We start from the raw sequence: 72089 nt of genomic DNA on the forward strand, positions 1-72089 counted from the left end.
TTTGTCTGACTTTTTATATTGTTAGGACTTATATGTTTTTCAATTTTTTTGTATTTTTTAAACTAATTTTTTTTCATTTTGTCATTCCATTTCATTTTTGAAATTTTTATTCAATTTCTTTCCTTTTTTTGTATTTCATATTTTTGCCTCTTCATTTTTTATTTTTTTCTTCTTTTTCTCATTTTTTTCTCAAATATTTTTTTATATATTTTGTATTTTCATTTGTTATTTTTTTCTTAAATCTTTTTGTTCACACCTTTTTTTATTTCTTCTTTGTAATTTTAAAACCTCAAACTTCTTTTTTTGTGCACTTTCTTTTTATATTTGAAATTTTTATTCATTTTGTCTTTTTATATTTTTTGATTCCCTAATTTTTTATTTTCTTACTTTGTTTATTTTTATTTTTTTCCTTTTATATTTTTTGATTCCCTAATTTTTTTTTACTTTGTAAATTTTTAATAACTTTTTCCCTTTGCAATTTTCCTTCTTTTTGCTTTTTTTTTTCATATGTTTTCATTTTTACTTTTTTTAATTTTTTCGTTGTTTTAAAAATTTTTATTTTTCTCTTTTTTATTCCAAATCTTTTGTCTTTTCTTTTTTTTCCACAAATTTCCTTTCATTTCTTATTTGCGTTTTTAAATTCTCATACTTTTCTTTTTGTTTTGCATTAACTTTTCTCTTTTTTAATTTTTTGTCAGACTTTTTAGATTGTTTGGTCTTATATGTTTTTTAATTTTTTGAATTTTTTAAACTAATTTTTTTTTTTCATTTTGTCATTCCATTTCATTTTTGAAATTTTTATTCAATTTTTGTCCTTTTTCATTTTCTTACTTTTTATAATTTTTTGTTGTATTTTTGTTTTTTTTTCTTTTTTCGTGCTTTATCTATCTTTTTTCTTTTGCTTTAATTTTTTTCTTATTTTATTTTCTTTCTTTATTCATAATTTCATAAATTTTTATAAAGTTTTGGAATTTTTTATTTTTCTATCTTTTTTTCTTTTATCATTCTTGGTTATTTTCTGTTGCATTTTTATAATTTTTCTTCTTTTTTTTACTTTTTTTTATGTGCTTTCATTCTTTTTCGTTCAGTTTTTTCTTTGTTTTAAAATTTTCTATAAATTTTTTTCTTTTTGTTTTATTTCATATTTTTGCCTCTTCATTCTTTATTTTTTTCTTCTTTTTCTCAAATTTTATTTTATATATTTTGTATTTTTTTCTTAAATCTTTGTGTTCACACCTTTTCTTTTTATTTCTTCTTTATAATTTTAAAACCTCAAACTTCTTTTTTTGTGCACTTTCTTTTATTTTATTTTTCATCTTTCATATTTTATATCTTTTTCCTCTATTTGCTATTATTTTTTTTTCTTTTTCTTTGTACATTCTAAACTAAAAGTTTTTTCCATTTTATATTTGAAATTTTTATTCATTTTGTCTTTTTATATTTTTTTGATTCGCTAATTTTTTATTTTCTTTCTTTGTTTATTTTTATTTTTCCCTTTTTTCGTATTTTATTTAATTTTTTCCCTTAATTTATTTTTTTCTTTTTTTTTTTCCATTTTGTAATTTTTTTAATAACTTTTTCCCTTCACAATTTTCCTTCTCTTTGCCTTTTTTTCGTATGCTTTCATTTTTACTTGTTTTAATTTTTTTGTTGTTTTAAAAATTTTTATTTTTCCGTTTTTTATTCCAAATCTTTTGTCTTTTCATTTTTATTCTTTTCTTGCTTCTCTTTTTTTTTTCCACAAATTTCCATTCATTTCTTATTTGCGTTTTTAAATTCTCATACTTTTTTTTATTTTGCATTAACTTTGCTCTTTTTTAATTTTTTCCCTGACTTTTTATATTATTAGGTCTTATATGTTTTTCAATTTTTTTGTATTTTTTAAACTAATTTTTTTTTCATTTTGTCATTCCATTTCATTTTTGAAATTTTTATTCAATTTTTGTCCTTTTTTTATTTTCTTACTTTTTATATTTTTTGTTGTATTTTTGTGCTTTATTTATCTTTTTTCTTTTGCTTTACTTTTTTTATTTTCTTTCTTTATTTATAATTTCATAAATTTTTATAAAGTTTTAGAATTTTTTATTTTTCTATCTTTTATCATTCTTGGTTATTTTCTATTGCATTTTTATATTTTTTTCATTAACTTTTTCCCCTTCCAAATTTTTCTTCTTTTTTTTTATATGCCATCATTCTTTTTTGTTCACTTTTTTCTTTGTTTAAAAATTTTCTATAAATTTTTTCTTTTTCTTTCATTTCATATTTTTGCCTCTTCATTTTTTATTTTTTTCTTCTTTTTCTCAAATTTTATTTTATATATTTTGGATTTCCATTTTTTTTTCTTAAATCTTTTTGTTCACACCTTTTTTTATTTCTTCTTTATAGTTTTAAAACCTCAAACTTCTTTTTTTGTGCACTTTCTTTTATTTTATTTTTCATCTTTCATATTTTATATCTTTTTCCTCTGTTTGTTATATTTTTTTTATTTTTCTTTGTACATTCTGAACCAATAGTTTTTTTCATTTTATATTTGAAATTTTTATTCATTTTATCTTTTTATATTTTTTGATTCGCTAATTTTTTATTTTCTTACTTTGTTTGTTTTTATTTTTTCCTTTTTTGGTATTTTATTTAATTTTTTCTCTTAATTTATTTTTTTATTTTCTTTTTTTTCTACTTTGTAATTTTTTAATAACTTTTTCCCTTCATAATTTGCCTTCTTTTTGCTTTTTTTTCATATGCTTTCATTTTTACTTGTTTTAATTTTTTTTGTTGTTTTAAAAATTTCTATTTTTCTATTTTTTATTCCAAATCTTTTGTCTCTTTTTTTCCTCAAATTTCCTTTCATTTCTTATTTGCGCTTTTAAATTCTCATACTTTTTTTTTATTTTGCATTAACTTTTCTCTTTTTTAATTTTTTGTCTGACTTTTTATATTGTTAGGTCTTATATGTTTTTCAATTTTTTTTTATTTTTTAAACTAATTTTATTTTCATTTTGTCATTCCATTTCATTTTTGAAATTTTTATTCATTTTTTGTCCTCTTTCATTTTCTTACCTTTTATAATTTTTTGTTGTATTTTTGTTTTTTTTTTTCTTTTTTCATGCTTTATTTATCTTTTTTCTTTTGCTTTAAATTTTTTTCTTATTTTAATTTTTCGTCGTTTTAAAAATTTTATTTTTCTATTTTTTATTCCAATTCTTTTTTTTTTCCATAAATTTCCTTTCATTTCTTATTTGTGTTTTTAAATTCTCAAACTTTTTATATTGTTAGAACTTATATGTTTTTCAATTTTTTGTATTTTTTAAACTAATTTTTTTCATTTTGTCATTCCATTTCATTTTTGAAATTTTTATTCAATTTTTGTCCTTTTTCATTTTCTTACTTTTTATATTTTTTGTAGTATTTTTGTTTTTTTGTGCTTTATTTATCTTTTTTCTTTTGCTTTAATTTTTTTTCGTATTTTATTTTCTTTCTTTATTTATAATTTCATAAATTTTTATAAAGTTTTGGAATTTTTTATTTTTCTATCTTTTTTTCTTTTATCATTCTTGGTTATTTTCTATTGCATTTTTATAATTTTTCATTAACTTTTTCTCCTTTCAAATTTTTCTTCTTTTTTTTTATGTGTTTTCATTTTTTTTTGTTCACTTTTTTCTTTGTTTTAAAATTTTCTATAAATTTTTTTCTTTTTATTTTTTTTTATTTTTTTCTTCTTTTTCTCAAATTTTATTTTATATATTTTGCATTTTTTATTTTTTTTCTTAAATCTTTTTGTTCACACCTTTTTTTATTTCTTCTTTATAATTTTAAAACCTCAAACTTCTTTTTTTGTGCACTTTCTTTTATTTTATTTTTCATCTTTCATATTTTATATCTTTTTCCTCTATTTGTTTTTTTTTTTTTTTGTTTTTCTTTCTACATTCTAAACTAAAAGTTTTTTCCATTTTATATTTGAAATTTTTATTCATTTGTCTTTTTATATTTTTTTGCTTCGCTAATTTTTTATTTTCTTACTTTGTTTATTTTTATTTTTCCTTTCTGGGTATTTTATTTAATTTTTTCTCTTAATTTATTTTTTTTCAACTTTGTAATTTTTTAATAACTTTTTCCCTTCACAATTTTCCTTCTTTTTACTTTTTTTTCATATGCTTTCATTTTTTCGTTGTTTTAAAAATTTTTATTTTTCTATTTTTTATTCCAAATCTTTTGTCTTTTCTTGCTTCTCTTTTTTTTTTCCACAAATTTCCTTTCATTTCTTATTTGCATTTTTAAATTCTCATACTTTTTTTTATTTTGCATTAAATTTTTTCTTTTTTAATTTTTTGTCTGACTTTTTATATTGTTAGGACTTATATGTTTTTCAATTTTTTTGTATTTTTTAAACTAATTTTTTTTCATTTTGTCATTCCATTTCATTTTTGAAATTTTTATTCAATTTCTTTCCTTTTTTTGTATTTCATATTTTTGCCTCTTCATTTTTTATTTTTTTCTTCTTTTTCTCATTTTTTTCTCAAATATTTTTTTATATATTTTGTATTTTCATTTGTTATTTTTTTCTTAAATCTTTTTGTTCACACCTTTTTTTATTTCTTCTTTGTAATTTTAAAACCTCAAACTTCTTTTTTTGTGCACTTTCTTTTTATATTTGAAATTTTTATTCATTTTGTCTTTTTATATTTTTTGATTCCCTAATTTTTTATTTTCTTACTTTGTTTATTTTTATTTTTTTCCTTTTATATTTTTTGATTCCCTAATTTTTTTTTACTTTGTAAATTTTTAATAACTTTTTCCCTTTGCAATTTTCCTTCTTTTTGCTTTTTTTTTTCATATGTTTTCATTTTTACTTTTTTTAATTTTTTCGTTGTTTTAAAAATTTTTATTTTTCTCTTTTTTATTCCAAATCTTTTGTCTTTTCTTTTTTTTCCACAAATTTCCTTTCATTTCTTATTTGCGTTTTTAAATTCTCATACTTTTCTTTTTGTTTTGCATTAACTTTTCTCTTTTTTAATTTTTTGTCAGACTTTTTAGATTGTTTGGTCTTATATGTTTTTTAATTTTTTGAATTTTTTAAACTAATTTTTTTTTTTTCATTTTGTCATTCCATTTCATTTTTGAAATTTTTATTCAATTTTTGTCCTTTTTCATTTTCTTACTTTTTATAATTTTTTGTTGTATTTTTGTTTTTTTTTCTTTTTTCGTGCTTTATCTATCTTTTTTCTTTTGCTTTAATTTTTTTCTTATTTTATTTTCTTTCTTTATTCATAATTTCATAAATTTTTATAAAGTTTTGGAATTTTTTATTTTTCTATCTTTTTTTCTTTTATCATTCTTGGTTATTTTCTGTTGCATTTTTATAATTTTTCTTCTTTTTTTTACTTTTTTTTATGTGCTTTCATTCTTTTTCGTTCAGTTTTTTCTTTGTTTTAAAATTTTCTATAAATTTTTTTCTTTTTGTTTTATTTCATATTTTTGCCTCTTCATTCTTTATTTTTTTCTTCTTTTTCTCAAATTTTATTTTATATATTTTGTATTTTTTTCTTAAATCTTTGTGTTCACACCTTTTCTTTTTATTTCTTCTTTATAATTTTAAAACCTCAAACTTCTTTTTTTGTGCACTTTCTTTTATTTTATTTTTCATCTTTCATATTTTATATCTTTTTCCTCTATTTGCTATTATTTTTTTTTCTTTTTCTTTGTACATTCTAAACTAAAAGTTTTTTCCATTTTATATTTGAAATTTTTATTCATTTTGTCTTTTTATATTTTTTTGATTCGCTAATTTTTTATTTTCTTTCTTTGTTTATTTTTATTTTTCCCTTTTTTCGTATTTTATTTAATTTTTTCCCTTAATTTATTTTTTTCTTTTTTTTTTTCCATTTTGTAATTTTTTTAATAACTTTTTCCCTTCACAATTTTCCTTCTCTTTGCCTTTTTTTCGTATGCTTTCATTTTTACTTGTTTTAATTTTTTTGTTGTTTTAAAAATTTTTATTTTTCCGTTTTTTATTCCAAATCTTTTGTCTTTTCATTTTTATTCTTTTCTTGCTTCTCTTTTTTTTTTCCACAAATTTCCATTCATTTCTTATTTGCGTTTTTAAATTCTCATACTTTTTTTTATTTTGCATTAACTTTGCTCTTTTTTAATTTTTTCCCTGACTTTTTATATTATTAGGTCTTATATGTTTTTCAATTTTTTTGTATTTTTTAAACTAATTTTTTTTTCATTTTGTCATTCCATTTCATTTTTGAAATTTTTATTCAATTTTTGTCCTTTTTTTATTTTCTTACTTTTTATATTTTTTGTTGTATTTTTGTGCTTTATTTATCTTTTTTCTTTTGCTTTACTTTTTTTATTTTCTTTCTTTATTTATAATTTCATAAATTTTTATAAAGTTTTAGAATTTTTTATTTTTCTATCTTTTATCATTCTTGGTTATTTTCTATTGCATTTTTATATTTTTTTCATTAACTTTTTCCCCTTCCAAATTTTTCTTCTTTTTTTTTATATGCCATCATTCTTTTTTGTTCACTTTTTTCTTTGTTTAAAAATTTTCTATAAATTTTTTCTTTTTCTTTCATTTCATATTTTTGCCTCTTCATTTTTTATTTTTTTCTTCTTTTTCTCAAATTTTATTTTATATATTTTGGATTTCCATTTTTTTTTCTTAAATCTTTTTGTTCACACCTTTTTTTATTTCTTCTTTATAGTTTTAAAACCTCAAACTTCTTTTTTTGTGCACTTTCTTTTATTTTATTTTTCATCTTTCATATTTTATATCTTTTTCCTCTGTTTGTTATATTTTTTTTATTTTTCTTTGTACATTCTGAACCAATAGTTTTTTTCATTTTATATTTGAAATTTTTATTCATTTTATCTTTTTATATTTTTTGATTCGCTAATTTTTTATTTTCTTACTTTGTTTGTTTTTATTTTTTCCTTTTTTGGTATTTTATTTAATTTTTTCTCTTAATTTATTTTTTTATTTTCTTTTTTTTCTACTTTGTAATTTTTTAATAACTTTTTCCCTTCATAATTTGCCTTCTTTTTGCTTTTTTTTCATATGCTTTCATTTTTACTTGTTTTAATTTTTTTTGTTGTTTTAAAAATTTCTATTTTTCTATTTTTTATTCCAAATCTTTTGTCTCTTTTTTTCCTCAAATTTCCTTTCATTTCTTATTTGCGCTTTTAAATTCTCATACTTTTTTTTTATTTTGCATTAACTTTTCTCTTTTTTAATTTTTTGTCTGACTTTTTATATTGTTAGGTCTTATATGTTTTTCAATTTTTTTTTATTTTTTAAACTAATTTTATTTTCATTTTGTCATTCCATTTCATTTTTGAAATTTTTATTCATTTTTTGTCCTCTTTCATTTTCTTACCTTTTATAATTTTTTGTTGTATTTTTGTTTTTTTTTTTTTCTTTTTTCATGCTTTATTTATCTTTTTTCTTTTGCTTTAAATTTTTTTCTTATTTTAATTTTTCGTCGTTTTAAAAATTTTATTTTTCTATTTTTTATTCCAATTCTTTTTTTTTTCCATAAATTTCCTTTCATTTCTTATTTGTGTTTTTAAATTCTCAAACTTTTTATATTGTTAGAACTTATATGTTTTTCAATTTTTTGTATTTTTTAAACTAATTTTTTTCATTTTGTCATTCCATTTCATTTTTGAAATTTTTATTCAATTTTTGTCCTTTTTCATTTTCTTACTTTTTATATTTTTTGTAGTATTTTTGTTTTTTTGTGCTTTATTTATCTTTTTTCTTTTGCTTTAATTTTTTTTCGTATTTTATTTTCTTTCTTTATTTATAATTTCATAAATTTTTATAAAGTTTTGGAATTTTTTATTTTTCTATCTTTTTTTCTTTTATCATTCTTGGTTATTTTCTATTGCATTTTTATAATTTTTCATTAACTTTTTCTCCTTTCAAATTTTTCTTCTTTTTTTTTATGTGTTTTCATTTTTTTTTGTTCACTTTTTTCTTTGTTTTAAAATTTTCTATAAATTTTTTTCTTTTTATTTTTTTTTATTTTTTTCTTCTTTTTCTCAAATTTTATTTTATATATTTTGCATTTTTTATTTTTTTTCTTAAATCTTTTTGTTCACACCTTTTTTTATTTCTTCTTTATAATTTTAAAACCTCAAACTTCTTTTTTTGTGCACTTTCTTTTATTTTATTTTTCATCTTTCATATTTTATATCTTTTTCCTCTATTTGTTTTTTTTTTTTTTTGTTTTTCTTTCTACATTCTAAACTAAAAGTTTTTTCCATTTTATATTTGAAATTTTTATTCATTTGTCTTTTTATATTTTTTTGCTTCGCTAATTTTTTATTTTCTTACTTTGTTTATTTTTATTTTTCCTTTCTGGGTATTTTATTTAATTTTTTCTCTTAATTTATTTTTTTTCAACTTTGTAATTTTTTAATAACTTTTTCCCTTCACAATTTTCCTTCTTTTTACTTTTTTTTCATATGCTTTCATTTTTTCGTTGTTTTAAAAATTTTTATTTTTCTATTTTTTATTCCAAATCTTTTGTCTTTTCTTGCTTCTCTTTTTTTTTTCCACAAATTTCCTTTCATTTCTTATTTGCATTTTTAAATTCTCATACTTTTTTTTATTTTGCATTAAATTTTTTCTTTTTTAATTTTTTGTCTGACTTTTTATATTGTTAGGACTTATATGTTTTTCAATTTTTTTGTATTTTTTAAACTAATTTTTTTTCATTTTGTCATTCCATTTCATTTTTGAAATTTTTATTCAATTTCTTTCCTTTTTTTGTATTTCATATTTTTGCCTCTTCATTTTTTATTTTTTTCTTCTTTTTCTCATTTTTTTCTCAAATATTTTTTTATATATTTTGTATTTTCATTTGTTATTTTTTTCTTAAATCTTTTTGTTCACACCTTTTTTTATTTCTTCTTTGTAATTTTAAAACCTCAAACTTCTTTTTTTGTGCACTTTCTTTTTATATTTGAAATTTTTATTCATTTTGTCTTTTTATATTTTTTGATTCCCTAATTTTTTATTTTCTTACTTTGTTTATTTTTATTTTTTTCCTTTTATATTTTTTGATTCCCTAATTTTTTTTTACTTTGTAAATTTTTAATAACTTTTTCCCTTTGCAATTTTCCTTCTTTTTGCTTTTTTTTTTCATATGTTTTCATTTTTACTTTTTTTAATTTTTTCGTTGTTTTAAAAATTTTTATTTTTCTCTTTTTTATTCCAAATCTTTTGTCTTTTCTTTTTTTTCCACAAATTTCCTTTCATTTCTTATTTGCGTTTTTAAATTCTCATACTTTTCTTTTTGTTTTGCATTAACTTTTCTCTTTTTTAATTTTTTGTCAGACTTTTTAGATTGTTTGGTCTTATATGTTTTTTAATTTTTTGAATTTTTTAAACTAATTTTTTTTTTTTCATTTTGTCATTCCATTTCATTTTTGAAATTTTTATTCAATTTTTGTCCTTTTTCATTTTCTTACTTTTTATAATTTTTTGTTGTATTTTTGTTTTTTTTTCTTTTTTCGTGCTTTATCTATCTTTTTTCTTTTGCTTTAATTTTTTTCTTATTTTATTTTCTTTCTTTATTCATAATTTCATAAATTTTTATAAAGTTTTGGAATTTTTTATTTTTCTATCTTTTTTTCTTTTATCATTCTTGGTTATTTTCTGTTGCATTTTTATAATTTTTCTTCTTTTTTTTACTTTTTTTTATGTGCTTTCATTCTTTTTCGTTCAGTTTTTTCTTTGTTTTAAAATTTTCTATAAATTTTTTTCTTTTTGTTTTATTTCATATTTTTGCCTCTTCATTCTTTATTTTTTTCTTCTTTTTCTCAAATTTTATTTTATATATTTTGTATTTTTTTCTTAAATCTTTGTGTTCACACCTTTTCTTTTTATTTCTTCTTTATAATTTTAAAACCTCAAACTTCTTTTTTTGTGCACTTTCTTTTATTTTATTTTTCATCTTTCATATTTTATATCTTTTTCCTCTATTTGCTATTATTTTTTTTTCTTTTTCTTTGTACATTCTAAACTAAAAGTTTTTTCCATTTTATATTTGAAATTTTTATTCATTTTGTCTTTTTATATTTTTTTGATTCGCTAATTTTTTATTTTCTTTCTTTGTTTATTTTTATTTTTCCCTTTTTTCGTATTTTATTTAATTTTTTCCCTTAATTTATTTTTTTCTTTTTTTTTTTCCATTTTGTAATTTTTTTAATAACTTTTTCCCTTCACAATTTTCCTTCTCTTTGCCTTTTTTTCGTATGCTTTCATTTTTACTTGTTTTAATTTTTTTGTTGTTTTAAAAATTTTTATTTTTCCGTTTTTTATTCCAAATCTTTTGTCTTTTCATTTTTATTCTTTTCTTGCTTCTCTTTTTTTTTTCCACAAATTTCCATTCATTTCTTATTTGCGTTTTTAAATTCTCATACTTTTTTTTATTTTGCATTAACTTTGCTCTTTTTTAATTTTTTCCCTGACTTTTTATATTATTAGGTCTTATATGTTTTTCAATTTTTTTGTATTTTTTAAACTAATTTTTTTTTCATTTTGTCATTCCATTTCATTTTTGAAATTTTTATTCAATTTTTGTCCTTTTTTTATTTTCTTACTTTTTATATTTTTTGTTGTATTTTTGTGCTTTATTTATCTTTTTTCTTTTGCTTTACTTTTTTTATTTTCTTTCTTTATTTATAATTTCATAAATTTTTATAAAGTTTTAGAATTTTTTATTTTTCTATCTTTTATCATTCTTGGTTATTTTCTATTGCATTTTTATATTTTTTTCATTAACTTTTTCCCCTTCCAAATTTTTCTTCTTTTTTTTTATATGCCATCATTCTTTTTTGTTCACTTTTTTCTTTGTTTAAAAATTTTCTATAAATTTTTTCTTTTTCTTTCATTTCATATTTTTGCCTCTTCATTTTTTATTTTTTTCTTCTTTTTCTCAAATTTTATTTTATATATTTTGGATTTCCATTTTTTTTTCTTAAATCTTTTTGTTCACACCTTTTTTTATTTCTTCTTTATAGTTTTAAAACCTCAAACTTCTTTTTTTGTGCACTTTCTTTTATTTTATTTTTCATCTTTCATATTTTATATCTTTTTCCTCTGTTTGTTATATTTTTTTTATTTTTCTTTGTACATTCTGAACCAATAGTTTTTTTCATTTTATATTTGAAATTTTTATTCATTTTATCTTTTTATATTTTTTGATTCGCTAATTTTTTATTTTCTTACTTTGTTTGTTTTTATTTTTTCCTTTTTTGGTATTTTATTTAATTTTTTCTCTTAATTTATTTTTTTATTTTCTTTTTTTTCTACTTTGTAATTTTTTAATAACTTTTTCCCTTCATAATTTGCCTTCTTTTTGCTTTTTTTTCATATGCTTTCATTTTTACTTGTTTTAATTTTTTTTGTTGTTTTAAAAATTTCTATTTTTCTATTTTTTATTCCAAATCTTTTGTCTCTTTTTTTCCTCAAATTTCCTTTCATTTCTTATTTGCGCTTTTAAATTCTCATACTTTTTTTTTATTTTGCATTAACTTTTCTCTTTTTTAATTTTTTGTCTGACTTTTTATATTGTTAGGTCTTATATGTTTTTCAATTTTTTTTTATTTTTTAAACTAATTTTATTTTCATTTTGTCATTCCATTTCATTTTTGAAATTTTTATTCATTTTTTGTCCTCTTTCATTTTCTTACCTTTTATAATTTTTTGTTGTATTTTTGTTTTTTTTTTTTCTTTTTTCATGCTTTATTTATCTTTTTTCTTTTGCTTTAAATTTTTTTCTTATTTTAATTTTTCGTCGTTTTAAAAATTTTATTTTTCTATTTTTTATTCCAATTCTTTTTTTTTTCCATAAATTTCCTTTCATTTCTTATTTGTGTTTTTAAATTCTCAAACTTTTTATATTGTTAGAACTTATATGTTTTTCAATTTTTTGTATTTTTTAAACTAATTTTTTTCATTTTGTCATTCCATTTCATTTTTGAAATTTTTATTCAATTTTTGTCCTTTTTCATTTTCTTACTTTTTATATTTTTTGTAGTATTTTTGTTTTTTTGTGCTTTATTTATCTTTTTTCTTTTGCTTTAATTTTTTTTCGTATTTTATTTTCTTTCTTTATTTATAATTTCATAAATTTTTATAAAGTTTTGGAATTTTTTATTTTTCTATCTTTTTTTCTTTTATCATTCTTGGTTATTTTCTATTGCATTTTTATAATTTTTCATTAACTTTTTCTCCTTTCAAATTTTTCTTCTTTTTTTTTATGTGTTTTCATTTTTTTTTGTTCACTTTTTTCTTTGTTTTAAAATTTTCTATAAATTTTTTTCTTTTTATTTTTTTTTATTTTTTTCTTCTTTTTCTCAAATTTTATTTTATATATTTTGCATTTTTTATTTTTTTTCTTAAATCTTTTTGTTCACACCTTTTTTTATTTCTTCTTTATAATTTTAAAACCTCAAACTTCTTTTTTTGTGCACTTTCTTTTATTTTATTTTTCATCTTTCATATTTTATATCTTTTTCCTCTATTTGTTTTTTTTTTTTTTTGTTTTTCTTTCTACATTCTAAACTAAAAGTTTTTTCCATTTTATATTTGAAATTTTTATTCATTTGTCTTTTTATATTTTTTTGCTTCGCTAATTTTTTATTTTCTTACTTTGTTTATTTTTATTTTTCCTTTCTGGGTATTTTATTTAATTTTTTCTCTTAATTTATTTTTTTTCAACTTTGTAATTTTTTAATAACTTTTTCCCTTCACAATTTTCCTTCTTTTTACTTTTTTTTCATATGCTTTCATTTTTTCGTTGTTTTAAAAATTTTTATTTTTCTATTTTTTATTCCAAATCTTTTGTCTTTTCTTGCTTCTCTTTTTTTTTTCCACAAATTTCCTTTCATTTCTTATTTGCATTTTTAAATTCTCATACTTTTTTTTATTTTGCATTAAATTTTTTCTTTTTTAATTTTTTGTCTGACTTTTTATATTGTTAGGACTTATATGTTTTTCAATTTTTTTGTATTTTTTAAACTAATTTTTTTTCATTTTGTCATTCCATTTCATTTTTGAAATTTTTATTCAATTTCTTTCCTTTTTTTGTATTTCATATTTTTGCCTCTTCATTTTTTATTTTTTTCTTCTTTTTCTCATTTTTTTCTCAAATATTTTTTTATATATTTTGTATTTTCATTTGTTATTTTTTTCTTAAATCTTTTTGTTCACACCTTTTTTTATTTCTTCTTTGTAATTTTAAAACCTCAAACTTCTTTTTTTGTGCACTTTCTTTTTATATTTGAAATTTTTATTCATTTTGTCTTTTTATATTTTTTGATTCCCTAATTTTTTATTTTCTTACTTTGTTTATTTTTATTTTTTTCCTTTTATATTTTTTGATTCCCTAATTTTTTTTTACTTTGTAAATTTTTAATAACTTTTTCCCTTTGCAATTTTCCTTCTTTTTGCTTTTTTTTTTCATATGTTTTCATTTTTACTTTTTTTAATTTTTTCGTTGTTTTAAAAATTTTTATTTTTCTCTTTTTTATTCCAAATCTTTTGTCTTTTCTTTTTTTTCCACAAATTTCCTTTCATTTCTTATTTGCGTTTTTAAATTCTCATACTTTTCTTTTTGTTTTGCATTAACTTTTCTCTTTTTTAATTTTTTGTCAGACTTTTTAGATTGTTTGGTCTTATATGTTTTTTAATTTTTTGAATTTTTTAAACTAATTTTTTTTTTTTCATTTTGTCATTCCATTTCATTTTTGAAATTTTTATTCAATTTTTGTCCTTTTTCATTTTCTTACTTTTTATAATTTTTTGTTGTATTTTTGTTTTTTTTTCTTTTTTCGTGCTTTATCTATCTTTTTTCTTTTGCTTTAATTTTTTTCTTATTTTATTTTCTTTCTTTATTCATAATTTCATAAATTTTTATAAAGTTTTGGAATTTTTTATTTTTCTATCTTTTTTTCTTTTATCATTCTTGGTTATTTTCTGTTGCATTTTTATAATTTTTCTTCTTTTTTTTACTTTTTTTTATGTGCTTTCATTCTTTTTCGTTCAGTTTTTTCTTTGTTTTAAAATTTTCTATAAATTTTTTTCTTTTTGTTTTATTTCATATTTTTGCCTCTTCATTCTTTATTTTTTTCTTCTTTTTCTCAAATTTTATTTTATATATTTTGTATTTTTTTCTTAAATCTTTGTGTTCACACCTTTTCTTTTTATTTCTTCTTTATAATTTTAAAACCTCAAACTTCTTTTTTTGTGCACTTTCTTTTATTTTATTTTTCATCTTTCATATTTTATATCTTTTTCCTCTATTTGCTATTATTTTTTTTTCTTTTTCTTTGTACATTCTAAACTAAAAGTTTTTTCCATTTTATATTTGAAATTTTTATTCATTTTGTCTTTTTATATTTTTTTGATTCGCTAATTTTTTATTTTCTTTCTTTGTTTATTTTTATTTTTCCCTTTTTTCGTATTTTATTTAATTTTTTCCCTTAATTTATTTTTTTCTTTTTTTTTTTCCATTTTGTAATTTTTTTAATAACTTTTTCCCTTCACAATTTTCCTTCTCTTTGCCTTTTTTTCGTATGCTTTCATTTTTACTTGTTTTAATTTTTTTGTTGTTTTAAAAATTTTTATTTTTCCGTTTTTTATTCCAAATCTTTTGTCTTTTCATTTTTATTCTTTTCTTGCTTCTCTTTTTTTTTTCCACAAATTTCCATTCATTTCTTATTTGCGTTTTTAAATTCTCATACTTTTTTTTATTTTGCATTAACTTTGCTCTTTTTTAATTTTTTCCCTGACTTTTTATATTATTAGGTCTTATATGTTTTTCAATTTTTTTGTATTTTTTAAACTAATTTTTTTTTCATTTTGTCATTCCATTTCATTTTTGAAATTTTTATTCAATTTTTGTCCTTTTTTTATTTTCTTACTTTTTATATTTTTTGTTGTATTTTTGTGCTTTATTTATCTTTTTTCTTTTGCTTTACTTTTTTTATTTTCTTTCTTTATTTATAATTTCATAAATTTTTATAAAGTTTTAGAATTTTTTATTTTTCTATCTTTTATCATTCTTGGTTATTTTCTATTGCATTTTTATATTTTTTTCATTAACTTTTTCCCCTTCCAAATTTTTCTTCTTTTTTTTTATATGCCATCATTCTTTTTTGTTCACTTTTTTCTTTGTTTAAAAATTTTCTATAAATTTTTTCTTTTTCTTTCATTTCATATTTTTGCCTCTTCATTTTTTATTTTTTTCTTCTTTTTCTCAAATTTTATTTTATATATTTTGGATTTCCATTTTTTTTTCTTAAATCTTTTTGTTCACACCTTTTTTTATTTCTTCTTTATAGTTTTAAAACCTCAAACTTCTTTTTTTGTGCACTTTCTTTTATTTTATTTTTCATCTTTCATATTTTATATCTTTTTCCTCTGTTTGTTATATTTTTTTTATTTTTCTTTGTACATTCTGAACCAATAGTTTTTTTCATTTTATATTTGAAATTTTTATTCATTTTATCTTTTTATATTTTTTGATTCGCTAATTTTTTATTTTCTTACTTTGTTTGTTTTTATTTTTTCCTTTTTTGGTATTTTATTTAATTTTTTCTCTTAATTTATTTTTTTATTTTCTTTTTTTTCTACTTTGTAATTTTTTAATAACTTTTTCCCTTCATAATTTGCCTTCTTTTTGCTTTTTTTTCATATGCTTTCATTTTTACTTGTTTTAATTTTTTTTGTTGTTTTAAAAATTTCTATTTTTCTATTTTTTATTCCAAATCTTTTGTCTCTTTTTTTCCTCAAATTTCCTTTCATTTCTTATTTGCGCTTTTAAATTCTCATACTTTTTTTTTATTTTGCATTAACTTTTCTCTTTTTTAATTTTTTGTCTGACTTTTTATATTGTTAGGTCTTATATGTTTTTCAATTTTTTTTTATTTTTTAAACTAATTTTATTTTCATTTTGTCATTCCATTTCATTTTTGAAATTTTTATTCATTTTTTGTCCTCTTTCATTTTCTTACCTTTTATAATTTTTTGTTGTATTTTTGTTTTTTTTTTTTCTTTTTTCATGCTTTATTTATCTTTTTTCTTTTGCTTTAAATTTTTTTCATATTTTAATTTTTCGTCGTTTTAAAAATTTTATTTTTCTATTTTTTATTCCAATTCTTTTTTTTTTCCATAAATTTCCTTTCATTTCTTATTTGTGTTTTTAAATTCTCAAACTTTTTATATTGTTAGAACTTATATGTTTTTCAATTTTTTGTATTTTTTAAACTAATTTTTTTCATTTTGTCATTCCATTTCATTTTTGAAATTTTTATTCAATTTTTGTCCTTTTTCATTTTCTTACTTTTTATATTTTTTGTAGTATTTTTGTTTTTTTGTGCTTTATTTATCTTTTTTCTTTTGCTTTAATTTTTTTTCGTATTTTATTTTCTTTCTTTATTTATAATTTCATAAATTTTTATAAAGTTTTGGAATTTTTTATTTTTCTATCTTTTTTTCTTTTATCATTCTTGGTTATTTTCTATTGCATTTTTATAATTTTTCATTAACTTTTTCTCCTTTCAAATTTTTCTTCTTTTTTTTTATGTGTTTTCATTTTTTTTTGTTCACTTTTTTCTTTGTTTTAAAATTTTCTATAAATTTTTTTCTTTTTATTTTTTTTTATTTTTTTCTTCTTTTTCTCAAATTTTATTTTATATATTTTGCATTTTTTATTTTTTTTCTTAAATCTTTTTGTTCACACCTTTTTTTATTTCTTCTTTATAATTTTAAAACCTCAAACTTCTTTTTTTGTGCACTTTCTTTTATTTTATTTTTCATCTTTCATATTTTATATCTTTTTCCTCTATTTGTTTTTTTTTTTTTTTGTTTTTCTTTCTACATTCTAAACTAAAAGTTTTTTCCATTTTATATTTGAAATTTTTATTCATTTGTCTTTTTATATTTTTTTGCTTCGCTAATTTTTTATTTTCTTACTTTGTTTATTTTTATTTTTCCTTTCTGGGTATTTTATTTAATTTTTTCTCTTAATTTATTTTTTTTCAACTTTGTAATTTTTTAATAACTTTTTCCCTTCACAATTTTCCTTCTTTTTACTTTTTTTTCATATGCTTTCATTTTTTCGTTGTTTTAAAAATTTTTATTTTTCTATTTTTTATTCCAAATCTTTTGTCTTTTCTTGCTTCTCTTTTTTTTTTCCACAAATTTCCTTTCATTTCTTATTTGCATTTTTAAATTCTCATACTTTTTTTTATTTTGCATTAAATTTTTTCTTTTTTAATTTTTTGTCTGACTTTTTATATTGTTAGGACTTATATGTTTTTCAATTTTTTTGTATTTTTTAAACTAATTTTTTTTCATTTTGTCATTCCATTTCATTTTTGAAATTTTTATTCAATTTCTTTCCTTTTTTTGTATTTCATATTTTTGCCTCTTCATTTTTTATTTTTTTCTTCTTTTTCTCATTTTTTTCTCAAATATTTTTTTATATATTTTGTATTTTCATTTGTTATTTTTTTCTTAAATCTTTTTGTTCACACCTTTTTTTATTTCTTCTTTGTAATTTTAAAACCTCAAACTTCTTTTTTTGTGCACTTTCTTTTTATTTTATTTTTCATCTTTCATATTTTATATCTTTTTCCTCTATTTGTTTTTTTTTTTTTTGTTTTTCTTTCTACATTCTAAACTAAAAGTTTTTTCCATTTTATATTTGAAATTTTTATTCATTTGTCTTTTTATATTTTTTTGCTTCGCTAATTTTTTATTTTCTTACTTTGTTTATTTTTATTTTTCCTTTCTGGGTATTTTATTTAATTTTTTCTCTTAATTTATTTTTTTTCAACTTTGTAATTTTTTAATAACTTTTTCCCTTCACAATTTTCCTTCTTTTTACTTTTTTTTCATATGCTTTCATTTTTTCGTTGTTTTAAAAATTTTTATTTTTCTATTTTTTATTCCAAATCTTTTGTCTTTTCTTGCTTCTCTTTTTTTTTTCCACAAATTTCCTTTCATTTCTTATTTGCATTTTTAAATTCTCATACTTTTTTTTATTTTGCATTAAATTTTTTCTTTTTTAATTTTTTGTCTGACTTTTTATATTGTTAGGACTTATATGTTTTTCAATTTTTTTGTATTTTTTAAACTAATTTTTTTTCATTTTGTCATTCCATTTCATTTTTGAAATTTTTATTCAATTTCTTTCCTTTTTTTGTATTTCATATTTTTGCCTCTTCATTTTTTATTTTTTTCTTCTTTTTCTCATTTTTTTCTCAAATATTTTTTTATATATTTTGTATTTTCATTTGTTATTTTTTTCTTAAATCTTTTTGTTCACACCTTTTTTTATTTCTTCTTTGTAATTTTAAAACCTCAAACTTCTTTTTTTGTGCACTTTCTTTTTATATTTGAAATTTTTATTCATTTTGTCTTTTTATATTTTTTGATTCCCTAATTTTTTATTTTCTTACTTTGTTTATTTTTATTTTTTTCCTTTTATATTTTTTGATTCCCTAATTTTTTTTTACTTTGTAAATTTTTAATAACTTTTTCCCTTTGCAATTTTCCTTCTTTTTGCTTTTTTTTTTCATATGTTTTCATTTTTACTTTTTTTAATTTTTTCGTTGTTTTAAAAATTTTTATTTTTCTCTTTTTTATTCCAAATCTTTTGTCTTTTCTTTTTTTTCCACAAATTTCCTTTCATTTCTTATTTGCGTTTTTAAATTCTCATACTTTTCTTTTTGTTTTGCATTAACTTTTCTCTTTTTTAATTTTTTGTCAGACTTTTTAGATTGTTTGGTCTTATATGTTTTTTAATTTTTTGAATTTTTTAAACTAATTTTTTTTTTTTCATTTTGTCATTCCATTTCATTTTTGAAATTTTTATTCAATTTTTGTCCTTTTTCATTTTCTTACTTTTTATAATTTTTTGTTGTATTTTTGTTTTTTTTTCTTTTTTCGTGCTTTATCTATCTTTTTTCTTTTGCTTTAATTTTTTTCTTATTTTATTTTCTTTCTTTATTCATAATTTCATAAATTTTTATAAAGTTTTGGAATTTTTTATTTTTCTATCTTTTTTTCTTTTATCATTCTTGGTTATTTTCTGTTGCATTTTTATAATTTTTCTTCTTTTTTTTACTTTTTTTTATGTGCTTTCATTCTTTTTCGTTCAGTTTTTTCTTTGTTTTAAAATTTTCTATAAATTTTTTTCTTTTTGTTTTATTTCATATTTTTGCCTCTTCATTCTTTATTTTTTTCTTCTTTTTCTCAAATTTTATTTTATATATTTTGTATTTTTTTCTTAAATCTTTGTGTTCACACCTTTTCTTTTTATTTCTTCTTTATAATTTTAAAACCTCAAACTTCTTTTTTTGTGCACTTTCTTTTATTTTATTTTTCATCTTTCATATTTTATATCTTTTTCCTCTATTTGCTATTATTTTTTTTCTTTTTCTTTGTACATTCTAAACTAAAAGTTTTTTCCATTTTATATTTGAAATTTTTATTCATTTTGTCTTTTTATATTTTTTTGATTCGCTAATTTTTTATTTTCTTTCTTTGTTTATTTTTATTTTTCCCTTTTTTCGTATTTTATTTAATTTTTTCCCTTAATTTATTTTTTTCTTTTTTTTTTCCATTTTGTAATTTTTTTAATAACTTTTTCCCTTCACAATTTTCCTTCTCTTTGCCTTTTTTTCGTATGCTTTCATTTTTACTTGTTTTAATTTTTTTGTTGTTTTAAAAATTTTTATTTTTCCGTTTTTTATTCCAAATCTTTTGTCTTTTCATTTTTATTCTTTTCTTGCTTCTCTTTTTTTTTTCCACAAATTTCCATTCATTTCTTATTTGCGTTTTTAAATTCTCATACTTTTTTTTTATTTTGCATTAACTTTGCTCTTTTTTAATTTTTTCCCTGACTTTTTATATTATTAGGTCTTATATGTTTTTCAATTTTTTTGTATTTTTTAAACTAATTTTTTTTTCATTTTGTCATTCCATTTCATTTTTGAAATTTTTATTCAATTTTTGTCCTTTTTTTATTTTCTTACTTTTTATATTTTTTGTTGTATTTTTGTGCTTTATTTATCTTTTTTCTTTTGCTTTACTTTTTTTATTTTCTTTCTTTATTTATAATTTCATAAATTTTTATAAAGTTTTAGAATTTTTTATTTTTCTATCTTTTATCATTCTTGGTTATTTTCTATTGCATTTTTATATTTTTTTCATTAACTTTTTCCCCTTCCAAATTTTTCTTCTTTTTTTTTATATGCCATCATTCTTTTTTGTTCACTTTTTTCTTTGTTTAAAAATTTTCTATAAATTTTTTCTTTTTCTTTCATTTCATATTTTTGCCTCTTCATTTTTTATTTTTTTCTTCTTTTTCTCAAATTTTATTTTATATATTTTGGATTTCCATTTTTTTTTCTTAAATCTTTTTGTTCACACCTTTTTTTATTTCTTCTTTATAGTTTTAAAACCTCAAACTTCTTTTTTTGTGCACTTTCTTTTATTTTATTTTTCATCTTTCATATTTTATATCTTTTTCCTCTGTTTGTTATATTTTTTTTATTTTTCTTTGTACATTCTGAACCAATAGTTTTTTTCATTTTATATTTGAAATTTTTATTCATTTTATCTTTTTATATTTTTTGATTCGCTAATTTTTTATTTTCTTACTTTGTTTATTTTTATTTTTTCCTTTTTTGGTATTTTATTTAATTTTTTCTCTTAATTTATTTTTTTATTTTCTTTTTTTTCTACTTTGTAATTTTTTAATAACTTTTTCCCTTCATAATTTGCCTTCTTTTTGCTTTTTTTTCATATGCTTTCATTTTTACTTGTTTTAATTTTTTTTGTTGTTTTAAAAATTTCTATTTTTCTATTTTTTATTCCAAATCTTTTGTCTCTTTTTTTCCTCAAATTTCCTTTCATTTCTTATTTGCGCTTTTAAATTCTCATACTTTTTTTTTATTTTGCATTAACTTTTCTCTTTTTTAATTTTTTGTCTGACTTTTTATATTGTTAGGTCTTATATGTTTTTCAATTTTTTTTTATTTTTTAAACTAATTTTATTTTCATTTTGTCATTCCATTTCATTTTTGAAATTTTTATTCATTTTTTGTCCTCTTTCATTTTCTTACCTTTTATAATTTTTTGTTGTATTTTTGTTTTTTTCTTTTCTTTTTTCATGCTTTATTTATCTTTTTTCTTTTGCTTTAAATTTTTTTCTTATTTTAATTTTTCGTCGTTTTAAAAATTTTATTTTTCTATTTTTTATTCCAATTCTTTTTTTTTTTCCATAAATTTCCTTTCATTTCTTATTTGTGTTTTTAAATTCTCAAACTTTTTATATTGTTAGAACTTATATGTTTTTCAATTTTTTGTATTTTTTAAACTAATTTTTTTCATTTTGTCATTCCATTTCATTTTTGAAATTTTTATTCAATTTTTGTCCTTTTTCATTTTCTTACTTTTTATATTTTTTGTAGTATTTTTGTTTTTTTGTGCTTTATTTATCTTTTTTCTTTTGCTTTAATTTTTTTTCGTATTTTATTTTCTTTCTTTATTTATAATTTCATAAATTTTTATAAAGTTTTGGAATTTTTTATTTTTCTATCTTTTTTTCTTTTATCATTCTTGGTTATTTTCTATTGCATTTTTATAATTTTTCATTAACTTTTTCTCCTTTCAAATTTTTCTTCTTCTTTTTTATGTGTTTTCATTTTTTTTTGTTCACTTTTTTCTTTGTTTTAAAATTTTCTATAAATTTTTTTCTTTTTATTTTTTTTTTATTTTTTTCTTCTTTTTCTCAAATTTTATTTTATATATTTTGCATTTTTTATTTTTTTTCTTAAATCTTTTTGTTCACACCTTTTTTTATTTCTTCTTTATAATTTTAAAACCTCAAACTTCTTTTTTTGTGCACTTTCTTTTATTTTATTTTTCATCTTTCATATTTTATATCTTTTTCCTCTATTTGTTTTTTTTTTTTTTGTTTTTCTTTCTACATTCTAAACTAAAAGTTTTTTCCATTTTATATTTGAAATTTTTATTCATTTGTCTTTTTATATTTTTTTGCTTCGCTAATTTTTTATTTTCTTACTTTGTTTATTTTTATTTTTCCTTTCTGGGTATTTTATTTAATTTTTTCTCTTAATTTATTTTTTTTCAACTTTGTAATTTTTTAATAACTTTTTCCCTTCACAATTTTCCTTCTTTTTACTTTTTTTTCATATGCTTTCATTTTTTCGTTGTTTTAAAAATTTTTATTTTTCTATTTTTTATTCCAAATCTTTTGTCTTTTCTTGCTTCTCTTTTTTTTTTCCACAAATTTCCTTTCATTTCTTATTTGCATTTTTAAATTCTCATACTTTTTTTTATTTTGCATTAAATTTTTTCTTTTTTAATTTTTTGTCTGACTTTTTATATTGTTAGGACTTATATGTTTTTCAATTTTTTTGTATTTTTTAAACTAATTTTTTTTCATTTTGTCATTCCATTTCATTTTTGAAATTTTTATTCAATTTCTTTCCTTTTTTTGTATTTCATATTTTTGCCTCTTCATTTTTTATTTTTTTCTTCTTTTTCTCATTTTTTTCTCAAATATTTTTTTATATATTTTGTATTTTCATTTGTTATTTTTTTCTTAAATCTTTTTGTTCACACCTTTTTTTATTTCTTCTTTGTAATTTTAAAACCTCAAACTTCTTTTTTTGTGCACTTTCTTTTTATTTTATTTTTCATCTTTCATATTTTATATATTTTTCCTCTATTTGTTTTTTTTTTTTTTGTTTTTCTTTCTACATTCTAAACTAAAAGTTTTTTCCATTTTATATTTGAAATTTTTATTCATTTGTCTTTTTATATTTTTTTGCTTCGCTAATTTTTTATTTTCTTACTTTGTTTATTTTTATTTTTCCTTTCTGGGTATTTTATTTAATTTTTTCTCTTAATTTATTTTTTTTCAACTTTGTAATTTTTTAATAACTTTTTCCCTTCACAATTTTCCTTCTTTTTACTTTTTTTTCATATGCTTTCATTTTTTCGTTGTTTTAAAAATTTTTATTTTTCTATTTTTTATTCCAAATCTTTTGTCTTTTCTTGCTTCTCTTTTTTTTTTCCACAAATTTCCTTTCATTTCTTATTTGCATTTTTAAATTCTCATACTTTTTTTTATTTTGCATTAAATTTTTTCTTTTTTAATTTTTTGTCTGACTTTTTATATTGTTAGGACTTATATGTTTTTCAATTTTTTTGTATTTTTTAAACTAATTTTTTTTCATTTTGTCATTCCATTTCATTTTTGAAATTTTTATTCAATTTCTTTCCTTTTTTTGTATTTCATATTTTTGCCTCTTCATTTTTTATTTTTTTCTTCTTTTTCTCATTTTTTTCTCAAATATTTTTTTATATATTTTGTATTTTCATTTGTTATTTTTTTCTTAAATCTTTTTGTTCACACCTTTTTTTATTTCTTCTTTGTAATTTTAAAACCTCAAACTTCTTTTTTTGTGCACTTTCTTTTTATATTTGAAATTTTTATTCATTTTGTCTTTTTATATTTTTTGATTCCCTAATTTTTTATTTTCTTACTTTGTTTATTTTTATTTTTTTCCTTTTATATTTTTTGATTCCCTAATTTTTTTTTACTTTGTAAATTTTTAATAACTTTTTCCCTTTGCAATTTTCCTTCTTTTTGCTTTTTTTTTTCATATGTTTTCATTTTTACTTTTTTTAATTTTTTCGTTGTTTTAAAAATTTTTATTTTTCTCTTTTTTATTCCAAATCTTTTGTCTTTTCTTTTTTTTCCACAAATTTCCTTTCATTTCTTATTTGCGTTTTTAAATTCTCATACTTTTCTTTTTGTTTTGCATTAACTTTTCTCTTTTTTAATTTTTTGTCAGACTTTTTAGATTGTTTGGTCTTATATGTTTTTTAATTTTTTGAATTTTTTAAACTAATTTTTTTTTTTTCATTTTGTCATTCCATTTCATTTTTGAAATTTTTATTCAATTTTTGTCCTTTTTCATTTTCTTACTTTTTATAATTTTTTGTTGTATTTTTGTTTTTTTTTTCTTTTTTCGTGCTTTATCTATCTTTTTTCTTTTGCTTTAATTTTTTTCTTATTTTATTTTCTTTCTTTATTCATAATTTCATAAATTTTTATAAAGTTTTGGAATTTTTTATTTTTCTATCTTTTTTTCTTTTATCATTCTTGGTTATTTTCTGTTGCATTTTTATAATTTTTCTTCTTTTTTTTACTTTTTTTTATGTGCTTTCATTCTTTTTCGTTCAGTTTTTTCTTTGTTTTAAAATTTTCTATAAATTTTTTTCTTTTTGTTTTATTTCATATTTTTGCCTCTTCATTCTTTATTTTTTTCTTCTTTTTCTCAAATTTTATTTTATATATTTTGTATTTTTTTCTTAAATCTTTGTGTTCACACCTTTTCTTTTTATTTCTTCTTTATAATTTTAAAACCTCAAACTTCTTTTTTTGTGCACTTTCTTTTATTTTATTTTTCATCTTTCATATTTTATATCTTTTTCCTCTATTTGCTATTATTTTTTTTCTTTTTCTTTGTACATTCTAAACTAAAAGTTTTTTCCATTTTATATTTGAAATTTTTATTCATTTTGTCTTTTTATATTTTTTTGATTCGCTAATTTTTTATTTTCTTTCTTTGTTTATTTTTATTTTTCCCTTTTTTCGTATTTTATTTAATTTTTTCCCTTAATTTATTTTTTTCTTTTTTTTTTCCATTTTGTAATTTTTTTAATAACTTTTTCCCTTCACAATTTTCCTTCTCTTTGCCTTTTTTTCGTATGCTTTCATTTTTACTTGTTTTAATTTTTTTGTTGTTTTAAAAATTTTTATTTTTCCGTTTTTTATTCCAAATCTTTTGTCTTTTCATTTTTATTCTTTTCTTGCTTCTCTTTTTTTTTTCCACAAATTTCCATTCATTTCTTATTTGCGTTTTTAAATTCTCATACTTTTTTTTTATTTTGCATTAACTTTGCTCTTTTTTAATTTTTTCCCTGACTTTTTATATTATTAGGTCTTATATGTTTTTCAATTTTTTTGTATTTTTTAAACTAATTTTTTTTTCATTTTGTCATTCCATTTCATTTTTGAAATTTTTATTCAATTTTTGTCCTTTTTTTATTTTCTTACTTTTTATATTTTTTGTTGTATTTTTGTGCTTTATTTATCTTTTTTCTTTTGCTTTACTTTTTTTATTTTCTTTCTTTATTTATAATTTCATAAATTTTTATAAAGTTTTAGAATTTTTTATTTTTCTATCTTTTATCATTCTTGGTTATTTTCTATTGCATTTTTATATTTTTTTCATTAACTTTTTCCCCTTCCAAATTTTTCTTCTTTTTTTTTATATGCCATCATTCTTTTTTGTTCACTTTTTTCTTTGTTTAAAAATTTTCTATAAATTTTTTCTTTTTCTTTCATTTCATATTTTTGCCTCTTCATTTTTTATTTTTTTCTTCTTTTTCTCAAATTTTATTTTATATATTTTGGATTTCCATTTTTTTTTCTTAAATCTTTTTGTTCACACCTTTTTTTATTTCTTCTTTATAGTTTTAAAACCTCAAACTTCTTTTTTTGTGCACTTTCTTTTATTTTATTTTTCATCTTTCATATTTTATATCTTTTTCCTCTGTTTGTTATATTTTTTTTATTTTTCTTTGTACATTCTGAACCAATAGTTTTTTTCATTTTATATTTGAAATTTTTATTCATTTTATCTTTTTATATTTTTTGATTCGCTAATTTTTTATTTTCTTACTTTGTTTATTTTTATTTTTTCCTTTTTTGGTATTTTATTTAATTTTTTCTCTTAATTTATTTTTTTATTTTCTTTTTTTTCTACTTTGTAATTTTTTAATAACTTTTTCCCTTCATAATTTGCCTTCTTTTTGCTTTTTTTTTCATATGCTTTCATTTTTACTTGTTTTAATTTTTTTTGTTGTTTTAAAAATTTCTATTTTTCTATTTTTTATTCCAAATCTTTTGTCTCTTTTTTTCCTCAAATTTCCTTTCATTTCTTATTTGCGCTTTTAAATTCTCATACTTTTTTTTTATTTTGCATTAACTTTTCTCTTTTTTAATTTTTTGTCTGACTTTTTATATTGTTAGGTCTTATATGTTTTTCAATTTTTTTTTATTTTTTAAACTAATTTTATTTTCATTTTGTCATTCCATTTCATTTTTGAAATTTTTATTCATTTTTTGTCCTCTTTCATTTTCTTACCTTTTATAATTTTTTGTTGTATTTTTGTTTTTTTCTTTTCTTTTTTCATGCTTTATTTATCTTTTTTCTTTTGCTTTAAATTTTTTTCTTATTTTAATTTTTCGTCGTTTTAAAAATTTTATTTTTCTATTTTTTATTCCAATTCTTTTTTTTTTTCCATAAATTTCCTTTCATTTCTTATTTGTGTTTTTAAATTCTCAAACTTTTTATATTGTTAGAACTTATATGTTTTTCAATTTTTTGTATTTTTTAAACTAATTTTTTTCATTTTGTCATTCCATTTCATTTTTGAAATTTTTATTCAATTTTTGTCCTTTTTCATTTTCTTACTTTTTATATTTTTTGTAGTATTTTTGTTTTTTTGTGCTTTATTTATCTTTTTTCTTTTGCTTTAATTTTTTTTCGTATTTTATTTTCTTTCTTTATTTATAATTTCATAAATTTTTATAAAGTTTTGGAATTTTTTATTTTTCTATCTTTTTTTCTTTTATCATTCTTGGTTATTTTCTATTGCATTTTTATAATTTTTCATTAACTTTTTCTCCTTTCAAATTTTTCTTCTTTTTTTTTATGTGTTTTCATTTTTTTTTTGTTCACTTTTTTCTTTGTTTTAAAATTTTCTATAAATTTTTTTCTTTTTATTTTTTTTTTATTTTTTTCTTCTTTTTCTCAAATTTTATTTTATATATTTTGCATTTTTTATTTTTTTTCTTAAATCTTTTTGTTCACACCTTTTTTTATTTCTTCTTTATAATTTTAAAACCTCAAACTTCTTTTTTTGTGCACTTTCTTTTATTTTATTTTTCATCTTTCATATTTTATATCTTTTTCCTCTATTTGTTTTTTTTTTTTTTGTTTTTCTTTCTACATTCTAAACTAAAAGTTTTTTCCATTTTATATTTGAAATTTTTATTCATTTGTCTTTTTATATTTTTTTGCTTCGCTAATTTTTTATTTTCTTACTTTGTTTATTTTTATTTTTCCTTTCTGGGTATTTTATTTAATTTTTTCTCTTAATTTATTTTTTTTCAACTTTGTAATTTTTTAATAACTTTTTCCCTTCACAATTTTCCTTCTTTTTACTTTTTTTTCATATGCTTTCATTTTTTCGTTGTTTTAAAAATTTTTATTTTTCTATTTTTTATTCCAAATCTTTTGTCTTTTCTTGCTTCTCTTTTTTTTTTCCACAAATTTCCTTTCATTTCTTATTTGCATTTTTAAATTCTCATACTTTTTTTTATTTTGCATTAAATTTTTTCTTTTTTAATTTTTTGTCTGACTTTTTATATTGTTAGGACTTATATGTTTTTCAATTTTTTTGTATTTTTTAAACTAATTTTTTTTCATTTTGTCATTCCATTTCATTTTTGAAATTTTTATTCAATTTCTTTCCTTTTTTTGTATTTCATATTTTTGCCTCTTCATTTTTTATTTTTTTCTTCTTTTTCTCATTTTTTTCTCAAATATTTTTTTATATATTTTGTATTTTCATTTGTTATTTTTTTCTTAAATCTTTTTGTTCACACCTTTTTTTATTTCTTCTTTGTAATTTTAAAACCTCAAACTTCTTTTTTTGTGCACTTTCTTTTTATATTTGAAATTTTTATTCATTTTGTCTTTTTATATTTTTTGATTCCCTAATTTTTTATTTTCTTACTTTGTTTATTTTTATTTTTTTCCTTTTATATTTTTTGATTCCCTAATTTTTTTTTACTTTGTAAATTTTTAATAACTTTTTCCCTTTGCAATTTTCCTTCTTTTTGCTTTTTTTTTTCATATGTTTTCATTTTTACTTTTTTTAATTTTTTCGTTGTTTTAAAAATTTTTATTTTTCTCTTTTTTATTCCAAATCTTTTGTCTTTTCTTTTTTTTCCACAAATTTCCTTTCATTTCTTATTTGCGTTTTTAAATTCTCATACTTTTCTTTTTGTTTTGCATTAACTTTTCTCTTTTTTAATTTTTTGTCAGACTTTTTAGATTGTTTGGTCTTATATGTTTTTTAATTTTTTGAATTTTTTAAACTAATTTTTTTTTTTTCATTTTGTCATTCCATTTCATTTTTGAAATTTTTATTCAATTTTTGTCCTTTTTCATTTTCTTACTTTTTATAATTTTTTGTTGTATTTTTGTTTTTTTTTCTTTTTTCGTGCTTTATCTATCTTTTTTCTTTTGCTTTAATTTTTTTCTTATTTTATTTTCTTTCTTTATTCATAATTTCATAAATTTTTATAAAGTTTTGGAATTTTTTATTTTTCTATCTTTTTTTCTTTTATCATTCTTGGTTATTTTCTGTTGCATTTTTATAATTTTTCTTCTTTTTTTTACTTTTTTTTATGTGCTTTCATTCTTTTTCGTTCAGTTTTTTCTTTGTTTTAAAATTTTCTATAAATTTTTTTCTTTTTGTTTTATTTCATATTTTTGCCTCTTCATTCTTTATTTTTTTCTTCTTTTTCTCAAATTTTATTTTATATATTTTGTATTTTTTTCTTAAATCTTTGTGTTCACACCTTTTCTTTTTATTTCTTCTTTATAATTTTAAAACCTCAAACTTCTTTTTTTGTGCACTTTCTTTTATTTTATTTTTCATCTTTCATATTTTATATCTTTTTCCTCTATTTGCTATTATTTTTTTTTCTTTTTCTTTGTACATTCTAAACTAAAAGTTTTTTCCATTTTATATTTGAAATTTTTATTCATTTTGTCTTTTTATATTTTTTTGATTCGCTAATTTTTTATTTTCTTTCTTTGTTTATTTTTATTTTTCCCTTTTTTCGTATTTTATTTAATTTTTTCCCTTAATTTATTTTTTTCTTTTTTTTTTCCATTTTGTAATTTTTTTAATAACTTTTTCCCTTCACAATTTTCCTTCTCTTTGCCTTTTTTTCGTATGCTTTCATTTTTACTTGTTTTAATTTTTTTGTTGTTTTAAAAATTTTTATTTTTCCGTTTTTTATTCCAAATCTTTTGTCTTTTCATTTTTATTCTTTTCTTGCTTCTCTTTTTTTTTTCCACAAATTTCCATTCATTTCTTATTTGCGTTTTTAAATTCTCATACTTTTTTTTTATTTTGCATTAACTTTGCTCTTTTTTAATTTTTTCCCTGACTTTTTATATTATTAGGTCTTATATGTTTTTCAATTTTTTTGTATTTTTTAAACTAATTTTTTTTTCATTTTGTCATTCCATTTCATTTTTGAAATTTTTATTCAATTTTTGTCCTTTTTTTATTTTCTTACTTTTTATATTTTTTGTTGTATTTTTGTGCTTTATTTATCTTTTTTCTTTTGCTTTACTTTTTTTATTTTCTTTCTTTATTTATAATTTCATAAATTTTTATAAAGTTTTAGAATTTTTTATTTTTCTATCTTTTATCATTCTTGGTTATTTTCTATTGCATTTTTATATTTTTTTCATTAACTTTTTCCCCTTCCAAATTTTTCTTCTTTTTTTTTATATGCCATCATTCTTTTTTGTTCACTTTTTTCTTTGTTTAAAAATTTTCTATAAATTTTTTCTTTTTCTTTCATTTCATATTTTTGCCTCTTCATTTTTTATTTTTTTCTTCTTTTTCTCAAATTTTATTTTATATATTTTGGATTTCCATTTTTTTTTCTTAAATCTTTTTGTTCACACCTTTTTTTATTTCTTCTTTATAGTTTTAAAACCTCAAACTTCTTTTTTTGTGCACTTTCTTTTATTTTATTTTTCATCTTTCATATTTTATATCTTTTTCCTCTGTTTGTTATATTTTTTTTATTTTTCTTTGTACATTCTGAACCAATAGTTTTTTTCATTTTATATTTGAAATTTTTATTCATTTTATCTTTTTATATTTTTTGATTCGCTAATTTTTTATTTTCTTACTTTGTTTATTTTTATTTTTTCCTTTTTTGGTATTTTATTTAATTTTTTCTCTTAATTTATTTTTTTATTTTCTTTTTTTTCTACTTTGTAATTTTTTAATAACTTTTTCCCTTCATAATTTGCCTTCTTTTTGCTTTTTTTTTCATATGCTTTCATTTTTACTTGTTTTAATTTTTTTTGTTGTTTTAAAAATTTCTATTTTTCTATTTTTTATTCCAAATCTTTTGTCTCTTTTTTTCCTCAAATTTCCTTTCATTTCTTATTTGCGCTTTTAAATTCTCATACTTTTTTTTTATTTTGCATTAACTTTTCTCTTTTTTAATTTTTTGTCTGACTTTTTATATTGTTAGGTCTTATATGTTTTTCAATTTTTTTTTATTTTTTAAACTAATTTTATTTTCATTTTGTCATTCCATTTCATTTTTGAAATTTTTATTCATTTTTTGTCCTCTTTCATTTTCTTACCTTTTATAATTTTTTGTTGTATTTTTGTTTTTTTCTTTTCTTTTTTCATGCTTTATTTATCTTTTTTCTTTTGCTTTAAATTTTTTTCTTATTTTAATTTTTCGTCGTTTTAAAAATTTTATTTTTCTATTTTTTATTCCAATTCTTTTTTTTTTTCCATAAATTTCCTTTCATTTCTTATTTGTGTTTTTAAATTCTCAAACTTTTTATATTGTTAGAACTTATATGTTTTTCAATTTTTTGTATTTTTTAAACTAATTTTTTTCATTTTGTCATTCCATTTCATTTTTGAAATTTTTATTCAATTTTTGTCCTTTTTCATTTTCTTACTTTTTATATTTTTTGTAGTATTTTTGTTTTTTTGTGCTTTATTTATCTTTTTTCTTTTGCTTTAATTTTTTTTCGTATTTTATTTTCTTTCTTTATTTATAATTTCATAAATTTTTATAAAGTTTTGGAATTTTTTATTTTTCTATCTTTTTTTCTTTTATCATTCTTGGTTATTTTCTATTGCATTTTTATAATTTTTCATTAACTTTTTCTCCTTTCAAATTTTTCTTCTTTTTTTTTATGTGTTTTCATTTTTTTTTTGTTCACTTTTTTCTTTGTTTTAAAATTTTCTATAAATTTTTTTCTTTTTATTTTTTTTTTATTTTTTTCTTCTTTTTCTCAAATTTTATTTTATATATTTTGCATTTTTTATTTTTTTTCTTAAATCTTTTTGTTCACACCTTTTTTTATTTCTTCTTTATAATTTTAAAACCTCAAACTTCTTTTTTTGTGCACTTTCTTTTATTTTATTTTTCATCTTTCATATTTTATATCTTTTTCCTCTATTTGTTTTTTTTTTTTTTGTTTTTCTTTCTACATTCTAAACTAAAAGTTTTTTCCATTTTATATTTGAAATTTTTATTCATTTGTCTTTTTATATTTTTTTGCTTCGCTAATTTTTTATTTTCTTACTTTGTTTATTTTTATTTTTCCTTTCTGGGTATTTTATTTAATTTTTTCTCTTAATTTATTTTTTTTCAACTTTGTAATTTTTTAATAACTTTTTCCCTTCACAATTTTCCTTCTTTTTACTTTTTTTTCATATGCTTTCATTTTTTCGTTGTTTTAAAAATTTTTATTTTTCTATTTTTTATTCCAAATCTTTTGTCTTTTCTTGCTTCTCTTTTTTTTTTCCACAAATTTCCTTTCATTTCTTATTTGCATTTTTAAATTCTCATACTTTTTTTTATTTTGCATTAAATTTTTTCTTTTTTAATTTTTTGTCTGACTTTTTATATTGTTAGGACTTATATGTTTTTCAATTTTTTTGTATTTTTTAAACTAATTTTTTTTCATTTTGTCATTCCATTTCATTTTTGAAATTTTTATTCAATTTCTTTCCTTTTTTTGTATTTCATATTTTTGCCTCTTCATTTTTTATTTTTTTCTTCTTTTTCTCATTTTTTTCTCAAATATTTTTTTATATATTTTGTATTTTCATTTGTTATTTTTTTCTTAAATCTTTTTGTTCACACCTTTTTTTATTTCTTCTTTGTAATTTTAAAACCTCAAACTTCTTTTTTTGTGCACTTTCTTTTTATATTTGAAATTTTTATTCATTTTGTCTTTTTATATTTTTTGATTCCCTAATTTTTTATTTTCTTACTTTGTTTATTTTTATTTTTTTCCTTTTATATTTTTTGATTCCCTAATTTTTTTTTACTTTGTAAATTTTTAATAACTTTTTCCCTTTGCAATTTTCCTTCTTTTTGCTTTTTTTTTTCATATGTTTTCATTTTTACTTTTTTTAATTTTTTCGTTGTTTTAAAAATTTTTATTTTTCTCTTTTTTATTCCAAATCTTTTGTCTTTTCTTTTTTTTCCACAAATTTCCTTTCATTTCTTATTTGCGTTTTTAAATTCTCATACTTTTCTTTTTGTTTTGCATTAACTTTTCTCTTTTTTAATTTTTTGTCAGACTTTTTAGATTGTTTGGTCTTATATGTTTTTTAATTTTTTGAATTTTTTAAACTAATTTTTTTTTTTTCATTTTGTCATTCCATTTCATTTTTGAAATTTTTATTCAATTTTTGTCCTTTTTCATTTTCTTACTTTTTATAATTTTTTGTTGTATTTTTGTTTTTTTTTCTTTTTTCGTGCTTTATCTATCTTTTTTCTTTTGCTTTAATTTTTTTCTTATTTTATTTTCTTTCTTTATTCATAATTTCATAAATTTTTATAAAGTTTTGGAATTTTTTATTTTTCTATCTTTTTTTCTTTTATCATTCTTGGTTATTTTCTGTTGCATTTTTATAATTTTTCTTCTTTTTTTTACTTTTTTTTATGTGCTTTCATTCTTTTTCGTTCAGTTTTTTCTTTGTTTTAAAATTTTCTATAAATTTTTTTCTTTTTGTTTTATTTCATATTTTTGCCTCTTCATTCTTTATTTTTTTCTTCTTTTTCTCAAATTTTATTTTATATATTTTGTATTTTTTTCTTAAATCTTTGTGTTCACACCTTTTCTTTTTATTTCTTCTTTATAATTTTAAAACCTCAAACTTCTTTTTTTGTGCACTTTCTTTTATTTTATTTTTCATCTTTCATATTTTATATCTTTTTCCTCTATTTGCTATTATTTTTTTTTCTTTTTCTTTGTACATTCTAAACTAAAAGTTTTTTCCATTTTATATTTGAAATTTTTATTCATTTTGTCTTTTTATATTTTTTTGATTCGCTAATTTTTTATTTTCTTTCTTTGTTTATTTTTATTTTTCCCTTTTTTCGTATTTTATTTAATTTTTTCCCTTAATTTATTTTTTTCTTTTTTTTTTCCATTTTGTAATTTTTTTAATAACTTTTTCCCTTCACAATTTTCCTTCTCTTTGCCTTTTTTTCGTATGCTTTCATTTTTACTTGTTTTAATTTTTTTGTTGTTTTAAAAATTTTTATTTTTCCGTTTTTTATTCCAAATCTTTTGTCTTTTCATTTTTATTCTTTTCTTGCTTCTCTTTTTTTTTTCCACAAATTTCCATTCATTTCTTATTTGCGTTTTTAAATTCTCATACTTTTTTTTTATTTTGCATTAACTTTGCTCTTTTTTAATTTTTTCCCTGACTTTTTATATTATTAGGTCTTATATGTTTTTCAATTTTTTTGTATTTTTTAAACTAATTTTTTTTTCATTTTGTCATTCCATTTCATTTTTGAAATTTTTATTCAATTTTTGTCCTTTTTTTATTTTCTTACTTTTTATATTTTTTGTTGTATTTTTGTGCTTTATTTATCTTTTTTCTTTTGCTTTACTTTTTTTATTTTCTTTCTTTATTTATAATTTCATAAATTTTTATAAAGTTTTAGAATTTTTTATTTTTCTATCTTTTATCATTCTTGGTTATTTTCTATTGCATTTTTATATTTTTTTCATTAACTTTTTCCCCTTCCAAATTTTTCTTCTTTTTTTTTATATGCCATCATTCTTTTTTGTTCACTTTTTTCTTTGTTTAAAAATTTTCTATAAATTTTTTCTTTTTCTTTCATTTCATATTTTTGCCTCTTCATTTTTTATTTTTTTCTTCTTTTTCTCAAATTTTATTTTATATATTTTGGATTTCCATTTTTTTTTCTTAAATCTTTTTGTTCACACCTTTTTTTATTTCTTCTTTATAGTTTTAAAACCTCAAACTTCTTTTTTTGTGCACTTTCTTTTATTTTATTTTTCATCTTTCATATTTTATATCTTTTTCCTCTGTTTGTTATATTTTTTTTATTTTTCTTTGTACATTCTGAACCAATAGTTTTTTTCATTTTATATTTGAAATTTTTATTCATTTTATCTTTTTATATTTTTTGATTCGCTAATTTTTTATTTTCTTACTTTGTTTATTTTTATTTTTTCCTTTTTTGGTATTTTATTTAATTTTTTCTCTTAATTTATTTTTTTATTTTCTTTTTTTTCTACTTTGTAATTTTTTAATAACTTTTTCCCTTCATAATTTGCCTTCTTTTTGCTTTTTTTTTCATATGCTTTCATTTTTACTTGTTTTAATTTTTTTTGTTGTTTTAAAAATTTCTATTTTTCTATTTTTTATTCCAAATCTTTTGTCTCTTTTTTTCCTCAAATTTCCTTTCATTTCTTATTTGCGCTTTTAAATTCTCATACTTTTTTTTTATTTTGCATTAACTTTTCTCTTTTTTAATTTTTTGTCTGACTTTTTATATTGTTAGGTCTTATATGTTTTTCAATTTTTTTTTATTTTTTAAACTAATTTTATTTTCATTTTGTCATTCCATTTCATTTTTGAAATTTTTATTCATTTTTTGTCCTCTTTCATTTTCTTACCTTTTATAATTTTTTGTTGTATTTTTGTTTTTTTCTTTTCTTTTTTCATGCTTTATTTATCTTTTTTCTTTTGCTTTAAATTTTTTTCTTATTTTAATTTTTCGTCGTTTTAAAAATTTTATTTTTCTATTTTTTATTCCAATTCTTTTTTTTTTTCCATAAATTTCCTTTCATTTCTTATTTGTGTTTTTAAATTCTCAAACTTTTTATATTGTTAGAACTTATATGTTTTTCAATTTTTTGTATTTTTTAAACTAATTTTTTTCATTTTGTCATTCCATTTCATTTTTGAAATTTTTATTCAATTTTTGTCCTTTTTCATTTTCTTACTTTTTATATTTTTTGTAGTATTTTTGTTTTTTTGTGCTTTATTTATCTTTTTTCTTTTGCTTTAATTTTTTTTCGTATTTTATTTTCTTTCTTTATTTATAATTTCATAAATTTTTATAAAGTTTTGGAATTTTTTATTTTTCTATCTTTTTTTCTTTTATCATTCTTGGTTATTTTCTATTGCATTTTTATAATTTTTCATTAACTTTTTCTCCTTTCAAATTTTTCTTCTTTTTTTTTATGTGTTTTCATTTTTTTTTTGTTCACTTTTTTCTTTGTTTTAAAATTTTCTATAAATTTTTTTCTTTTTATTTTTTTTTTATTTTTTTCTTCTTTTTCTCAAATTTTATTTTATATATTTTGCATTTTTTATTTTTTTTCTTAAATCTTTTTGTTCACACCTTTTTTTATTTCTTCTTTATAATTTTAAAACCTCAAACTTCTTTTTTTGTGCACTTTCTTTTATTTTATTTTTCATCTTTCATATTTTATATCTTTTTCCTCTATTTGTTTTTTTTTTTTTTTGTTTTTCTTTCTACATTCTAAACTAAAAGTTTTTTCCATTTTATATTTGAAATTTTTATTCATTTGTCTTTTTATATTTTTTTGCTTCGCTAATTTTTTATTTTCTTACTTTGTTTATTTTTATTTTTCCTTTCTGGGTATTTTATTTAATTTTTTCTCTTAATTTATTTTTTTTCAACTTTGTAATTTTTTAATAACTTTTTCCCTTCACAATTTTCCTTCTTTTTACTTTTTTTTCATATGCTTTCATTTTTTCGTTGTTTTAAAAATTTTTATTTTTCTATTTTTTATTCCAAATCTTTTGTCTTTTCTTGCTTCTCTTTTTTTTTTCCACAAATTTCCTTTCATTTCTTATTTGCATTTTTAAATTCTCATACTTTTTTTTATTTTGCATTAAATTTTTTCTTTTTTAATTTTTTGTCTGACTTTTTATATTGTTAGGACTTATATGTTTTTCAATTTTTTTGTATTTTTTAAACTAATTTTTTTTCATTTTGTCATTCCATTTCATTTTTGAAATTTTTATTCAATTTCTTTCCTTTTTTTGTATTTCATATTTTTGCCTCTTCATTTTTTATTTTTTTCTTCTTTTTCTCATTTTTTTCTCAAATATTTTTTTATATATTTTGTATTTTCATTTGTTATTTTTTTCTTAAATCTTTTTGTTCACACCTTTTTTTATTTCTTCTTTGTAATTTTAAAACCTCAAACTTCTTTTTTTGTGCACTTTCTTTTTATATTTGAAATTTTTATTCATTTTGTCTTTTTATATTTTTTGATTCCCTAATTTTTTATTTTCTTACTTTGTTTATTTTTATTTTTTTCCTTTTATATTTTTTGATTCCCTAATTTTTTTTTACTTTGTAAATTTTTAATAACTTTTTCCCTTTGCAATTTTCCTTCTTTTTGCTTTTTTTTTTCATATGTTTTCATTTTTACTTTTTTTAATTTTTTCGTTGTTTTAAAAATTTTTATTTTTCTCTTTTTTATTCCAAATCTTTTGTCTTTTCTTTTTTTTCCACAAATTTCCTTTCATTTCTTATTTGCGTTTTTAAATTCTCATACTTTTCTTTTTGTTTTGCATTAACTTTTCTCTTTTTTAATTTTTTGTCAGACTTTTTAGATTGTTTGGTCTTATATGTTTTTTAATTTTTTGAATTTTTTAAACTAATTTTTTTTTTTTCATTTTGTCATTCCATTTCATTTTTGAAATTTTTATTCAATTTTTGTCCTTTTTCATTTTCTTACTTTTTATAATTTTTTGTTGTATTTTTGTTTTTTTTTCTTTTTTCGTGCTTTATCTATCTTTTTTCTTTTGCTTTAATTTTTTTCTTATTTTATTTTCTTTCTTTATTCATAATTTCATAAATTTTTATAAAGTTTTGGAATTTTTTATTTTTCTATCTTTTTTTCTTTTATCATTCTTGGTTATTTTCTGTTGCATTTTTATAATTTTTCTTCTTTTTTTTACTTTTTTTTATGTGCTTTCATTCTTTTTCGTTCAGTTTTTTCTTTGTTTTAAAATTTTCTATAAATTTTTTTCTTTTTGTTTTATTTCATATTTTTGCCTCTTCATTCTTTATTTTTTTCTTCTTTTTCTCAAATTTTATTTTATATATTTTGTATTTTTTTCTTAAATCTTTGTGTTCACACCTTTTCTTTTTATTTCTTCTTTATAATTTTAAAACCTCAAACTTCTTTTTTTGTGCACTTTCTTTTATTTTATTTTTCATCTTTCATATTTTATATCTTTTTCCTCTATTTGCTATTATTTTTTTTTCTTTTTCTTTGTACATTCTAAACTAAAAGTTTTTTCCATTTTATATTTGAAATTTTTATTCATTTTGTCTTTTTATATTTTTTTGATTCGCTAATTTTTTATTTTCTTTCTTTGTTTATTTTTATTTTTCCCTTTTTTCGTATTTTATTTAATTTTTTCCCTTAATTTATTTTTTTCTTTTTTTTTTCCATTTTGTAATTTTTTTAATAACTTTTTCCCTTCACAATTTTCCTTCTCTTTGCCTTTTTTTCGTATGCTTTCATTTTTACTTGTTTTAATTTTTTTGTTGTTTTAAAAATTTTTATTTTTCCGTTTTTTATTCCAAATCTTTTGTCTTTTCATTTTTATTCTTTTCTTGCTTCTCTTTTTTTTTTCCACAAATTTCCATTCATTTCTTATTTGCGTTTTTAAATTCTCATACTTTTTTTTTATTTTGCATTAACTTTGCTCTTTTTTAATTTTTTCCCTGACTTTTTATATTATTAGGTCTTATATGTTTTTCAATTTTTTTGTATTTTTTAAACTAATTTTTTTTTCATTTTGTCATTCCATTTCATTTTTGAAATTTTTATTCAATTTTTGTCCTTTTTTTATTTTCTTACTTTTTATATTTTTTGTTGTATTTTTGTGCTTTATTTATCTTTTTTCTTTTGCTTTACTTTTTTTATTTTCTTTCTTTATTTATAATTTCATAAATTTTTATAAAGTTTTAGAATTTTTTATTTTTCTATCTTTTATCATTCTTGGTTATTTTCTATTGCATTTTTATATTTTTTTCATTAACTTTTTCCCCTTCCAAATTTTTCTTCTTTTTTTTTATATGCCATCATTCTTTTTTGTTCACTTTTTTCTTTGTTTAAAAATTTTCTATAAATTTTTTCTTTTTCTTTCATTTCATATTTTTGCCTCTTCATTTTTTATTTTTTTCTTCTTTTTCTCAAATTTTATTTTATATATTTTGGATTTCCATTTTTTTTTCTTAAATCTTTTTGTTCACACCTTTTTTTATTTCTTCTTTATAGTTTTAAAACCTCAAACTTCTTTTTTTGTGCACTTTCTTTTATTTTATTTTTCATCTTTCATATTTTATATCTTTTTCCTCTGTTTGTTATATTTTTTTTATTTTTCTTTGTACATTCTGAACCAATAGTTTTTTTCATTTTATATTTGAAATTTTTATTCATTTTATCTTTTTATATTTTTTGATTCGCTAATTTTTTATTTTCTTACTTTGTTTATTTTTATTTTTTCCTTTTTTGGTATTTTATTTAATTTTTTCTCTTAATTTATTTTTTTATTTTCTTTTTTTTCTACTTTGTAATTTTTTAATAACTTTTTCCCTTCATAATTTGCCTTCTTTTTGCTTTTTTTTTCATATGCTTTCATTTTTACTTGTTTTAATTTTTTTTGTTGTTTTAAAAATTTCTATTTTTCTATTTTTTATTCCAAATCTTTTGTCTCTTTTTTTCCTCAAATTTCCTTTCATTTCTTATTTGCGCTTTTAAATTCTCATACTTTTTTTTTATTTTGCATTAACTTTTCTCTTTTTTAATTTTTTGTCTGACTTTTTATATTGTTAGGTCTTATATGTTTTTCAATTTTTTTTTATTTTTTAAACTAATTTTATTTTCATTTTGTCATTCCATTTCATTTTTGAAATTTTTATTCATTTTTTGTCCTCTTTCATTTTCTTACCTTTTATAATTTTTTGTTGTATTTTTGTTTTTTTCTTTTCTTTTTTCATGCTTTATTTATCTTTTTTCTTTTGCTTTAAATTTTTTTCTTATTTTAATTTTTCGTCGTTTTAAAAATTTTATTTTTCTATTTTTTATTCCAATTCTTTTTTTTTTTCCATAAATTTCCTTTCATTTCTTATTTGTGTTTTTAAATTCTCAAACTTTTTATATTGTTAGAACTTATATGTTTTTCAATTTTTTGTATTTTTTAAACTAATTTTTTTCATTTTGTCATTCCATTTCATTTTTGAAATTTTTATTCAATTTTTGTCCTTTTTCATTTTCTTACTTTTTATATTTTTTGTAGTATTTTTGTTTTTTTGTGCTTTATTTATCTTTTTTCTTTTGCTTTAATTTTTTTTCGTATTTTATTTTCTTTCTTTATTTATAATTTCATAAATTTTTATAAAGTTTTGGAATTTTTTATTTTTCTATCTTTTTTTCTTTTATCATTCTTGGTTATTTTCTATTGCATTTTTATAATTTTTCATTAACTTTTTCTCCTTTCAAATTTTTCTTCTTTTTTTTTATGTGTTTTCATTTTTTTTTTGTTCACTTTTTTCTTTGTTTTAAAATTTTCTATAAATTTTTTTCTTTTTATTTTTTTTTTATTTTTTTCTTCTTTTTCTCAAATTTTATTTTATATATTTTGCATTTTTTATTTTTTTTCTTAAATCTTTTTGTTCACACCTTTTTTTATTTCTTCTTTATAATTTTAAAACCTCAAACTTCTTTTTTTGTGCACTTTCTTTTATTTTATTTTTCATCTTTCATATTTTATATCTTTTTCCTCTATTTGTTTTTTTTTTTTTTTGTTTTTCTTTCTACATTCTAAACTAAAAGTTTTTTCCATTTTATATTTGAAATTTTTATTCATTTGTCTTTTTATATTTTTTTGCTTCGCTAATTTTTTATTTTCTTACTTTGTTTATTTTTATTTTTCCTTTCTGGGTATTTTATTTAATTTTTTCTCTTAATTTATTTTTTTTCAACTTTGTAATTTTTTAATAACTTTTTCCCTTCACAATTTTCCTTCTTTTTACTTTTTTTTCATATGCTTTCATTTTTTCGTTGTTTTAAAAATTTTTATTTTTCTATTTTTTATTCCAAATCTTTTGTCTTTTCTTGCTTCTCTTTTTTTTTTCCACAAATTTCCTTTCATTTCTTATTTGCATTTTTAAATTCTCATACTTTTTTTTATTTTGCATTAAATTTTTTCTTTTTTAATTTTTTGTCTGACTTTTTATATTGTTAGGACTTATATGTTTTTCAATTTTTTTGTATTTTTTAAACTAATTTTTTTTCATTTTGTCATTCCATTTCATTTTTGAAATTTTTATTCAATTTCTTTCCTTTTTTTGTATTTCATATTTTTGCCTCTTCATTTTTTATTTTTTTCTTCTTTTTCTCATTTTTTTCTCAAATATTTTTTTATATATTTTGTATTTTCATTTGTTATTTTTTTCTTAAATCTTTTTGTTCACACCTTTTTTTATTTCTTCTTTGTAATTTTAAAACCTCAAACTTCTTTTTTTGTGCACTTTCTTTTTATATTTGAAATTTTTATTCATTTTGTCTTTTTATATTTTTTGATTCCCTAATTTTTTATTTTCTTACTTTGTTTATTTTTATTTTTTTCCTTTTATATTTTTTGATTCCCTAATTTTTTTTTACTTTGTAAATTTTTAATAACTTTTTCCCTTTGCAATTTTCCTTCTTTTTGCTTTTTTTTTTCATATGTTTTCATTTTTACTTTTTTTAATTTTTTCGTTGTTTTAAAAATTTTTATTTTTCTCTTTTTTATTCCAAATCTTTTGTCTTTTCTTTTTTTTCCACAAATTTCCTTTCATTTCTTATTTGCGTTTTTAAATTCTCATACTTTTCTTTTTGTTTTGCATTAACTTTTCTCTTTTTTAATTTTTTGTCAGACTTTTTAGATTGTTTGGTCTTATATGTTTTTTAATTTTTTGAATTTTTTAAACTAATTTTTTTTTTTTCATTTTGTCATTCCATTTCATTTTTGAAATTTTTATTCAATTTTTGTCCTTTTTCATTTTCTTACTTTTTATAATTTTTTGTTGTATTTTTGTTTTTTTTTCTTTTTTCGTGCTTTATCTATCTTTTTTCTTTTGCTTTAATTTTTTTCTTATTTTATTTTCTTTCTTTATTCATAATTTCATAAATTTTTATAAAGTTTTGGAATTTTTTATTTTTCTATCTTTTTTTCTTTTATCATTCTTGGTTATTTTCTGTTGCATTTTTATAATTTTTCTTCTTTTTTTTACTTTTTTTTATGTGCTTTCATTCTTTTTCGTTCAGTTTTTTCTTTGTTTTAAAATTTTCTATAAATTTTTTTCTTTTTGTTTTATTTCATATTTTTGCCTCTTCATTCTTTATTTTTTTCTTCTTTTTCTCAAATTTTATTTTATATATTTTGTATTTTTTTCTTAAATCTTTGTGTTCACACCTTTTCTTTTTATTTCTTCTTTATAATTTTAAAACCTCAAACTTCTTTTTTTGTGCACTTTCTTTTATTTTATTTTTCATCTTTCATATTTTATATCTTTTTCCTCTATTTGCTATTATTTTTTTTTCTTTTTCTTTGTACATTCTAAACTAAAAGTTTTTTCCATTTTATATTTGAAATTTTTATTCATTTTGTCTTTTTATATTTTTTTGATTCGCTAATTTTTTATTTTCTTTCTTTGTTTATTTTTATTTTTCCCTTTTTTCGTATTTTATTTAATTTTTTCCCTTAATTTATTTTTTTCTTTTTTTTTTCCATTTTGTAATTTTTTTAATAACTTTTTCCCTTCACAATTTTCCTTCTCTTTGCCTTTTTTTCGTATGCTTTCATTTTTACTTGTTTTAATTTTTTTGTTGTTTTAAAAATTTTTATTTTTCCGTTTTTTATTCCAAATCTTTTGTCTTTTCATTTTTATTCTTTTCTTGCTTCTCTTTTTTTTTTCCACAAATTTCCATTCATTTCTTATTTGCGTTTTTAAATTCTCATACTTTTTTTTATTTTGCATTAACTTTGCTCTTTTTTAATTTTTTCCCTGACTTTTTATATTATTAGGTCTTATATGTTTTTCAATTTTTTTGTATTTTTTAAACTAATTTTTTTTTCATTTTGTCATTCCATTTCATTTTTGAAATTTTTATTCAATTTTTGTCCTTTTTTTATTTTCTTACTTTTTATATTTTTTGTTGTTTTTTTGTGCTTTATTTATCTTTTTTCTTTTGCTTTACTTTTTTTATTTTCTTTCTTTATTTATAATTTCATAAATTTTTATAAAGTTTTAGAATTTTTTATTTTTCTATCTTTTATCATTCTTGGTTATTTTCTATTGCATTTTTATATTTTTTTCATTAACTTTTTCCCCTTCCAAATTTTTCTTCTTTTTTTTTATATGCCATCATTCTTTTTTGTTCACTTTTTTCTTTGTTTAAAAATTTTCTATAAATTTTTTCTTTTTCTTTCATTTCATATTTTTGCCTCTTCATTTTTTATTTTTTTCTTCTTTTTCTCAAATTTTATTTTATATATTTTGGATTTCCATTTTTTTTTCTTAAATCTTTTTGTTCACACCTTTTTTTATTTCTTCTTTATAGTTTTAAAACCTCAAACTTCTTTTTTTGTGCACTTTCTTTTATTTTATTTTTCATCTTTCATATTTTATATCTTTTTCCTCTGTTTGTTATATTTTTTTTATTTTTCTTTGTACATTCTGAACCAATAGTTTTTTTCATTTTATATTTGAAATTTTTATTCATTTTATCTTTTTATATTTTTTGATTCGCTAATTTTTTATTTTCTTACTTTGTTTATTTTTATTTTTTCCTTTTTTGGTATTTTATTTAATTTTTTCTCTTAATTTATTTTTTTATTTTCTTTTTTTTCTACTTTGTAATTTTTTAATAACTTTTTCCCTTCATAATTTGCCTTCTTTTTGCTTTTTTTTCATATGCTTTCATTTTTACTTGTTTTAATTTTTTTTGTTGTTTTAAAAATTTCTATTTTTCTATTTTTTATTCCAAATCTTTTGTCTCTTTTTTTCCTCAAATTTCCTTTCATTTCTTATTTGCGCTTTTAAATTCTCATACTTTTTTTTTATTTTGCATTAACTTTTCTCTTTTTTAATTTTTTGTCTGACTTTTTATATTGTTAGGTCTTATATGTTTTTCAATTTTTTTTTATTTTTTAAACTAATTTTATTTTCATTTTGTCATTCCATTTCATTTTTGAAATTTTTATTCATTTTTTGTCCTCTTTCATTTTCTTACCTTTTATAATTTTTTGTTGTATTTTTGTTTTTTTTTTCTTTTTTCATGCTTTATTTATCTTTTTTCTTTTGCTTTAAATTTTTTTCTTATTTTAATTTTTCGTCGTTTTAAAAATTTTATTTTTCTATTTTTTATTCCAATTCTTTTTTTTTTCCATAAATTTCCTTTCATTTCTTATTTGTGTTTTTAAATTCTCAAACTTTTTATATTGTTAGAACTTATATGTTTTTCAATTTTTTGTATTTTTTAATTCATTTTGTCATTCCATTTCATTTTTGAAATTTTTATTCAATTTTTGTCCTTTTTCATTTTCTTACTTTTTATATTTTTTGTAGTATTTTTGTTTTTTTGTGCTTTATTTATCTTTTTTCTTTTGCTTTAATTTTTTTTCGTATTTTATTTTCTTTCTTTATTTATAATTTCATAAATTTTTATAAAGTTTTGGAATTTTTTATTTTTCTATCTTTTTTTCTTTTATCATTCTTGGTTATTTTCTATTGCATTTTTATAATTTTTCATTAACTTTTTCTCCTTTCAAATTTTTCTTCTTTTTTTTTATGTGTTTTCATTTTTTTTTGTTCACTTTTTTCTTTGTTTTAAAATTTTCTATAAATTTTTTTCTTTTTATTTTTTTTTTATTTTTTTCTTCTTTTTCTCAAATTTTATTTTATATATTTTGCATTTTTTATTTTTTTTCTTAATTCTTTTTGTTCACACCTTTTTTTATTTCTTCTTTATAATTTTAAAACCTCAAACTTCTTTTTTTGTGCACTTTCTTTTATTTTATTTTTCATCTTTCATATTTTATATCTTTTTCCTCTATTTGTTTTTTTTTTTTTTGTTTTTCTTTCTACATTCTAAACTAAAAGTTTTTTCCATTTTATATTTGAAATTTTTATTCATTTGTCTTTTTATATTTTTTTGCTTCGCTAATTTTTTATTTTCTTACTTTGTTTATTTTTATTTTTCCTTTCTGGGTATTTTATTTAATTTTTTCTCTTAATTTATTTTTTTTCAACTTTGTAATTTTTTAATAACTTTTTCCCTTCACAATTTTCCTTCTTTTTACTTTTTTTTCATATGCTTTCATTTTTTCGTTGTTTTAAAAATTTTTATTTTTCTATTTTTTATTCCAAATCTTTTGTCTTTTCTTGCTTCTCTTTTTTTTTTCCACAAATTTCCTTTCATTTCTTATTTGCATTTTTAAATTCTCATACTTTTTTTTATTTTGCATTAACTTTTTTCTTTTTTAATTTTTTGTCTGACTTTTTATATTGTTAGGACTTATATGTTTTTCAATTTTTTTGTATTTTTTAAACTAATTTTTTTTTCATTTTGTCATTCCATTTCATTTTTGAAATTTTTATTCAATTTTTGTCCTTTTTTTGTATTTTTTTTCTTTTTGTTTTATTTCATATTTTTTGCCTCTTCATTTTTTATTTTTTTCTTCTTTTTCTCATTTTTTTCTCAAATATTTTTTTATATATTTTGTATTTTCATTTGTTATTTTTTTCTTAAATCTTTTTGTTCACACCTTTTTTTATTTCTTCTTTGTAATTTTAAAACCTCAAACTTCTTTTTTTGTGCACTTTCTTTTTATATTTGAAATTTTTATTCATTTTGTCTTTTTATATTTTTTGATTCCCTAATTTTTTATTTTCTTACTTTGTTTATTTTTATTTTTTTCCTTTTATATTTTTTGATTCCCTAATTTTTGTTTTTACTTTGTAAATTTTTAATAACTTTTTCCCTTTGCAATTTTCCTTCTTTTTGCTTTTTTTTTCATATGTTTTCATTTTTACTTTTTTTAATTTTTTCGTTGTTTTAAAAATTTTTATTTTTCTCTTTTTTATTCCAAATCTTTTGTCTTTTCTTTTTTTTTTTCCACAAATTTCCTTTCATTTCTTATTTGCGTTTTTAAATTCTCATACTTTTTTTTTGTTTTGCATTAACTTTTCTCTTTTTTAATTTTTTGTCAGACTTTTTAGATTGTTTGGTCTTATATGTTTTTTAATTTTTTGAATTTTTTAAACTAATTTTTTTTTTCATTTTGTCATTCCATTTCATTTTTGAAATTTTTATTCAATTTTTGTCCTTTTTCATTTTCTTACTTTCTATAATTTTTTGTTGTATTTTTGTTTTTTTTCTTTTGCTTTAATTTTTTTTCTTATTTTATTTTCTTTCTTAATTCATAATTTCATAAATTTTTATAAAGTTTTGGAATTTTTTATTTTTCTATCTTTTTTTCTTTTATCATTCTTGGTTATTTTCTGTTGCATTTTTATAATTTTTCTTCTTTTTTTTACTTTTTTTTATGTGCTTTCATTCTTTTTCGTTCAGTTTTTTCTTTGTTTTAAAATTTTCTATAAATTTTTTTCTTTTTGTTTTATTTCATATTTTTGCCTCTTCATTCTTTATTTTTTTCTTCTTTTTCTCAAATTTTATTTTATATATTTTGTATTTTTTTCTTAAATCTTTGTGTTCACACCTTTTCTTTTTATTTCTTCTTTATAATTTTAAAACCTCAAACTTCTTTTTTTGTGCACTTTCTTTTATTTTATTTTTCATCTTTCATATTTTATATCTTTTTCCTCTATTTGCTATTATTTTTTTTTCTTTTTCTTTGTACATTCTAAACTAAAAGTTTTTTCCATTTTATATTTGAAATTTTTATTCATTTTGTCTTTTTATATTTTTTTGATTCGCTAATTTTTTATTTTCTTTCTTTGTTTATTTTTATTTTTCCCTTTTTTCGTATTTTATTTAATTTTTTCCCTTAATTTATTTTTTTCTTTTTTTTTTCCATTTTGTAATTTTTTTAATAACTTTTTCCCTTCACAATTTTCCTTCTCTTTGCCTTTTTTTCGTATGCTTTCATTTTTACTTGTTTTAATTTTTTTGTTGTTTTAAAAATTTTTATTTTTCCGTTTTTTATTCCAAATCTTTTGTCTTTTCATTTTTATTCTTTTCTTGCTTCTCTTTTTTTTTTCCACAAATTTCCATTCATTTCTTATTTGCGTTTTTAAATTCTCATACTTTTTTTTTATTTTGCATTAACTTTGCTCTTTTTTAATTTTTTCCCTGACTTTTTATATTATTAGGTCTTATATGTTTTTCAATTTTTTTGTATTTTTTAAACTAATTTTTTTTTCATTTTGTCATTCCATTTCATTTTTGAAATTTTTATTCAATTTTTGTCCTTTTTTTATTTTCTTACTTTTTATATTTTTTGTTGTATTTTTGTGCTTTATTTATCTTTTTTCTTTTGCTTTACTTTTTTTATTTTCTTTCTTTATTTATAATTTCATAAATTTTTATAAAGTTTTAGAATTTTTTATTTTTCTATCTTTTATCATTCTTGGTTATTTTCTATTGCATTTTTATATTTTTTTCATTAACTTTTTCCCCTTCCAAATTTTTCTTCTTTTTTTTTATATGCCATCATTCTTTTTTGTTCACTTTTTTCTTTGTTTAAAAATTTTCTATAAATTTTTTCTTTTTCTTTCATTTCATATTTTTGCCTCTTCATTTTTTATTTTTTTCTTCTTTTTCTCAAATTTTATTTTATATATTTTGGATTTCCATTTTTTTTTCTTAAATCTTTTTGTTCACACCTTTTTTTATTTCTTCTTTATAGTTTTAAAACCTCAAACTTCTTTTTTTGTGCACTTTCTTTTATTTTATTTTTCATCTTTCATATTTTATATCTTTTTCCTCTGTTTGTTATATTTTTTTTATTTTTCTTTGTACATTCTGAACCAATAGTTTTTTTCATTTTATATTTGAAATTTTTATTCATTTTATCTTTTTATATTTTTTGATTCGCTAATTTTTTATTTTCTTACTTTGTTTATTTTTATTTTTTCCTTTTTTGGTATTTTATTTAATTTTTTCTCTTAATTTATTTTTTTATTTTCTTTTTTTTCTACTTTGTAATTTTTTAATAACTTTTTCCCTTCATAATTTGCCTTCTTTTTGCTTTTTTTTCATATGCTTTCATTTTTACTTGTTTTAATTTTTTTTGTTGTTTTAAAAATTTCTATTTTTCTATTTTTTATTCCAAATCTTTTGTCTCTTTTTTTCCTCAAATTTCCTTTCATTTCTTATTTGCGCTTTTAAATTCTCATACTTTTTTTTTATTTTGCATTAACTTTTCTCTTTTTTAATTTTTTGTCTGACTTTTTATATTGTTAGGTCTTATATGTTTTTCAATTTTTTTTTATTTTTTAAACTAATTTTATTTTCATTTTGTCATTCCATTTCATTTTTGAAATTTTTATTCATTTTTTGTCCTCTTTCATTTTCTTACCTTTTATAATTTTTTGTTGTATTTTTGTTTTTTTTTTTTTCTTTTTTCATGCTTTATTTATCTTTTTTCTTTTGCTTTAAATTTTTTTCTTATTTTAATTTTTCGTCGTTTTAAAAATTTTATTTTTCTATTTTTTATTCCAATTCTTTTTTTTTTCCATAAATTTCCTTTCATTTCTTATTTGTGTTTTTAAATTCTCAAACTTTTTATATTGTTAGAACTTATATGTTTTTCAATTTTTTGTATTTTTTAAACTAATTTTTTTCATTTTGTCATTCCATTTCATTTTTGAAATTTTTATTCAATTTTTGTCCTTTTTCATTTTCTTACTTTTTATATTTTTTGTAGTATTTTTGTTTTTTTGTGCTTTATTTATCTTTTTTCTTTTGCTTTAATTTTTTTTCGTATTTTATTTTCTTTCTTTATTTATAATTTCATAAATTTTTATAAAGTTTTGGAATTTTTTATTTTTCTATCTTTTTTTCTTTTATCATTCTTGGTTATTTTCTATTGCATTTTTATAATTTTTCATTAACTTTTTCTCCTTTCAAATTTTTCTTCTTTTTTTTTATGTGTTTTCATTTTTTTTTGTTCACTTTTTTCTTTGTTTTAAAATTTTCTATAAATTTTTTTCTTTTTATTTTTTTTTTATTTTTTTCTTCTTTTTCTCAAATTTTATTTTATATATTTTGCATTTTTTATTTTTTTTCTTAAATCTTTTTGTTCACACCTTTTTTTATTTCTTCTTTATAATTTTAAAACCTCAAACTTCTTTTTTTGTGCACTTTCTTTTATTTTATTTTTCATCTTTCATATTTTATATCTTTTTCCTCTATTTGTTTTTTTTTTTTTTGTTTTTCTTTCTACATTCTAAACTAAAAGTTTTTTCCATTTTATATTTGAAATTTTTATTCATTTGTCTTTTTATATTTTTTTGCTTCGCTAATTTTTTATTTTCTTACTTTGTTTATTTTTATTTTTCCTTTCTGGGTATTTTATTTAATTTTTTCTCTTAATTTATTTTTTTTCAACTTTGTAATTTTTTAATAACTTTTTCCCTTCACAATTTTCCTTCTTTTTACTTTTTTTTCATATGCTTTCATTTTTTCGTTGTTTTAAAAATTTTTATTTTTCTATTTTTTATTCCAAATCTTTTGTCTTTTCTTGCTTCTCTTTTTTTTTTCCACAAATTTCCTTTCATTTCTTATTTGCATTTTTAAATTCTCATACTTTTTTTTATTTTGCATTAAATTTTTTCTTTTTTAATTTTTTGTCTGACTTTTTATATTGTTAGGACTTATATGTTTTTCAATTTTTTTGTATTTTTTAAACTAATTTTTTTTCATTTTGTCATTCCATTTCATTTTTGAAATTTTTATTCAATTTCTTTCCTTTTTTTGTATTTCATATTTTTGCCTCTTCATTTTTTATTTTTTTCTTCTTTTTCTCATTTTTTTCTCAAATATTTTTTTATATATTTTGTATTTTCATTTGTTATTTTTTTCTTAAATCTTTTTGTTCACACCTTTTTTTATTTCTTCTTTGTAATTTTAAAACCTCAAACTTCTTTTTTTGTGCACTTTCTTTTTATATTTGAAATTTTTATTCATTTTGTCTTTTTATATTTTTTGATTCCCTAATTTTTTATTTTCTTACTTTGTTTATTTTTATTTTTTTCCTTTTATATTTTTTGATTCCCTAATTTTTTTTTACTTTGTAAATTTTTAATAACTTTTTCCCTTTGCAATTTTCCTTCTTTTTGCTTTTTTTTTTCATATGTTTTCATTTTTACTTTTTTTAATTTTTTCGTTGTTTTAAAAATTTTTATTTTTCTCTTTTTTATTCCAAATCTTTTGTCTTTTCTTTTTTTTCCACAAATTTCCTTTCATTTCTTATTTGCGTTTTTAAATTCTCATACTTTTCTTTTTGTTTTGCATTAACTTTTCTCTTTTTTAATTTTTTGTCAGACTTTTTAGATTGTTTGGTCTTATATGTTTTTTAATTTTTTGAATTTTTTAAACTAATTTTTTTTTTTTCATTTTGTCATTCCATTTCATTTTTGAAATTTTTATTCAATTTTTGTCCTTTTTCATTTTCTTACTTTTTATAATTTTTTGTTGTATTTTTGTTTTTTTTTCTTTTTTCGTGCTTTATCTATCTTTTTTCTTTTGCTTTAATTTTTTTCTTATTTTATTTTCTTTCTTTATTCATAATTTCATAAATTTTTATAAAGTTTTGGAATTTTTTATTTTTCTATCTTTTTTTCTTTTATCATTCTTGGTTATTTTCTGTTGCATTTTTATAATTTTTCTTCTTTTTTTTACTTTTTTTTATGTGCTTTCATTCTTTTTCGTTCAGTTTTTTCTTTGTTTTAAAATTTTCTATAAATTTTTTTCTTTTTGTTTTATTTCATATTTTTGCCTCTTCATTCTTTATTTTTTTCTTCTTTTTCTCAAATTTTATTTTATATATTTTGTATTTTTTTCTTAAATCTTTGTGTTCACACCTTTTCTTTTTATTTCTTCTTTATAATTTTAAAACCTCAAACTTCTTTTTTTGTGCACTTTCTTTTATTTTATTTTTCATCTTTCATATTTTATATCTTTTTCCTCTATTTGCTATTATTTTTTTTTCTTTTTCTTTGTACATTCTAAACTAAAAGTTTTTTCCATTTTATATTTGAAATTTTTATTCATTTTGTCTTTTTATATTTTTTTGATTCGCTAATTTTTTATTTTCTTTCTTTGTTTATTTTTATTTTTCCCTTTTTTCGTATTTTATTTAATTTTTTCCCTTAATTTATTTTTTTCTTTTTTTTTTCCATTTTGTAATTTTTTTAATAACTTTTTCCCTTCACAATTTTCCTTCTCTTTGCCTTTTTTTCGTATGCTTTCATTTTTACTTGTTTTAATTTTTTTGTTGTTTTAAAAATTTTTATTTTTCCGTTTTTTATTCCAAATCTTTTGTCTTTTCATTTTTATTCTTTTCTTGCTTCTCTTTTTTTTTTCCACAAATTTCCATTCATTTCTTATTTGCGTTTTTAAATTCTCATACTTTTTTTTATTTTGCATTAACTTTGCTCTTTTTTAATTTTTTCCCTGACTTTTTATATTATTAGGTCTTATATGTTTTTCAATTTTTTTGTATTTTTTAAACTAATTTTTTTTTCATTTTGTCATTCCATTTCATTTTTGAAATTTTTATTCAATTTTTGTCCTTTTTTTATTTTCTTACTTTTTATATTTTTTGTTGTTTTTTTGTGCTTTATTTATCTTTTTTCTTTTGCTTTACTTTTTTTATTTTCTTTCTTTATTTATAATTTCATAAATTTTTATAAAGTTTTAGAATTTTTTATTTTTCTATCTTTTATCATTCTTGGTTATTTTCTATTGCATTTTTATATTTTTTTCATTAACTTTTTCCCCTTCCAAATTTTTCTTCTTTTTTTTTATATGCCATCATTCTTTTTTGTTCACTTTTTTCTTTGTTTAAAAATTTTCTATAAATTTTTTCTTTTTCTTTCATTTCATATTTTTGCCTCTTCATTTTTTATTTTTTTCTTCTTTTTCTCAAATTTTATTTTATATATTTTGGATTTCCATTTTTTTTTCTTAAATCTTTTTGTTCACACCTTTTTTTATTTCTTCTTTATAGTTTTAAAACCTCAAACTTCTTTTTTTGTGCACTTTCTTTTATTTTATTTTTCATCTTTCATATTTTATATCTTTTTCCTCTGTTTGTTATATTTTTTTTATTTTTCTTTGTACATTCTGAACCAATAGTTTTTTTCATTTTATATTTGAAATTTTTATTCATTTTATCTTTTTATATTTTTTGATTCGCTAATTTTTTATTTTCTTACTTTGTTTATTTTTATTTTTTCCTTTTTTGGTATTTTATTTAATTTTTTCTCTTAATTTATTTTTTTATTTTCTTTTTTTTCTACTTTGTAATTTTTTAATAACTTTTTCCCTTCATAATTTGCCTTCTTTTTGCTTTTTTTTCATATGCTTTCATTTTTACTTGTTTTAATTTTTTTTGTTGTTTTAAAAATTTCTATTTTTCTATTTTTTATTCCAAATCTTTTGTCTCTTTTTTTCCTCAAATTTCCTTTCATTTCTTATTTGCGCTTTTAAATTCTCATACTTTTTTTTTATTTTGCATTAACTTTTCTCTTTTTTAATTTTTTGTCTGACTTTTTATATTGTTAGGTCTTATATGTTTTTCAATTTTTTTTTATTTTTTAAACTAATTTTATTTTCATTTTGTCATTCCATTTCATTTTTGAAATTTTTATTCATTTTTTGTCCTCTTTCATTTTCTTACCTTTTATAATTTTTTGTTGTATTTTTGTTTTTTTTTTCTTTTTTCATGCTTTATTTATCTTTTTTCTTTTGCTTTAAATTTTTTTCTTATTTTAATTTTTCGTCGTTTTAAAAATTTTATTTTTCTATTTTTTATTCCAATTCTTTTTTTTTTCCATAAATTTCCTTTCATTTCTTATTTGTGTTTTTAAATTCTCAAACTTTTTATATTGTTAGAACTTATATGTTTTTCAATTTTTTGTATTTTTTAATTCATTTTGTCATTCCATTTCATTTTTGAAATTTTTATTCAATTTTTGTCCTTTTTCATTTTCTTACTTTTTATATTTTTTGTAGTATTTTTGTTTTTTTGTGCTTTATTTATCTTTTTTCTTTTGCTTTAATTTTTTTTCGTATTTTATTTTCTTTCTTTATTTATAATTTCATAAATTTTTATAAAGTTTTGGAATTTTTTATTTTTCTATCTTTTTTTCTTTTATCATTCTTGGTTATTTTCTATTGCATTTTTATAATTTTTCATTAACTTTTTCTCCTTTCAAATTTTTCTTCTTTTTTTTTATGTGTTTTCATTTTTTTTTGTTCACTTTTTTCTTTGTTTTAAAATTTTCTATAAATTTTTTTCTTTTTATTTTTTTTTTATTTTTTTCTTCTTTTTCTCAAATTTTATTTTATATATTTTGCATTTTTTATTTTTTTTCTTAATTCTTTTTGTTCACACCTTTTTTTATTTCTTCTTTATAATTTTAAAACCTCAAACTTCTTTTTTTGTGCACTTTCTTTTATTTTATTTTTCATCTTTCATATTTTATATCTTTTTCCTCTATTTGTTTTTTTTTTTTTTTGTTTTTCTTTCTACATTCTAAACTAAAAGTTTTTTCCATTTTATATTTGAAATTTTTATTCATTTGTCTTTTTATATTTTTTTGCTTCGCTAATTTTTTATTTTCTTACTTTGTTTATTTTTATTTTTCCTTTCTGGGTATTTTATTTAATTTTTTCTCTTAATTTATTTTTTTTCAACTTTGTAATTTTTTAATAACTTTTTCCCTTCACAATTTTCCTTCTTTTTACTTTTTTTTCATATGCTTTCATTTTTTCGTTGTTTTAAAAATTTTTATTTTTCTATTTTTTATTCCAAATCTTTTGTCTTTTCTTGCTTCTCTTTTTTTTTTCCACAAATTTCCTTTCATTTCTTATTTGCATTTTTAAATTCTCATACTTTTTTTTATTTTGCATTAACTTTTTTCTTTTTTAATTTTTTGTCTGACTTTTTATATTGTTAGGACTTATATGTTTTTCAATTTTTTTGTATTTTTTAAACTAATTTTTTTTTCATTTTGTCATTCCATTTCATTTTTGAAATTTTTATTCAATTTTTGTCCTTTTTTTGTATTTTTTTTCTTTTTGTTTTATTTCATATTTTTTGCCTCTTCATTTTTTATTTTTTTCTTCTTTTTCTCATTTTTTTCTCAAATATTTTTTTATATATTTTGTATTTTCATTTGTTATTTTTTTCTTAAATCTTTTTGTTCACACCTTTTTTTATTTCTTCTTTGTAATTTTAAAACCTCAAACTTCTTTTTTTGTGCACTTTCTTTTTATATTTGAAATTTTTATTCATTTTGTCTTTTTATATTTTTTGATTCCCTAATTTTTTATTTTCTTACTTTGTTTATTTTTATTTTTTTCCTTTTATATTTTTTGATTCCCTAATTTTTGTTTTTACTTTGTAAATTTTTAATAACTTTTTCCCTTTGCAATTTTCCTTCTTTTTGCTTTTTTTTTCATATGTTTTCATTTTTACTTTTTTTAATTTTTTCGTTGTTTTAAAAATTTTTATTTTTCTCTTTTTTATTCCAAATCTTTTGTCTTTTCTTTTTTTTTTTCCACAAATTTCCTTTCATTTCTTATTTGCGTTTTTAAATTCTCATACTTTTTTTTTGTTTTGCATTAACTTTTCTCTTTTTTAATTTTTTGTCAGACTTTTTAGATTGTTTGGTCTTATATGTTTTTTAATTTTTTGAATTTTTTAAACTAATTTTTTTTTTCATTTTGTCATTCCATTTCATTTTTGAAATTTTTATTCAATTTTTGTCCTTTTTCATTTTCTTACTTTCTATAATTTTTTGTTGTATTTTTGTTTTTTTTCTTTTGCTTTAATTTTTTTTCTTATTTTATTTTCTTTCTTAATTCATAATTTCATAAATTTTTATAAAGTTTTGGAATTTTTTATTTTTCTATCTTTTTTTCTTTTATCATTCTTGGTTATTTTCTGTTGCATTTTTATAATTTTTCTTCTTTTTTTTACTTTTTTTTATGTGCTTTCATTCTTTTTCGTTCAGTTTTTTCTTTGTTTTAAAATTTTCTATAAATTTTTTTCTTTTTGTTTTATTTCATATTTTTGCCTCTTCATTCTTTATTTTTTTCTTCTTTTTCTCAAATTTTATTTTATATATTTTGTATTTTTTTCTTAAATCTTTGTGTTCACACCTTTTCTTTTTATTTCTTCTTTATAATTTTAAAACCTCAAACTTCTTTTTTTGTGCACTTTCTTTTATTTTATTTTTCATCTTTCATATTTTATATCTTTTTCCTCTATTTGCTATTATTTTTTTTTCTTTTTCTTTGTACATTCTAAACTAAAAGTTTTTTCCATTTTATATTTGAAATTTTTATTCATTTTGTCTTTTTATATTTTTTTGATTCGCTAATTTTTTATTTTCTTTCTTTGTTTATTTTTATTTTTCCCTTTTTTCGTATTTTATTTAATTTTTTCCCTTAATTTATTTTTTTCTTTTTTTTTTCCATTTTGTAATTTTTTTAATAACTTTTTCCCTTCACAATTTTCCTTCTCTTTGCCTTTTTTTCGTATGCTTTCATTTTTACTTGTTTTAATTTTTTTGTTGTTTTAAAAATTTTTATTTTTCCGTTTTTTATTCCAAATCTTTTGTCTTTTCATTTTTATTCTTTTCTTGCTTCTCTTTTTTTTTTCCACAAATTTCCATTCATTTCTTATTTGCGTTTTTAAATTCTCATACTTTTTTTTTATTTTGCATTAACTTTGCTCTTTTTTAATTTTTTCCCTGACTTTTTATATTATTAGGTCTTATATGTTTTTCAATTTTTTTGTATTTTTTAAACTAATTTTTTTTTCATTTTGTCATTCCATTTCATTTTTGAAATTTTTATTCAATTTTTGTCCTTTTTTTATTTTCTTACTTTTTATATTTTTTGTTGTATTTTTGTGCTTTATTTATCTTTTTTCTTTTGCTTTACTTTTTTTATTTTCTTTCTTTATTTATAATTTCATAAATTTTTATAAAGTTTTAGAATTTTTTATTTTTCTATCTTTTATCATTCTTGGTTATTTTCTATTGCATTTTTATATTTTTTTCATTAACTTTTTCCCCTTCCAAATTTTTCTTCTTTTTTTTTATATGCCATCATTCTTTTTTGTTCACTTTTTTCTTTGTTTAAAAATTTTCTATAAATTTTTTCTTTTTCTTTCATTTCATATTTTTGCCTCTTCATTTTTTATTTTTTTCTTCTTTTTCTCAAATTTTATTTTATATATTTTGGATTTCCATTTTTTTTTCTTAAATCTTTTTGTTCACACCTTTTTTTATTTCTTCTTTATAGTTTTAAAACCTCAAACTTCTTTTTTTGTGCACTTTCTTTTATTTTATTTTTCATCTTTCATATTTTATATCTTTTTCCTCTGTTTGTTATATTTTTTTTATTTTTCTTTGTACATTCTGAACCAATAGTTTTTTTCATTTTATATTTGAAATTTTTATTCATTTTATCTTTTTATATTTTTTGATTCGCTAATTTTTTATTTTCTTACTTTGTTTATTTTTATTTTTTCCTTTTTTGGTATTTTATTTAATTTTTTCTCTTAATTTATTTTTTTATTTTCTTTTTTTTCTACTTTGTAATTTTTTAATAACTTTTTCCCTTCATAATTTGCCTTCTTTTTGCTTTTTTTTTCATATGCTTTCATTTTTACTTGTTTTAATTTTTTTTGTTGTTTTAAAAATTTCTATTTTTCTATTTTTTATTCCAAATCTTTTGTCTCTTTTTTTCCTCAAATTTCCTTTCATTTCTTATTTGCGCTTTTAAATTCTCATACTTTTTTTTTATTTTGCATTAACTTTTCTCTTTTTTAATTTTTTGTCTGACTTTTTATATTGTTAGGTCTTATATGTTTTTCAATTTTTTTTTATTTTTTAAACTAATTTTATTTTCATTTTGTCATTCCATTTCATTTTTGAAATTTTTATTCATTTTTTGTCCTCTTTCATTTTCTTACCTTTTATAATTTTTTGTTGTATTTTTGTTTTTTTCTTTTCTTTTTTCATGCTTTATTTATCTTTTTTCTTTTGCTTTAAATTTTTTTCTTATTTTAATTTTTCGTCGTTTTAAAAATTTTATTTTTCTATTTTTTATTCCAATTCTTTTTTTTTTTCCATAAATTTCCTTTCATTTCTTATTTGTGTTTTTAAATTCTCAAACTTTTTATATTGTTAGAACTTATATGTTTTTCAATTTTTTGTATTTTTTAAACTAATTTTTTTCATTTTGTCATTCCATTTCATTTTTGAAATTTTTATTCAATTTTTGTCCTTTTTCATTTTCTTACTTTTTATATTTTTTGTAGTATTTTTGTTTTTTTGTGCTTTATTTATCTTTTTTCTTTTGCTTTAATTTTTTTTCGTATTTTATTTTCTTTCTTTATTTATAATTTCATAAATTTTTATAAAGTTTTGGAATTTTTTATTTTTCTATCTTTTTTTCTTTTATCATTCTTGGTTATTTTCTATTGCATTTTTATAATTTTTCATTAACTTTTTCTCCTTTCAAATTTTTCTTCTTTTTTTTTATGTGTTTTCATTTTTTTTTTGTTCACTTTTTTCTTTGTTTTAAAATTTTCTATAAATTTTTTTCTTTTTATTTTTTTTTTATTTTTTTCTTCTTTTTCTCAAATTTTATTTTATATATTTTGCATTTTTTATTTTTTTTCTTAAATCTTTTTGTTCACACCTTTTTTTATTTCTTCTTTATAATTTTAAAACCTCAAACTTCTTTTTTTGTGCACTTTCTTTTATTTTATTTTTCATCTTTCATATTTTATATCTTTTTCCTCTATTTGTTTTTTTTTTTTTTGTTTTTCTTTCTACATTCTAAACTAAAAGTTTTTTCCATTTTATATTTGAAATTTTTATTCATTTGTCTTTTTATATTTTTTTGCTTCGCTAATTTTTTATTTTCTTACTTTGTTTATTTTTATTTTTCCTTTCTGGGTATTTTATTTAATTTTTTCTCTTAATTTATTTTTTTTCAACTTTGTAATTTTTTAATAACTTTTTCCCTTCACAATTTTCCTTCTTTTTACTTTTTTTTCATATGCTTTCATTTTTTCGTTGTTTTAAAAATTTTTATTTTTCTATTTTTTATTCCAAATCTTTTGTCTTTTCTTGCTTCTCTTTTTTTTTTCCACAAATTTCCTTTCATTTCTTATTTGCATTTTTAAATTCTCATACTTTTTTTTATTTTGCATTAAATTTTTTCTTTTTTAATTTTTTGTCTGACTTTTTATATTGTTAGGACTTATATGTTTTTCAATTTTTTTGTATTTTTTAAACTAATTTTTTTTCATTTTGTCATTCCATTTCATTTTTGAAATTTTTATTCAATTTCTTTCCTTTTTTTGTATTTCATATTTTTGCCTCTTCATTTTTTATTTTTTTCTTCTTTTTCTCATTTTTTTCTCAAATATTTTTTTATATATTTTGTATTTTCATTTGTTATTTTTTTCTTAAATCTTTTTGTTCACACCTTTTTTTATTTCTTCTTTGTAATTTTAAAACCTCAAACTTCTTTTTTTGTGCACTTTCTTTTTATATTTGAAATTTTTATTCATTTTGTCTTTTTATATTTTTTGATTCCCTAATTTTTTATTTTCTTACTTTGTTTATTTTTATTTTTTTCCTTTTATATTTTTTGATTCCCTAATTTTTTTTTACTTTGTAAATTTTTAATAACTTTTTCCCTTTGCAATTTTCCTTCTTTTTGCTTTTTTTTTTCATATGTTTTCATTTTTACTTTTTTTAATTTTTTCGTTGTTTTAAAAATTTTTATTTTTCTCTTTTTTATTCCAAATCTTTTGTCTTTTCTTTTTTTTCCACAAATTTCCTTTCATTTCTTATTTGCGTTTTTAAATTCTCATACTTTTCTTTTTGTTTTGCATTAACTTTTCTCTTTTTTAATTTTTTGTCAGACTTTTTAGATTGTTTGGTCTTATATGTTTTTTAATTTTTTGAATTTTTTAAACTAATTTTTTTTTTTTCATTTTGTCATTCCATTTCATTTTTGAAATTTTTATTCAATTTTTGTCCTTTTTCATTTTCTTACTTTTTATAATTTTTTGTTGTATTTTTGTTTTTTTTTCTTTTTTCGTGCTTTATCTATCTTTTTTCTTTTGCTTTAATTTTTTTCTTATTTTATTTTCTTTCTTTATTCATAATTTCATAAATTTTTATAAAGTTTTGGAATTTTTTATTTTTCTATCTTTTTTTCTTTTATCATTCTTGGTTATTTTCTGTTGCATTTTTATAATTTTTCTTCTTTTTTTTACTTTTTTTTATGTGCTTTCATTCTTTTTCGTTCAGTTTTTTCTTTGTTTTAAAATTTTCTATAAATTTTTTTCTTTTTGTTTTATTTCATATTTTTGCCTCTTCATTCTTTATTTTTTTCTTCTTTTTCTCAAATTTTATTTTATATATTTTGTATTTTTTTCTTAAATCTTTGTGTTCACACCTTTTCTTTTTATTTCTTCTTTATAATTTTAAAACCTCAAACTTCTTTTTTTGTGCACTTTCTTTTATTTTATTTTTCATCTTTCATATTTTATATCTTTTTCCTCTATTTGCTATTATTTTTTTTTCTTTTTCTTTGTACATTCTAAACTAAAAGTTTTTTCCATTTTATATTTGAAATTTTTATTCATTTTGTCTTTTTATATTTTTTTGATTCGCTAATTTTTTATTTTCTTTCTTTGTTTATTTTTATTTTTCCCTTTTTTCGTATTTTATTTAATTTTTTCCCTTAATTTATTTTTTTCTTTTTTTTTTCCATTTTGTAATTTTTTTAATAACTTTTTCCCTTCACAATTTTCCTTCTCTTTGCCTTTTTTTCGTATGCTTTCATTTTTACTTGTTTTAATTTTTTTGTTGTTTTAAAAATTTTTATTTTTCCGTTTTTTATTCCAAATCTTTTGTCTTTTCATTTTTATTCTTTTCTTGCTTCTCTTTTTTTTTTCCACAAATTTCCATTCATTTCTTATTTGAGTTTTTAAATTCTCATACTTTTTTTTTATTTTGCATTAACTTTGCTCTTTTTTAATTTTTTCCCTGACTTTTTATATTATTAGGTCTTATATGTTTTTCAATTTTTTTGTATTTTTTAAACTAATTTTTTTTTCATTTTGTCATTCCATTTCATTTTTGAAATTTTTATTCAATTTTTGTCCTTTTTTTATTTTCTTACTTTTTATATTTTTTGTTGTATTTTTGTGCTTTATTTATCTTTTTTCTTTTGCTTTACTTTTTTTATTTTCTTTCTTTATTTATAATTTCATAAATTTTTATAAAGTTTTAGAATTTTTTATTTTTCTATCTTTTATCATTCTTGGTTATTTTCTATTGCATTTTTATATTTTTTTCATTAACTTTTTCCCCTTCCAAATTTTTCTTCTTTTTTTTTATATGCCATCATTCTTTTTTGTTCACTTTTTTCTTTGTTTAAAAATTTTCTATAAATTTTTTCTTTTTCTTTCATTTCATATTTTTGCCTCTTCATTTTTTATTTTTTTCTTCTTTTTCTCAAATTTTATTTTATATATTTTGGATTTCCATTTTTTTTTCTTAAATCTTTTTGTTCACACCTTTTTTTATTTCTTCTTTATAGTTTTAAAACCTCAAACTTCTTTTTTTGTGCACTTTCTTTTATTTTATTTTTCATCTTTCATATTTTATATCTTTTTCCTCTGTTTGTTATATTTTTTTTATTTTTCTTTGTACATTCTGAACCAATAGTTTTTTTCATTTTATATTTGAAATTTTTATTCATTTTATCTTTTTATATTTTTTGATTCGCTAATTTTTTATTTTCTTACTTTGTTTATTTTTATTTTTTCCTTTTTTGGTATTTTATTTAATTTTTTCTCTTAATTTATTTTTTTATTTTCTTTTTTTTCTACTTTGTAATTTTTTAATAACTTTTTCCCTTCATAATTTGCCTTCTTTTTGCTTTTTTTTCATATGCTTTCATTTTTACTTGTTTTAATTTTTTTTGTTGTTTTAAAAATTTCTATTTTTCTATTTTTTATTCCAAATCTTTTGTCTCTTTTTTTCCTCAAATTTCCTTTCATTTCTTATTTGCGCTTTTAAATTCTCATACTTTTTTTTTATTTTGCATTAACTTTTCTCTTTTTTAATTTTTTGTCTGACTTTTTATATTGTTAGGTCTTATATGTTTTTCAATTTTTTTTTATTTTTTAAACTAATTTTATTTTCATTTTGTCATTCCATTTCATTTTTGAAATTTTTATTCATTTTTTGTCCTCTTTCATTTTCTTACCTTTTATAATTTTTTGTTGTATTTTTGTTTTTTTTTTTTTCTTTTTTCATGCTTTATTTATCTTTTTTCTTTTGCTTTAAATTTTTTTCTTATTTTAATTTTTCGTCGTTTTAAAAATTTTATTTTTCTATTTTTTATTCCAATTCTTTTTTTTTTCCATAAATTTCCTTTCATTTCTTATTTGTGTTTTTAAATTCTCAAACTTTTTATATTGTTAGAACTTATATGTTTTTCAATTTTTTGTATTTTTTAAACTAATTTTTTTCATTTTGTCATTCCATTTCATTTTTGAAATTTTTATTCAATTTTTGTCCTTTTTCATTTTCTTACTTTTTATATTTTTTGTAGTATTTTTGTTTTTTTGTGCTTTATTTATCTTTTTTCTTTTGCTTTAATTTTTTTTCGTATTTTATTTTCTTTCTTTATTTATAATTTCATAAATTTTTATAAAGTTTTGGAATTTTTTATTTTTCTATCTTTTTTTCTTTTATCATTCTTGGTTATTTTCTATTGCATTTTTATAATTTTTCATTAACTTTTTCTCCTTTCAAATTTTTCTTCTTTTTTTTTATGTGTTTTCATTTTTTTTTGTTCACTTTTTTCTTTGTTTTAAAATTTTCTATAAATTTTTTTCTTTTTATTTTTTTTTTATTTTTTTCTTCTTTTTCTCAAATTTTATTTTATATATTTTGCATTTTTTATTTTTTTTCTTAAATCTTTTTGTTCACACCTTTTTTTATTTCTTCTTTATAATTTTAAAACCTCAAACTTCTTTTTTTGTGCACTTTCTTTTATTTTATTTTTCATCTTTCATATTTTATATCTTTTTCCTCTATTTGTTTTTTTTTTTTTTGTTTTTCTTTCTACATTCTAAACTAAAAGTTTTTTCCATTTTATATTTGAAATTTTTATTCATTTGTCTTTTTATATTTTTTTGCTTCGCTAATTTTTTATTTTCTTACTTTGTTTATTTTTATTTTTCCTTTCTGGGTATTTTATTTAATTTTTTCTCTTAATTTATTTTTTTTCAACTTTGTAATTTTTTAATAACTTTTTCCCTTCACAATTTTCCTTCTTTTTACTTTTTTTTCATATGCTTTCATTTTTTCGTTGTTTTAAAAATTTTTATTTTTCTATTTTTTATTCCAAATCTTTTGTCTTTTCTTGCTTCTCTTTTTTTTTTCCACAAATTTCCTTTCATTTCTTATTTGCATTTTTAAATTCTCATACTTTTTTTTATTTTGCATTAAATTTTTTCTTTTTTAATTTTTTGTCTGACTTTTTATATTGTTAGGACTTATATGTTTTTCAATTTTTTTGTATTTTTTAAACTAATTTTTTTTCATTTTGTCATTCCATTTCATTTTTGAAATTTTTATTCAATTTCTTTCCTTTTTTTGTATTTCATATTTTTGCCTCTTCATTTTTTATTTTTTTCTTCTTTTTCTCATTTTTTTCTCAAATATTTTTTTATATATTTTGTATTTTCATTTGTTATTTTTTTCTTAAATCTTTTTGTTCACACCTTTTTTTATTTCTTCTTTGTAATTTTAAAACCTCAAACTTCTTTTTTTGTGCACTTTCTTTTTATATTTGAAATTTTTATTCATTTTGTCTTTTTATATTTTTTGATTCCCTAATTTTTTATTTTCTTACTTTGTTTATTTTTATTTTTTTCCTTTTATATTTTTTGATTCCCTAATTTTTTTTTACTTTGTAAATTTTTAATAACTTTTTCCCTTTGCAATTTTCCTTCTTTTTGCTTTTTTTTTTCATATGTTTTCATTTTTACTTTTTTTAATTTTTTCGTTGTTTTAAAAATTTTTATTTTTCTCTTTTTTATTCCAAATCTTTTGTCTTTTCTTTTTTTTCCACAAATTTCCTTTCATTTCTTATTTGCGTTTTTAAATTCTCATACTTTTCTTTTTGTTTTGCATTAACTTTTCTCTTTTTTAATTTTTTGTCAGACTTTTTAGATTGTTTGGTCTTATATGTTTTTTAATTTTTTGAATTTTTTAAACTAATTTTTTTTTTTTCATTTTGTCATTCCATTTCATTTTTGAAATTTTTATTCAATTTTTGTCCTTTTTCATTTTCTTACTTTTTATAATTTTTTGTTGTATTTTTGTTTTTTTTTCTTTTTTCGTGCTTTATCTATCTTTTTTCTTTTGCTTTAATTTTTTTCTTATTTTATTTTCTTTCTTTATTCATAATTTCATAAATTTTTATAAAGTTTTGGAATTTTTTATTTTTCTATCTTTTTTTCTTTTATCATTCTTGGTTATTTTCTGTTGCATTTTTATAATTTTTCTTCTTTTTTTTACTTTTTTTTATGTGCTTTCATTCTTTTTCGTTCAGTTTTTTCTTTGTTTTAAAATTTTCTATAAATTTTTTTCTTTTTGTTTTATTTCATATTTTTGCCTCTTCATTCTTTATTTTTTTCTTCTTTTTCTCAAATTTTATTTTATATATTTTGTATTTTTTTCTTAAATCTTTGTGTTCACACCTTTTCTTTTTATTTCTTCTTTATAATTTTAAAACCTCAAACTTCTTTTTTTGTGCACTTTCTTTTATTTTATTTTTCATCTTTCATATTTTATATCTTTTTCCTCTATTTGCTATTATTTTTTTTTCTTTTTCTTTGTACATTCTAAACTAAAAGTTTTTTCCATTTTATATTTGAAATTTTTATTCATTTTGTCTTTTTATATTTTTTTGATTCGCTAATTTTTTATTTTCTTTCTTTGTTTATTTTTATTTTTCCCTTTTTTCGTATTTTATTTAATTTTTTCCCTTAATTTATTTTTTTCTTTTTTTTTTCCATTTTGTAATTTTTTTAATAACTTTTTCCCTTCACAATTTTCCTTCTCTTTGCCTTTTTTTCGTATGCTTTCATTTTTACTTGTTTTAATTTTTTTGTTGTTTTAAAAATTTTTATTTTTCCGTTTTTTATTCCAAATCTTTTGTCTTTTCATTTTTATTCTTTTCTTGCTTCTCTTTTTTTTTTCCACAAATTTCCATTCATTTCTTATTTGCGTTTTTAAATTCTCATACTTTTTTTTATTTTGCATTAACTTTGCTCTTTTTTAATTTTTTCCCTGACTTTTTATATTATTAGGTCTTATATGTTTTTCAATTTTTTTGTATTTTTTAAACTAATTTTTTTTTCATTTTGTCATTCCATTTCATTTTTGAAATTTTTATTCAATTTTTGTCCTTTTTTTATTTTCTTACTTTTTATATTTTTTGTTGTTTTTTTGTGCTTTATTTATCTTTTTTCTTTTGCTTTACTTTTTTTATTTTCTTTCTTTATTTATAATTTCATAAATTTTTATAAAGTTTTAGAATTTTTTATTTTTCTATCTTTTATCATTCTTGGTTATTTTCTATTGCATTTTTATATTTTTTTCATTAACTTTTTCCCCTTCCAAATTTTTCTTCTTTTTTTTTATATGCCATCATTCTTTTTTGTTCACTTTTTTCTTTGTTTAAAAATTTTCTATAAATTTTTTCTTTTTCTTTCATTTCATATTTTTGCCTCTTCATTTTTTATTTTTTTCTTCTTTTTCTCAAATTTTATTTTATATATTTTGGATTTCCATTTTTTTTTCTTAAATCTTTTTGTTCACACCTTTTTTTATTTCTTCTTTATAGTTTTAAAACCTCAAACTTCTTTTTTTGTGCACTTTCTTTTATTTTATTTTTCATCTTTCATATTTTATATCTTTTTCCTCTGTTTGTTATATTTTTTTTATTTTTCTTTGTACATTCTGAACCAATAGTTTTTTTCATTTTATATTTGAAATTTTTATTCATTTTATCTTTTTATATTTTTTGATTCGCTAATTTTTTATTTTCTTACTTTGTTTATTTTTATTTTTTCCTTTTTTGGTATTTTATTTAATTTTTTCTCTTAATTTATTTTTTTATTTTCTTTTTTTTCTACTTTGTAATTTTTTAATAACTTTTTCCCTTCATAATTTGCCTTCTTTTTGCTTTTTTTTCATATGCTTTCATTTTTACTTGTTTTAATTTTTTTTGTTGTTTTAAAAATTTCTATTTTTCTATTTTTTATTCCAAATCTTTTGTCTCTTTTTTTCCTCAAATTTCCTTTCATTTCTTATTTGCGCTTTTAAATTCTCATACTTTTTTTTTATTTTGCATTAACTTTTCTCTTTTTTAATTTTTTGTCTGACTTTTTATATTGTTAGGTCTTATATGTTTTTCAATTTTTTTTTATTTTTTAAACTAATTTTATTTTCATTTTGTCATTCCATTTCATTTTTGAAATTTTTATTCATTTTTTGTCCTCTTTCATTTTCTTACCTTTTATAATTTTTTGTTGTATTTTTGTTTTTTTTTTCTTTTTTCATGCTTTATTTATCTTTTTTCTTTTGCTTTAAATTTTTTTCTTATTTTAATTTTTCGTCGTTTTAAAAATTTTATTTTTCTATTTTTTATTCCAATTCTTTTTTTTTTCCATAAATTTCCTTTCATTTCTTATTTGTGTTTTTAAATTCTCAAACTTTTTATATTGTTAGAACTTATATGTTTTTCAATTTTTTGTATTTTTTAATTCATTTTGTCATTCCATTTCATTTTTGAAATTTTTATTCAATTTTTGTCCTTTTTCATTTTCTTACTTTTTATATTTTTTGTAGTATTTTTGTTTTTTTGTGCTTTATTTATCTTTTTTCTTTTGCTTTAATTTTTTTTCGTATTTTATTTTCTTTCTTTATTTATAATTTCATAAATTTTTATAAAGTTTTGGAATTTTTTATTTTTCTATCTTTTTTTCTTTTATCATTCTTGGTTATTTTCTATTGCATTTTTATAATTTTTCATTAACTTTTTCTCCTTTCAAATTTTTCTTCTTTTTTTTTATGTGTTTTCATTTTTTTTTGTTCACTTTTTTCTTTGTTTTAAAATTTTCTATAAATTTTTTTCTTTTTATTTTTTTTTTATTTTTTTCTTCTTTTTCTCAAATTTTATTTTATATATTTTGCATTTTTTATTTTTTTTCTTAATTCTTTTTGTTCACACCTTTTTTTATTTCTTCTTTATAATTTTAAAACCTCAAACTTCTTTTTTTGTGCACTTTCTTTTATTTTATTTTTCATCTTTCATATTTTATATCTTTTTCCTCTATTTGTTTTTTTTTTTTTTTGTTTTTCTTTCTACATTCTAAACTAAAAGTTTTTTCCATTTTATATTTGAAATTTTTATTCATTTGTCTTTTTATATTTTTTTGCTTCGCTAATTTTTTATTTTCTTACTTTGTTTATTTTTATTTTTCCTTTCTGGGTATTTTATTTAATTTTTTCTCTTAATTTATTTTTTTTCAACTTTGTAATTTTTTAATAACTTTTTCCCTTCACAATTTTCCTTCTTTTTACTTTTTTTTCATATGCTTTCATTTTTTCGTTGTTTTAAAAATTTTTATTTTTCTATTTTTTATTCCAAATCTTTTGTCTTTTCTTGCTTCTCTTTTTTTTTTCCACAAATTTCCTTTCATTTCTTATTTGCATTTTTAAATTCTCATACTTTTTTTTATTTTGCATTAACTTTTTTCTTTTTTAATTTTTTGTCTGACTTTTTATATTGTTAGGACTTATATGTTTTTCAATTTTTTTGTATTTTTTAAACTAATTTTTTTTTCATTTTGTCATTCCATTTCATTTTTGAAATTTTTATTCAATTTTTGTCCTTTTTTTGTATTTTTTTTCTTTTTGTTTTATTTCATATTTTTTGCCTCTTCATTTTTTATTTTTTTCTTCTTTTTCTCATTTTTTTCTCAAATATTTTTTTATATATTTTGTATTTTCATTTGTTATTTTTTTCTTAAATCTTTTTGTTCACACCTTTTTTTATTTCTTCTTTGTAATTTTAAAACCTCAAACTTCTTTTTTTGTGCACTTTCTTTTTATATTTGAAATTTTTATTCATTTTGTCTTTTTATATTTTTTGATTCCCTAATTTTTTATTTTCTTACTTTGTTTATTTTTATTTTTTTCCTTTTATATTTTTTGATTCCCTAATTTTTGTTTTTACTTTGTAAATTTTTAATAACTTTTTCCCTTTGCAATTTTCCTTCTTTTTGCTTTTTTTTTCATATGTTTTCATTTTTACTTTTTTTAATTTTTTCGTTGTTTTAAAAATTTTTATTTTTCTCTTTTTTATTCCAAATCTTTTGTCTTTTCTTTTTTTTTTTCCACAAATTTCCTTTCATTTCTTATTTGCGTTTTTAAATTCTCATACTTTTTTTTTGTTTTGCATTAACTTTTCTCTTTTTTAATTTTTTGTCAGACTTTTTAGATTGTTTGGTCTTATATGTTTTTTAATTTTTTGAATTTTTTAAACTAATTTTTTTTTTCATTTTGTCATTCCATTTCATTTTTGAAATTTTTATTCAATTTTTGTCCTTTTTCATTTTCTTACTTTCTATAATTTTTTGTTGTATTTTTGTTTTTTTTCTTTTGCTTTAATTTTTTTTCTTATTTTATTTTCTTTCTTAATTCATAATTTCATAAATTTTTATAAAGTTTTGGAATTTTTTATTTTTCTATCTTTTTTTCTTTTATCATTCTTGGTTATTTTCTGTTGCATTTTTATAATTTTTCTTCTTTTTTTTACTTTTTTTTATGTGCTTTCATTCTTTTTCGTTCAGTTTTTTCTTTGTTTTAAAATTTTCTATAAATTTTTTTCTTTTTGTTTTATTTCATATTTTTGCCTCTTCATTCTTTATTTTTTTCTTCTTTTTCTCAAATTTTATTTTATATATTTTGTATTTTTTTCTTAAATCTTTGTGTTCACACCTTTTCTTTTTATTTCTTCTTTATAATTTTAAAACCTCAAACTTCTTTTTTTGTGCACTTTCTTTTATTTTATTTTTCATCTTTCATATTTTATATCTTTTTCCTCTATTTGCTATTATTTTTTTTTCTTTTTCTTTGTACATTCTAAACTAAAAGTTTTTTCCATTTTATATTTGAAATTTTTATTCATTTTGTCTTTTTATATTTTTTTGATTCGCTAATTTTTTATTTTCTTTCTTTGTTTATTTTTATTTTTCCCTTTTTTCGTATTTTATTTAATTTTTTCCCTTAATTTATTTTTTTCTTTTTTTTTTCCATTTTGTAATTTTTTTAATAACTTTTTCCCTTCACAATTTTCCTTCTCTTTGCCTTTTTTTCGTATGCTTTCATTTTTACTTGTTTTAATTTTTTTGTTGTTTTAAAAATTTTTATTTTTCCGTTTTTTATTCCAAATCTTTTGTCTTTTCATTTTTATTCTTTTCTTGCTTCTCTTTTTTTTTTCCACAAATTTCCATTCATTTCTTATTTGCGTTTTTAAATTCTCATACTTTTTTTTATTTTGCATTAACTTTGCTCTTTTTTAATTTTTTCCCTGACTTTTTATATTATTAGGTCTTATATGTTTTTCAATTTTTTTGTATTTTTTAAACTAATTTTTTTTTCATTTTGTCATTCCATTTCATTTTTGAAATTTTTATTCAATTTTTGTCCTTTTTTTATTTTCTTACTTTTTATATTTTTTGTTGTATTTTTGTTTTTTTTGTTTTTTTGTGCTTTATTTATCTTTTTTCTTTTGCTTTACTTTTTTTATTTTCTTTCTTTATTTATAATTTCATAAATTTTTATAAAGTTTTAGAATTTTTTATTTTTCTATCTTTTATCATTCTTGGTTATTTTCTATTGCATTTTTATATTTTTTTCATTAACTTTTTCCCCTTCCAAATTTTTCTTCTTTTTTTTTATATGCCATCATTCTTTTTTGTTCACTTTTTTCTTTGTTTAAAAATTTTCTATAAATTTTTTCTTTTTCTTTCATTTCATATTTTTGCCTCTTCATTTTTTATTTTTTTCTTCTTTTTCTCAAATTTTATTTTATATATTTTGGATTTCCATTTTTTTTTCTTAAATCTTTTTGTTCACACCTTTTTTTATTTCTTCTTTATAGTTTTAAAACCTCAAACTTCTTTTTTTGTGCACTTTCTTTTATTTTATTTTTCATCTTTCATATTTTATATCTTTTTCCTCTGTTTGTTATATTTTTTTTATTTTTCTTTGTACATTCTGAACCAATAGTTTTTTTCATTTTATATTTGAAATTTTTATTCATTTTATCTTTTTATATTTTTTGATTCGCTAATTTTTTATTTTCTTACTTTGTTTATTTTTATTTTTTCCTTTTTTGGTATTTTATTTAATTTTTTCTCTTAATTTATTTTTTTATTTTCTTTTTTTTCTACTTTGTAATTTTTTAATAACTTTTTCCCTTCATAATTTGCCTTCTTTTTGCTTTTTTTTCATATGCTTTCATTTTTACTTGTTTTAATTTTTTTTGTTGTTTTAAAAATTTCTATTTTTCTATTTTTTATTCCAAATCTTTTGTCTCTTTTTTTCCTCAAATTTCCTTTCATTTCTTATTTGCGCTTTTAAATTCTCATACTTTTTTTTTATTTTGCATTAACTTTTCTCTTTTTTAATTTTTTGTCTGACTTTTTATATTGTTAGGTCTTATATGTTTTTCAATTTTTTTTTATTTTTTAAACTAATTTTATTTTCATTTTGTCATTCCATTTCATTTTTGAAATTTTTATTCATTTTTTGTCCTCTTTCATTTTCTTACCTTTTATAATTTTTTGTTGTATTTTTGTTTTTTTTTTTTTCTTTTTTCATGCTTTATTTATCTTTTTTCTTTTGCTTTAAATTTTTTTCTTATTTTAATTTTTCGTCGTTTTAAAAATTTTATTTTTCTATTTTTTATTCCAATTCTTTTTTTTTTCCATAAATTTCCTTTCATTTCTTATTTGTGTTTTTAAATTCTCAAACTTTTTATATTGTTAGAACTTATATGTTTTTCAATTTTTTGTATTTTTTAAACTAATTTTTTTCATTTTGTCATTCCATTTCATTTTTGAAATTTTTATTCAATTTTTGTCCTTTTTCATTTTCTTACTTTTTATATTTTTTGTAGTATTTTTGTTTTTTTGTGCTTTATTTATCTTTTTTCTTTTGCTTTAATTTTTTTTCGTATTTTATTTTCTTTCTTTATTTATAATTTCATAAATTTTTATAAAGTTTTGGAATTTTTTATTTTTCTATCTTTTTTTCTTTTATCATTCTTGGTTATTTTCTATTGCATTTTTATAATTTTTCATTAACTTTTTCTCCTTTCAAATTTTTCTTCTTTTTTTTTATGTGTTTTCATTTTTTTTTGTTCACTTTTTTCTTTGTTTTAAAATTTTCTATAAATTTTTTTCTTTTTATTTTTTTTTTATTTTTTTCTTCTTTTTCTCAAATTTTATTTTATATATTTTGCATTTTTTATTTTTTTTCTTAATTCTTTTTGTTCACACCTTTTTTTATTTCTTCTTTATAATTTTAAAACCTCAAACTTCTTTTTTTGTGCACTTTCTTTTATTTTATTTTTCATCTTTCATATTTTATATCTTTTTCCTCTATTTGTTTTTTTTTTTTTTTTGTTTTTCTTTCTACATTCTAAACTAAAAGTTTTTTCCATTTTATATTTGAAATTTTTATTCATTTGTCTTTTTATATTTTTTTGCTTCGCTAATTTTTTATTTTCTTACTTTGTTTATTTTTATTTTTCCTTTCTGGGTATTTTATTTAATTTTTTCTCTTAATTTATTTTTTTTCAACTTTGTAATTTTTTAATAACTTTTTCCCTTCACAATTTTCCTTCTTTTTACTTTTTTTTCATATGCTTTCATTTTTTCGTTGTTTTAAAAATTTTTATTTTTCTATTTTTTATTCCAAATCTTTTGTCTTTTCTTGCTTCTCTTTTTTTTTTCCACAAATTTCCTTTCATTTCTTATTTGCATTTTTAAATTCTCATACTTTTTTTTATTTTGCATTAACTTTTTTCTTTTTTAATTTTTTGTCTGACTTTTTATATTGTTAGGACTTATATGTTTTTCAATTTTTTTGTATTTTTTAAACTAATTTTTTTTTCATTTTGTCATTCCATTTCATTTTTGAAATTTTTATTCAATTTTTGTCCTTTTTTGTATTTTTTTTCTTTTTGTTTTATTTCATATTTTTTGCCTCTTCATTTTTTATTTTTTTCTTCTTTTTCTCATTTTTTTCTCAAATATTTTTTTATATATTTTGTATTTTCATTTGTTATTTTTTTCTTAAATCTTTTTGTTCACACCTTTTTTTATTTCTTCTTTGTAATTTTAAAACCTCAAACTTCTTTTTTTGTGCACTTTCTTTTTATATTTGAAATTTTTATTCATTTTGTCTTTTTATATTTTTTGATTCCCTAATTTTTTATTTTCTTACTTTGTTTATTTTTATTTTTTTCCTTTTATATTTTTTGATTCCCTAATTTTTGTTTTTACTTTGTAAATTTTTAATAACTTTTTCCCTTTGCAATTTTCCTTCTTTTTGCTTTTTTTTTCATATGTTTTCATTTTTACTTTTTTTAATTTTTTCGTTGTTTTAAAAATTTTTATTTTTCTCTTTTTTATTCCAAATCTTTTGTCTTTTCTTTTTTTTTTCCACAAATTTCCTTTCATTTCTTATTTGCGTTTTTAAATTCTCATACTTTTTTTTTGTTTTGCATTAACTTTTCTCCTTTTTAATTTTTTGTCAGACTTTTTAGATTGTTTGGTCTTATATGTTTTTTAATTTTTTGAATTTTTTAAACTAATTTTTTTTTTCATTTTGTCATTCCATTTCATTTTTGAAATTTTTATTCAATTTTTGTCCTTTTTCATTTTCTTACTTTCTATAATTTTTTGTTGTATTTTTGTTTTTTTTCTTTTGCTTTAATTTTTTTTCTTATTTTATTTTCTTTCTTAATTCATAATTTCATAAATTTTTATAAAGTTTTGGAATTTTTTATTTTTCTATCTTTTTTTCTTTTATCATTCTTGGTTATTTTCTGTTGCATTTTTATAATTTTTCTTCTTTTTTTTACTTTTTTTTATGTGCTTTCATTCTTTTTCGTTCAGTTTTTTCTTTGTTTTAAAATTTTCTATAAATTTTTTTCTTTTTGTTTTATTTCATATTTTTGCCTCTTCATTCTTTATTTTTTTCTTCTTTTTCTCAAATTTTATTTTATATATTTTGTATTTTTTTCTTAAATCTTTGTGTTCACACCTTTTCTTTTTATTTCTTCTTTATAATTTTAAAACCTCAAACTTCTTTTTTTGTGCACTTTCTTTT

The sequence above is a fragment of the Durio zibethinus genome, chromosome 19 (genome assembly GCF_047325235.1).
Source record: "Durio zibethinus cultivar Kanyao isolate XHJ-2024 chromosome 19, ASM4732523v1, whole genome shotgun sequence".
Classification (NCBI taxonomy): domain Eukaryota; kingdom Viridiplantae; phylum Streptophyta; class Magnoliopsida; order Malvales; family Malvaceae; genus Durio; species Durio zibethinus.